Raw genomic sequence first — 71,488 nt, 5'->3', positions numbered from 1 at the left:
TTGCATTATGTGATTCAAACAGTCAACAGTTCACGAGGGCTCAAACCTCAGAGAGATTCAAAAAGAGGAAGAATTTGAAAATCGGGTTGTAGAGAACTGTGTTCCCTTGCCTTCTCTCTCCCTCCCTCTCCCTCTCCCTCTCTCTCTCATCTATTTTGAAAATGATTTTCTTCATTGGAAATGCAGTAATGACAGAACACCTAGAAGCCTGCAGGGCTGTTGTACCATATGTGCACTCCTTTGGCTTTGTGGCCTTTTGGGTTGCTTGTTGCTTTGTTTTGTTTTTAAAGTTTTTCCTCCTTAAAAGTAGGTTTCTAGTCCTCATGGTTCCTAGTCCTTTGAAGCATTGTACGTTTTATATGCCAAACGCTGAGAAAAGCTGAGGACATGAGGAGGCTGTGTGCACATGCTGTACCTTTAAAGCACATTATTTCCATCAAAGATTTCTGGGCACTCTTGTTTGTTAAGGGTTGCTAAAACACACTAAAAAGTGTGTTTTCCCCGGGGAATGTGGAAAGCTGCTCAGACCTGTGCTCTCTAGGCATGGGACAAGCAGAAGTGTAGGCAAGCCCTGAGGCCCAAATCAAACATGTGTTTTCAAGTCCCTCACCAATGGCCGGGTTGGCTGGGTCTGATGGGAGTTGGAAGTCCAACAACATCTTGAATGGCCGCAGGTTCTCCATCCCTGCTCTGTGCCCACCTTCAGAGCTGAGTGTGAAGGCAAGCAACTTCATCTCTGTGGGTACCATGGCATCTTGTGCAGGCTGCTGGTGGTTAGTAAGTTGCTCTGGTTCAAAGTTAAAAAACCAGAAGCCATTTTACTGGGTATAGTGGGTGAAGAGGTACCAAGGGAAGATAAAAGACTGTTTATGTATGTAACAACTGCGGCAAGAACTCTCTTAGCCCAAAAAATGGAAACAACAAGAAGTGCCAACGGAAGAAGAATTACAGATGAAGATGATGGACTTTGCAGAACTGGCGAAGCTGACAGGAGAACTATCCGAAACCAGCACGATCCAGTATTCCAAAAGGATTGGAGTAGATTTATACAATATCTGAAAGATTGTTGTAAGCAATTAACATCACTAGCAGGGTTGTCTGAAGACTTGTAATGAGAAACTTTCCACCTTTCTATATTTATTTAAATTTTGAGCCATTTTGTAATGAGTATCATTAGAATTGGAAAACGTGTAAAATGCAATGATATAAAGGTTAATTTCGAAAGCCAAATGGACAATAATAATTACATACATACACACACACAGAGAGAGAGAGAGAAAGAGAGAGAGAGAGAGAGAGAGAGAGAGAGAGAGAGAGAGAGAGAGAGAGAGAGAGTTATAGGGTGGCATTCAACTAACTTTTCCTCAGAGTAAACTTATTGGAATAAATGGATTAACTGAACTGGTCCTTGACCGTAATAATAATAATAATAATAATAATAATAATAATGGATTAACTTACTTTCTTGTAACCAGAATCCATTGATTTTTTCCTAGCTTCTGGATCAGGAGAAAACAAGTTTGCTCCATCTTCGATGCACATTATTTTTAAATGGTTAAATTTAGGTGAATACCACCGATAGCTAGTTCTGTATGTTGTTCTCTTCCTTTTCTGTCCCATTATCCTCTTGCAGAGTGGATTACAGCTGCTGCACCTGCATTTCAAGACATAGACACTCCTCTCATCAAAGGCTGAGAAGCCCTTTCCAAAAAGCTAAGAATAGCAGTACAGTATTTCTATTGCTGGTTGGTTTTTTTTTTTTTTTTAAAGAGTGTGTGTGGATTTTCCCCCCCCTCCTGTTATGGAAAGGAGAGGTGCTGCTGCCAAAAGAATGTAGTGTGATTAATCTTTTTGAAGAGGCAAAGGGATAAGCAACTGATCTTCAATCAAGTCTGGGCTCAGGATTTCATGATCTCCCTAGATTTCACTTGCTCTCCCCCAGATCACATAGTGAAACCTACTAACACCCCAAATTCTGTACATGTCTACTCAGAAATAAATCTCATTGTATTCAGTGGGGCTTCCTTCCAGCTAACTGGATGTAGAGTTGCTGCTTTAAATCTGGAATGCGTTTTTCTAAAGTCATAGCTGCCAAGTTTTCCCTTTTCTCGCGAGGAAGCCTATTCAGCATAAGAGAAAATCCCTGAAAAAAAGGGATAACTTGGCAGCTATGTAAAGTTGACATATAAAAGATTGCAATTTCCAAATAGAAAAAAACCCTTTTGTTTTATACATAGTATTAAACTATGGTACTGGTGGCCTGTTATTTTCTAGTTTATGGGCACTCCAAAATAAAATGAAATGGCACCATTTTTCTGACATTGGTATTCCATAACAAGGTTCCATAAGAGTCTGGAATTAATTTGTTTGTTAGCTTAATGTGGTTCCTTGTTGTCCCAGTACTTTGCTAGTAATGTTTTAGCAGAAGGAAGGAAGGAAGGAAGGAAGGAAGGAAGGAAGGAAGGAAGGAAGGAAGGAAGGAAGGAAGGGCAAAGCCTCACAAAGGTACTGAAAAAATATTTAAATTGTAGCAGAAATATATTAATGGCTACATGGAATTAAAACCAATTGGGTCCACTGGACTGCCTAGTAATAAAACAGTAAATAAGTTCAATACTACATAAGTCTACTCAGAAGTAAGTCCCATTGGGTTTAATGGGCTTACTACCAAGTAAGTGGGAGCCTAAAATATGCAGCTTGTTTTTGATTAAGGCCTTCTTCACTAAAATAACCAGAAGTGTATGGCCCCATAAATAAACCACGATACATGTTAATATTTATTTATATGAATGCCTGAATAAGCTATTGGGCTGTTAGCTGCTTATTATCAATTGCCATGTATTTTTCCCCAGTGCCGTTTTGAGGCTTTCTGTTGTTGCTTTTTCATGGCTCTCTTGCGTGTCAACACCCACCCACCCCTTCTTTCTCATTCTCAATAATATTTTGACATGTCTAAATGGATTCCCCATAAAGTCTCTGTATTTCTTCATCACATTGTGTTTCAAGGATCCAAAGATAGTTACTAGTAGGACTAATTAGAATTTCATAACCAATCGTAGCCTTAATCTTCTCCACCAATCTTTAGTAACCTGTTCCTACCAGTTGAAGTTGGGCAAAAGCGAAAGGGTAGACTCATTCCTGAAGGACAGCAACATGCTAATTCCTTCGCTATTATTGACTTGTGTGACCATAACAGGAATAAGATCAACTTCCCTACAAGAATGACCAGGTCAATGTTGCTGAAGAAGAAGAAGAAGAAGAAGAAGAAGAAGAAGAAGAAGAAGAAGAAGAAGAAGAAGAAGAAGAAGAAGAGTAGTAGTAGTAGTTTGGATTTGATATCCCCCTTTATCACTACCCCTAAGGGGTCTCAAAGCTGCTAACAATCTCCTTTCCCTTCCTCCCCCACAACAGACACTCTGTGACGTGAGTGAGGCTGAGAGACTTCAGAGAGAAGTGACTAGCCCAAGGTCACCCAGCAGCTGCATGTGGAGGACCGGGGATGCGAACCCGGTTCACCAGATCACGAGTCCACTGCTCTTAACCACTACACCATGCTGGCTCTCACACCACACTGGCTACATTGCCCATCATTCCTTACAGGGAACTAGGCAGAGGGCCTTCTCGGTAGTGGCACTGCCCTGTGGAACGCCCTCCCACCAGATGTCAAAGAGAAAAACAACTACCAGACTTTTAGAGGACATCTGAGGGCAGCCCTGTTTAGGGAAGCTTTTAATGTTTAATAAATTATTGTATTTTAATATTTCTGTTGGAAGCCGCCCAGAGTGGCTAGGGAAACCCAGCCAGATGGGCGGGGTATAAATAAATTATTATTATTATTATTATTATTATTATTGGCCATCCTGCCTGGGGCTGATGGGAGTTGGAGTCCTATTGCATTTGGCAGGCCACGGGTTCCCTATCCCTTATCTGTAGCTCAGACGAGCAAGCGGAATCCACTCTCAGCCTTACCTGGAAATCCCAGGGATTGGACCTCAACCTTTCCACATGCAAAGCTTGTGATCATCCACTTTGAAAGACTAACACATTTATTACGGCACAAGATTACGATCCACTCCATCAGTTGCATGAAGTGTTGTCCTGAGAGGTACTGTATATACACATGATTGGAATGAGGACTGTAAACAGCGAGGTCAGAAGAGGGGGAAAGTGCAGTAAAGTACATAGCACGGTAATTACTAATAGCGGCCATTCCCACACACAAGAAGTTGCTGTTAATCGAAAGACCATCAACACATGTAGTATGAAATGAAAGCTTTCTCCTGATTCTGCAAGGCTATAATCTGAAGAATGTTCGTTTGTCTGCAAGGCTCACCCAAGTCAGTGGGGCTTGCATTCAAGAAAACCTCTATAGGGTTGGGGTGCTAGCTATAAATGTGTCTTGCATTCATTCTATTGCTTTGTGTATAGTATTCACATTACAATGACCTCCAGACTCCACGATAGAAAATTAAAGTTGTCCCCCAGTTTTCATTGGTAGGCAGTTTCAAGAGATGGGCTCTGAGTTTGCCACAGTCCTGCTTTTGACACTTGTCAGTACTGCCAGATAAAGAGATGTGATGTCGATTTACTACTCCTAGTGCTCAAAAGCCATATTTCAACTCTACCTAGCCATGTGATAGGCTCCTTGGACAAATTTTCACACAAAGGTGAGGCCAACGCCATTTTGTCTTCAAAGTACATTGCATTCCAAATAAGCTGTAAATATAAGTTTTCTCTCTTAATATTGCACAACATCCAGTGGTTTTAAAAAATCAAGATTGGGAATGCATGAGTCACTATAACTGTTATTAATGCTTCACCTGCAGAAGACAACAGTTTTGTAAATGCTAATCTTTTTGGTCTGTCTTTACAAATGGTCCAACAAAACCAGTGTTTTCAGACACCTAAATCTTTAAACGTTTCTTTGATTGTCCTTGAATCTCTTCGCCACACTTGCTCTCCTCTGCTGCCACACCCTTTGAGAGCCACTGGGCTGATGTGAAGCAAATGGCCATAGATGTCAAGTCTCCCGTTTTCCCCGGGAAATCCCAATTTTTCCAGCTGTTCCTAGCTGAAAAAACCCGATTTTTTTTGTTTTTTTTCTGATTTATTCTGGCGCGGCGGCCATTTTGGAACTGGGCGGAGCATGCTCAGAAGCAACTTTTGATGCTGCTTTGCCCAGTTCCAAAATGGCTGCAGTGCGACTTCTGGCGTGGTGGCCATTTTGGAACTGGGCAACGCAGCATCAAAGGTCACTTCTGAGCATGCTCCGCCCAGTTCCAAAATGGCAGCAGCGCTACTTCCGGTCTGCTATTTCCGCCCGGTCCCTTATTTCTCTGACAGCAACTTGGCAGGTATGAAGTTTGGGGGGGGGGAGTGCCAAAATGAGTTCTGGATGAGCCCTCTAAAGAGAAGACGATCCCTGGGTCCAATATTCAAAGCACGCCCTAGGAAAGCGAACAGGAGTTGTTAGAAAAGATGAGCCTATCTTCCTAGCCCTTGCTGCTTCTGGTCTCCACCGTGCTTTAAACTCATCCTGTTCCAGGCTCACCCCTGACCCAGCACTCCCAACCTTTGTAGCATGTGAGGTTGCACAACCTTTTACTTTATCTGCCCAAGCGATGCTCTTTGCCCTACAGGGTACATGAAAGACGTCACCTGGCCATCGGCAGCTCCTGCCTGTTGCCTGTGGGACCAAATGACCAAAATGCTTTCCTCTACCTCTCGGAAAATTCCCAGTGCACCAGAGAGGTCAAAGTAGCAGCTGCGTTTCTCGTCTTTATGGAGGAAACTGCTGGAAGGACTAACCCACACTGACGGGGCATTTTCGACAAAGGCAAAATGGAATTTTTGCTTCAGACGCTTTGACTGAAAGGAGGCCACTTTGCCTTTTACAAGTACTCAAACATGAAATCAGGCCACACATACCTTCATATGTAAAGTCTGAGCTGAATAAATGCCCACTTCTCTGAGCTTTTTTTGCAGCCAGACCCCATATCTATCCCATGGTACCTGCGAGTCTTATTTCCAGGTAAGTAGGCTTACTACTATAGCTTTACAACATAATTACTAATCTCTAGGAAGCGAGCATTGCTGACTTTCATTCATTCATTGGCTAATTCGTTGCTTGGTCTGCTTATGGCTTAATCACTGCAATCCATAGGAAATGGATAGTGAATACAAGACGTGAGAAAGCCCTTCCTAAGTTGTAAAGTCCCCATTTGCATCTCTGTTTCTAGGGAAATTCATATAAAATGGCTTTCTCATGCAATATAAACACAAGAAATTGATTATCAAACAAAATCAAGCATTGTACAGTATACTAATATTTGTTATATACACACAGGATATTGTGTATATTAAGAGTCGTACCTTGGAAGTCGACCAGCTTAACTCCAAAATGTTTTGGCTCCCAAATGTCGCAAACCCAGAAGTGACTGCTCCGGTTTGCGAACCATTTTTGGAAGCTGAACATCTGACGGGGCTTCCACAGCTTCCAATTGGCTGCAGGAGCTTCCTGTAGCCAATCAGAAGCCGTGCTTTGGTTTTCGAACGTTTTGGAAGTCGAATGGATGTCCAGAACAGATTCCATTTGACTTCCAAGATACCATTGTACTTGGAATCTGTAGTGCATTCCAAATGCAATAATAGTAAGCTTGGCCAGTATTACCACCTTTATACTACAAATTGAGGGACAGTAGAGGGCACAAGGAGAAGGGAACGACAGAGGACGAGGTGGTTGGATAGTGTTCTCGAAGCCACCAACATGAGTCTGACCAAATTGCGGGAGGCAATGGAAGACAGGAGTGCCTGGCGTGCTCTGGTCCATGGGGTCATGAAGAGTCGGAAACGACTAAACAACAACAAGCTTGACTGAGACAACCTAACATGTTCACATTGGGATTTGAACTAAGCATTTCACAATGTAACTCTGATCGTATACAATGCCAGATACTTGCAAACAATCAAAATGAACAGTGCGCCCAGCGAAAACGTTCCTTTCGTTGATGAATATTATACGGCCTTTTAAATGTGTTTGTGGGAAGGGGTGTTATTGTTTTGTTTTTATTCTAATTATTTGTTCTTTTATCCTGTATCTTTTATCTTGTGAACTGCCCTGAGATCTTCGAATGAAGGACAGAATAATAAGTAAGTCAGTCAGTAAGTCCAACACACCATACACTCAGGCCTTGCATGGCTGTATCTTACCTTCTTCCCTAGTCACTCCCGCAAGAGCTGTCCCCATCATAGTGGGATGCAGCAATGGATTTGTCAGTGGAAAGCATGGATATCCTCTTCCCCTCCCCCTCCACCCAATCACACACCGACTGACTTTCCAAACATCTACCTACCGTAGGTGCAAAATGCTCTTGGAACGATCTCTCCGCCTTTGTGCAATAGCAGCTTGCTTGTTTTTTATAGCTGCCAACACAAACCCATTTAAGACAAGCCCATGCAGCCCAAACAATTACTTTATTCTTCTTTTCCCTTTGTTTAATTGCTCTGTGCTCGCTTACTCCCTGAAGCTATTGACATCATTTCAGTTTATTTCCTCGGTCCAGATTTTGACAGATTGCAATGAGTTTTTGAATGCCGAGATAGATGCATGGGTACATAGTCGGAAAGGGGGGGGGGGTTAGACAGAGACAACAACAATTAGCAACAACATAACATAATAATGAGAACAATAGCAAAAATTGGCTGCTAATTAGCTACTGGGTGCTGTTTTTGGAATATAAAGTGGTATAAACATCTCTTCACTCTGGCCTTTGACACATAAGGGGTATGTTTTTAGGAGGCCTCCTATTTTTGTGACTGTAAGTTGTTTCATACTATTTTCACTGTTGTATTTTAAATGGTTGCACCTCAGGGTGAAGGGAAGGCAAAATTGATAGTGTTAGTAGTACCCATGGCAGGGTTTTTAAGCATTTGAGAAATATAAGACATACCCTGAAAATAAGCCATACTTCCACGCCGCAGAAACCAACCCCCACAGGCACCTCCACTCACAGAGTCTCTCCATGCGGCCGGAATTGCAGGAGCGCGATCAGCTGTGAAGCGGCGCTCCAAGAGCTCCGCTTAACAGCTGATCGCGCCCCTGCCTTGCTGGCTGCATCCCCGCGCTCCGCCTTCTCGTCCACCGCCGTCCCTGCCGCTTCCGTGCTTGCCGCCACCGCTGGGCTCACTGCTTCTTCCTTGCCTGGCCCGGCCAAGGAGCTTGGAGCGCCCTGCAGCGGCAGGCGGAGCGCCTGAGCCAGCGGCCTCCGCCTAGCCCAGCCAAGGATGCCTGCCGCCCTGCCAGCCAGAACCGGTGGCTGCTGCAGCGCCGAGCACTCAAGAGAGCCCAGCAGCGCCCTGAGCCGTAAAAACCATACTGGTGATAAAAAAAATAAGACAGCCCACCGAAAGTAAGCCACCCTGTGTTTTTTTGAGGAAAAAAAGTTATAAGACAGTGTCTTAAAAAAGGGAAAACATGGTAGGACTAGTAGTAATAACACAGGTTAGGACCAGGATACCTGAAATATTGTTTCAGCTCATATGTTGAAATTGAAACACTTCATATACCCTAATTGATCACTTCACTCTGCAGGTGAGGTTCATGCATCGCAGCGGGGTGGGGTAGATGACCCTCAGGGGTCCCTTCCAACTCTCCAGTTCTATGATTCTATGTGGTGCCATCTCATTAGGTGATCAGGTGCAGCATACGGTTCAGGAACCGGGCCATAGTGCTGTGGCACCTACCCTTTGGAAGGAGCTCTCCTTACCGGAAAAATAAGAAATCAAGATAACAAACTTTTTTATAAAAGAATGGAAATGGTTTATTGAATATTTACAAATAAACCGTGAACGGATAAGAACATTGGCAGGATTATCGTAATAGCCTGCAGTTTGATAAGAGTATATATTTAAAGCAGTGTTAATTTGAAATATGCAGAAAATATAAAAAATAAATTTAAGGAACCGCAGAAAGAGAGGGAAGGAAGTCGAGTTTTGAAATGTTAAAATGATTGTAAAATTGTTGAAATGTATAAAATTGAAAATCATAAATAAAATAATAATAATTGAAAAAGGAATGAGCTCTCCTTGAATATAGGTGCCATCTCTAAGCAGATAATCTGTATCTGTACTGGAATTGGTTTTTAGGACGTTTTTGTTTTTTCACTTGCTGTTCTCTGCCCTGGACAGGAGGGGCAGGAGATATAAACAAACAAATAAAAGTTTCATTGTTCTTTGAATCCCCCCCTCCCCCCGGAAGCATGGAAATGAACACTAAACTTGCCCCGTGTGCCACTGTATTTCTGGAACTGGCTTTTATGCCGTTTGAAAGCTCAAACATAACGCAGACATTAACAGTTAGGGGAAAGTTGTGGAAACCGCTGCGTGCAACACAGGTCCAGTGCTCTCTGAGTGCTGTCAGACTCCAAAACCCATCAGCCTCAGCCAAAATGGACAATGGTAAGGGATGATGGGAGCTGTAGTACCAAACATCTGGGGAGCCACCACGTTAGGCAAGGCCGATCAAAATATTTACTGGAACTTCCAAGATATGAGTACAGAGTAGCTGCTGCTAAAGCCCAAGGAGAAGTGTTTGGGTGACACCTTCCCACAGCCAGTGTATCTTTGCGGCCATAGGAGCCAATTCCCAGAGGGCCGAAGTCCTTTTGTTTCCCCCCAATAAAATGTTTGAGGGGGCTGGGGTTGTTAGGCATTGTCGTTCAAATGGTTTGCATGTGCTGTGACTTGTGATTGATTATGCCAGGCTGGGCTCGCCAGCCCTCCACTCAAGATTTTATTCAAGTTGGCATCCTTGAAGTCCGCTAAAGAGGTCTTCTTTTTGGCTTATCGGGACAGCGCCTACCAATTTGGACAGTCCTTTCTGCGCTACTCTGGACCAGGCATAGGCAACCTTGGCTCTCCAGATGTTTTGGAACTACAACTCCCATGAGCCCTTACCACTGGCCCTGTTAGCTAGGGATCATGGGAGTTGTAGTTCCAAAACATCTGGAGAGCCAAGGTTATCTATGCCTGCTCTAGAGTGACAACATTTTGCATGGGGGATGTCTCCCTGTGGATTTGGGACGCTGTACGTGTGCAGCTCATTCTGCATGCCTGAAGTCTTAACACTCAAATTCCTTGCCCTTGCCTTGAGATTTCTCCCTAGGATTTTTAGTGACTTCAAAAGAGCTGGCAGCAAGCTCATGCTGCCATCTAGTGACCTAACAAAAGAAAAAGAAATGCCTTTTCCTCCAAAACGTGAACGCTTCCATAAGGGTAAAGGTAAAGGGACCCCTGACCATTAGGTCCAGTCGTGACCGACTCTGGGGTTGTGCGCTCATCTCGCATTATTGGCCAAGGGAGCCGGCGTATAGCTTCCAGGTCATGTGGCCAGCATGACAAAGCCGCTTCTGGCAAACCAGAGCAGCACATGGAAACGCCGTTTACCTTCCTGCTGTAGCGGTTCCTATTTATCTACTTGCATTTTGACGTGCTTTCGAACTGCTAGGTTGGCAGGAGCTGGGACCAAGCAACGGGAGCTCACCCCATCACAGGGATTCGAACCGCCGACCTTCTGATCAGCAAGCCCTAGGCTCAGTGGTTTAACCCACAGCGCCACCATACCTGGCATTAATTATCATATTTATTCTCATTTAATATTTATCAGATTTCTGTACCGCCCTTCATCCGAGGAACATGATATTTACAATATAAAGCACAGTCATGGTTTCCCTAAAAGAACTGCAATTCTGGGCTGCATCAATAGGAGTTAGCATCTAGATCAAGGGAAGTAATATTACCACTGTATTCTGCTCTGGTCAGACCTCACCTGGAGTACTGTGTCCAGTTCTGGGCACCACAGTTCAAGAAGGATACTGACAAGCTGGAACGTGTCCAGAAGAGGGCAACCAAAATGATCAAAGGCCTGGAAACGATGCCTTATGAAGAACGGCATAGGGAGCTGGGTATGTTTAGCCTGGAGAAGAGAAGGGTAAGGGGTGATATGATAGCCATGTTCAAATACATAAAAGGATGTCATATAGAGGAGGGAGAAAGATTGTTTTCTGCTGCTCCAGAGAAGCAGACACGGAGCAATGGATTCAAACTCCAAGAAAGAAGATTCCACCTAAACATTAGGAAGAACTTCCTGACAGTAAGAGCTGTTCGGCAGTGGAATTTGCTACCAAGGAGTATGGTGGAGTCTCCTTCTTTGGAGGTCTTTAAGCAGAGGCTTGACAGGCATATGTCAAGAATGCTTTGATGGTGTTTCCTGCTCGGCAGGGGGTTGGACTGGATGGCCCTTGTGGTCTCTTCCAACTCTACGATACTATGATTCTAACTGTAGTTTGTTAAGGGTGCTCAGAATTCTCACTCTGGGAATAATTCACTCTTTAACAAGCTACAGTTCCCACAGTTCTTTGGGGGAAGAGAAAAGGTTTGTTATGAAGAAAGGCTGCAGCTTTTGCAACTTTTTAGCTTGGAGAAAAGGCGAGTAAGAGAAGTTTATTGCATGGCATGGAGAAAGTTTTGCTCCTCTCATAACTCTAGAACTCATGAGCATCCAATGTTGGAAGATTCAGGACAGGCAACTAGAAGTATTTCTTCATGCAGTCATATCCTCCAACATTTTCCCAATGAAAATAGGGACGTCCCATTCCATAATGATAAGTTTACTATTTATACCCCACACATTGGGGTATAAATAGTAAAAGGTCTGTATAGTTAAAGCTATGGTTTTCCCAGTAGTGATGTATGGAAGTGAGAGCTGGACCATAAAGAAGGCTGATCGCCGAAGAATTGATGCTTTTGAATTATGGTGCTGGAGGAGACTCTTGAGAGTCCCATGGACTGCAAGAAGATCAAACCTATCCATTCTTAAGGAGATCAGCCCTGAGTGCTCACTAGAAGGACAGATCGTGAAGCTGAGGCTCCAATACTTTGGCCACCTCATGAGAAGAGAAGACTCCCTGGAAAAGACCCTGATGTTGGAAAAGATTCAGGGCACAAGGAGAAGGGGACAACAGAGGACGAGATGGTTGGACAGTGTTCTCGAAGCTACGAACATGAGTTTGACCAAACTGCAGGAGGCAGTGGAAGACAGGAGGCCCCGGCGTGCTCTGGTCCATGGGGTCACGAAGAGTCGGACACGACTAAACGACTAAACAACAACAACACCCCACACATCTTACTGGGTTGGCCCAGCCACTCTGGGCAGTGTCCAACATATATATAAAACATAATGAAATATTAAACTTTTTTTAAAGAAGAAAATGTTCCCTATACAGGATTGCCTTCAAAGAGTTTGGGGGGGGGTCCGATAAATCCATACCCTCCATCATTTCTCCAATGAAAATAGGGACATCCTACAGGAATGGGACATTCCAGGATCCAACCAGAAACTGGGATGGCTTCTCTAAGTCAGGAATGTCCCTCGAAAATAGGGACACTTGGAGGGTCTGCACAGTGCATAGTTAATCTGTGGAACTCACTCCCACAAGAAGCAGTGGTGTTCACTAACTTAGATAGCGCTTCTGCCTTCACAGCTGCAGGGAGTAATATTTCTGAATACCAGTTGCTGGAGGCACCAGAAGGGAGAGGGCCTGTGTGCTTAGATCCAGCTTGAATGTTTTCCATAGGCATCTGGTCAGTCACTGTGGGAACAGGAGGATGGACCAGATGGGCCATTGGTCTGATCCAGTAGGCTCTTATGTTCATCTCATTGATCCTGCCACTGAGATGCCTCCCATCCTCTGCACATTTTGAACGCCTGGCAAGGGCTTAGAAATCGGTTAAGTCTTCAGGGCTCCTATGACAGGAGATCTAGGAGCTACTGCGACCTGCTGAAGAGGGATAAAACTGTAGAAAAGATAGGCTCATAATAACAAGTAGTTGGAGGACTGTAACATCTTGGACCCCCTTCATGGATCAATGCCTTGTCGTGGTGAAGGGGCTTGAATAACTCAGAGAAGCTATGAGCTATGCCATGCAGGGCCACCCAAGATGGACAGGTCATAGTGGAGAGTTTTGACTAAACGTGATCCACCTGGAGAAGGAACTGGCAAGCCACTCCAGTATCCCTGCCAAGAAAACTCCATGGACAAAGACAACAGGCATATAAAAGTGAGTTTGACCAAACTGCAGGAGGCAGTGCAAGTATCAGTTATGAGGAGTGAAGCGAACTTTAATCATTTCTCTGGTTTACGATTTTTGTATTTTTATGATTTTGTATTTTTACTTTTTCCATCTACGTTGTTGTTGTTGTTGTTGTTAAAAAAGAACACCTTTAAAACTAAGAACATGCATTTTTGTCCAACAAGTTCAGGAAACATATTTTTGCTCAACAGAACTTAGCCCGGAAGTAGGAGTGATAACAGAGTGGTATATTGCTTACAGCATCAGACTAGGGAAATGTGAAGTCTACTAGGCCATTTTTGGCCAGTCATATTGACTCAGGCTCACCCACCTCATAAGGCTGCTGTGAGGATAGAGTAACAAAGCCCCTAGATATATACTGTATTCTATCCTAAGCTCTGAAAAGAAGGGTTTCGAGTATTAAATAACCACCTGACCATAGAAGCCTAGCATGCCATTTCCTTTATCAATTTTTGCCTTATGGATTATCAAAATGTCTTGATCAGAGCCAATTTGAAGCAACAGCCAGAAAAGAATTTGACAAGATCAATGGTAAACCCTGAGAAAATTTCTTCATTAGTAAAAGACTAATACTTCACCCATCTGACTGGGTTCCCAAACCACTCTGGGCTGCTTCCAAACAAAATATAAAGGGACAAAACAAAACACCAAACATTAAAAGCTTCCTGAAACAGGACTGCTTTCAGGTGCCTATGAAATGTTGCATAACTGTTTAACTCTTTGACATCTGATGGGAGGGTGTTCCATAGGCTGGGTGCCACTACCAAGAAGGTCCTCCGCCTGGTCTTGTATTGAGGGAACCACCAGAAGACCCTTGGAGCTAATCCTCAGTATTTGGGCTGAACGTTGGGGGTGGAGAGGCTCCTTCATGTACACAGGGCCAAATACATTTGGGGTTTTAAAGGTCAGCACCCTTTGGCATTTTATTAGCTACCAAACCAAGTTGCTTTTAAAGAGAGGTTAAAATACTGATCACCAACATGAGTTTGACCAAACTGCGGGAGGCAGTGGGAGACATGAGTGCCTGGCGTGCTCTGGTCCATGGGGCCACAAAGAGTCGGACACAACTAAGCGACTAAACAACAACAACAACAACAACAACAACAACAACAACAACAAAAATACAAGATCATTCTAACTCAAGAGATGGCTACCATTCACACGTGAAAGAGCATTCCTGTACTTCTGCCCTGACTTTGTCTATCCTGAATCAGTTTCATTGGACTACTTTGAGTGTGCCTCTGAATGTCAGCTGCTGAGAATCACAATTGGGAGAATACAGTTGCACTCAGATCCTTCCTTTGGTCTTTCCACGGACATCTCGTTGGCCACTGTGAGAAGAGTGGTGCTGGACATTGGCCTGATCCAGAAGGCTCTTCCTATAAATTCTGGTATTAAGAGCCCTGAGTGCTCCCTGGAAGGACAGATCGTGAAGCTGAGGCTCCAATACTTTGGCCACCTCATGAGAAGAGAAGAATCCTTGGAAAAGACCCTGATGTTGGGAAAGATTGAGGGCACTAGGAGAAGGGGACGACAGAGGACGAGATGGTTGGACAGTGTTCTCGAAGCTACGAACATGAGTTTGACCAAACTGCGGGAGGCAGTGCAAGACAGGAGTGCCTGGCGTGCTATGGTCCATGGGGCCACAAAGAGTCGGACACGACTAAACGACTAAACAACAACAACAACATCATTTTGGACAAAAAAAAGTGCTTGTGTGGTAAATGAACATTCACTAGCACTGATTTCCAGCTTTCAAATTTGGTTTGGTTTAATTTGTCCATGCATTCTCTTCATAAGGTCATTTACATTTAAGCGTAAAAATCAGTAAATGCTTAACAAGAGAGGGAAGAGTTGACATGCTTAACTTGTTGCAAACATAACCGAGGATCTTAGCCACAAGATGGAGCTGTTGCAGAGTTTACTAATTTATTTTTATACCAGTTTATACCAGCAATTCCTCTTAGGCGGAAAGGATTTGTCTTTTCTCTTGTACCTTTCATTTTAGGGGAAGGGGGGTGAGAATCAATTTTATTTCACCCATCAACACATTCCCGGTGCAGCTATAACTGCCAAATGTCTCCTTTCTTGCACATTAAACGGAAAAGAGCTTCTCAGCGGTAGCATCCGAGTTGTGAAAAACTCTGGAGAGACTTCTCTGTCTTCCTTTTCATGCTAGGTGAAGTGTGTGTGTATATACGGTATATATGCATGCCTCTAAAAGGCTGGCTGTGTGCTGTGAGGCTGCTATTGTACTGACTGACTTTATCAGTGTTTGTCTTTATGCTTCATTCGTGATGCTATTGTCTTTGCATGTTTAATTTTCAAAATGTAAGCCACTCAAATAATCCTGGTTATAAGGCAGCACAGAAGCACAGATTCCCCCCTCCAAAATAATAATAATCTGTATCCATATATAGTTGGACCAATGTTCCACCTCACCCAATATTCTCTACTCCGACTGACAGCTTTTCAAGTATTTGGAGAGACCTGCCTGGATCTAGCTCCACGACCTGAGACCCTAAAAGGCTGAAATGCGGTGAAATGAAACTGAGACCACCTAGAATCATAGAGTTGGAAGGGACCAAAAGGGCCATCCAGTCCAACCCCCTGTCAAGCAGGAAACACCATCAAAGCATTCTTGACATATGCCTGTCAAGCCTCTGCTTAAAAACCTCCAAAGAAGGAGACTCTACCACATTCCTTGGCAGCAAATTCCACTGTCGAACAGCTCTTACTGTCAATAAGTTCTTCCTAACGTTTAGGTGGAATCTTCTTTCTTGTAGTTTGAATCCATTGCTCCGTGTCCGCTTCTCTGGAGCAGCAGAAAACAACCTTTCTCCCTCCTCTATATGACATCCTTTTATATATTTGAACATGGCTATCATATCACCCCTTAACCTTCTCTTTTCCAGGCTAAACACCTGTCTGTGAAGCGGCCACTGTCCACTGTGTTACCCCTATGGACACAATATCTTTCTTGGGATCAGAATTTGGCTAACCCAGAAATTTATGTGGACCTCAATTGAAGCAATATACAGAATGGCCCCAGGAGTAATCCATCCAAGAATATTCTTTAATCGGGACATTTTGTACCTTTCCCGGTCATCCTGCTGCTGAAAGGGCCATCAATCAGTGGTAGATTGCATGCAGAAGGTTTTAAGTGTAAACTCTCGCATTCCCTGGTAGGGAAGGGGCAGACCCCTACTTGAAAACCTGGAAAGATGCTGCCAACCATTTTATCTAATTATTTAATTAAATCAACAGCTCAGTAATAAGAGCATACTTAGCAAGGCCACTGTGTGCTAGGAATTCAGGCAGAGCTGAAATGAATTTGTACTTCAACATTCTCCCATGCATTTTGTTCCTCTAGTTCTCTGGATGTATGTATATTTGGATAATGTTCTCCAAATGTTTTAGTTTTCAGTATCTGGCACCACCAAACAGGGCATCAATATTGTTCAGATTAAAAGGCAGACATGAAGTAATCTCCTTAGGTTGAGTAAAATCAGTTTCTGGGCAATTAGCATGTTGTTGTTGTTGTTGTTTAGTCGTTTAGTTGTGTCCGACTCTTCGTGACCCCATGGACCAGAGCATGCCAGGCACTCCTGTCTTCCACTGCCTCCCGCAGTTTGGTCAAACTCATGTTCGTAGCTTCGAGAACACTGTCCAACCATCTCGTCCTCTGTCGTCCCCTTCTCCTAGTGCCCTCCATCTTGCCCAACATCAAGGTCTTTTCCAAGGATTCTTCTCTTCTCATGAGGTGGCCAAAGTATTGGAGCCTCAGCTTCACGATCTGTCCTTCCAGTGAGCACTCAGGGCTGATTTCCTTCAGAATGGATAGGTTTGATCTTCTTGCAGTCCATGGGACTCTCAAGAGTCTCCTCCAGCACCAAAATTCAGAAGCACCAATTAGCATGTTGGGTACCACTAAATATATATATATATATAAAATTTGGAAGCATTTATCTGCAAGGCTGTAATAAGGAAACTTGAATTATGGAGATTCACACTGTTAGTTGCTATGGGATTTGATTAAAGAGTCTCTGTCCAGTAAATCCAGGAAAAACAGAGAATATTAGCCAACCATTTGCTCAATAGACTCATATTTCTTTAATTATTCAACTTCTGTTTTCAGAAATAGGTTAATGATTACAGACAGGTCAGTCTGATATGCACAGCTGCCTTCAGAGTGTCTGGACGTGAAGCAGGTTTCCATGTGCCCAGAGGAATGAAAAGGTCTCTTGTACTGGGTGCACACCATACCTTTAAAGCACATGACTTCCCCCAAAGAATCCTGGGAACTGTAGTTTCTTAAGGGTGCTGGGAATTGTAGTTCCGTGGGAGGTAAACACACAGCTCTCAGGATTCAGTTGGGTAAACAATGCGTTTTAAACGTATGGTGTGTACACAGCCTAGTGTTTTAAGACTACATAAGCAGAAATATTTCATGTCCAGAAGGGGTTAAAAAAGCAGGCTTTGGGGGGAAAGATCCACCCAGCTGTTTTCTGCATGTTCAAATATTTGGCAAATACTGCACAGTTGTTTTTAAATTTGTATTTGACACCCAGTGGTCTTTGGTTTCTGCATTTGTTATGCAGCCATAATTCATTCATTCATTCCTCTGGATATAGGGCGGTATATAAATTCAATTTATCATCATCATCATTCTTTCATTTAACTTTTTTTTTTAAAAAAAATAATACTGCAAAAATGGTATATAGGACTACAGAGTTCTCTCTGTAGGGCTGACTAAAGGTCCCTTTATAAACCCGACCACAGCCTGCACCCTAGCTCCCCTCAGGGAGCACAGCAAGTGAAGTGGGGGAGACCTACTTAGGGTCCCTTCAGGAAAAGAGGGTTATGTGCCCCCACTCCTCTTCTACATACCCAAGCCTGGCTTGCTGCAATGTGCAAATTACTCCAGATTGGCTTTTACCTTCTCTATTTAATAATGCATCCTGGCAGAGCTGCTTCTTCAGACGCACTGTTCCGTGGCCTGCACAAAAGAAAGCAACAAGGCTTCCCATGTTCCACAATAAGCAGCCAAAAGAAATTGCTTTGGGTGTGCTGCTGTTCCTTTCAGCCTTTTTATTGGGGTCCAGGCACATTTACTGTCTCATCATCAATCTAAAACCAAAGATTCTTGCGGCACTTAAAAAATATATAGGTACAATATTAGTTGGGGCATGTTTTGTGGACTTTGACAGATTTGGTAAATTTTGCTGCTAGAGACTAACAGGGCTAGCCCTCTAGAAATCACCACAGTCTATGCCAGGGGTGGGAAACCTGTGGATCTAGAGTTTTTTATTGGACAACAACTCCCATCACCCCCAGCCCTTGTGGCTGATGGTCAGGGATTATGGGAGTTGCAGTCCAACAACAGCTGGTTCTCACTCCTGGTATAGGTGATTATTTTTGTCCAGTTGTCACAAAAGCAGTGCTATTGACCATACATTCTGATATCACACTGAGGTTGTCTGAGCAACTCTTCTGTGCTAAAGTTGGCTATTGTGTGAAGAATCCAAAATCTACAGCAGGGTATATCAACCAAAATAGTACAAAATCTGGCTCATACTTTTAATTAAAGATTTTATACAGTTCCATGTAAGCTGCTTAAAGACTTTCGTCAATTAAGCGGTATATAATTCTTGGCAAATAAAAGGAAGATTAAGTTCCCACCAAAGAATAATGGATAAGCAAGGCGACGGACTATGCAGAATTGGCAAAGTTAACAGCCAAAATAAAAGGATCTAACAATGAGAGCTTTGTGGAAGAATGGAAGCCTTTTTTGAACTATTTAAAGAAATATTAGTTTGATGAACCTGCAAGCAGGGTTTGAAATATAAGCAACAGAAGGAATTAGAGCACACAGTATTGTGTTGGTATATGAAATAGAACAGGCACCCCCAAACTCGGCCCTCCAGATGTTTTGAACTACAATTCCCATCTTCCTCGACCACTGGTCCTGTTAGCTAGGGATCATGGGAGTTGTAGGCCAAAACATCTGGAGGGCCGCAGTTTGGGGATGCCTGAAATAGAAGGTATTGTGCAGCAAAGGGGGGACGGAATTAAAACACCCTAGAAAATGGGACGGGAAGTTGAGAAAAGATAAAATTATTATATATTGAAGTATATATGTCAATTACTTGCAAATTTCAATAAAAAAATTATTCCCCCAAAATTGTCAAATAAATAAAACAGTAAGATTTTGACTTCTCTGGCACCCACTGGTTATCCACTTCACATTCACACTTGTATGTTCCATCGCTTCCCTCTGGTTGATTGTGACATAATGAATGAGCAGTGACTCATTTGGGCCTAGTCTTGTAAGATACAAATATTGGCAAATAAATCAATAAATCTAGGCTCCAGGACAGATGCACCAATGCAATGTCATGCCTATAATACTATGCCAGCGTTGCTAACCATTCCATGACGTGGTCACGGCACAACATTATGAGTCGATGCTACTATGGTTACAATGGTTATCATCACTGGATGGGGCATAATAGTGATAGACAAAGGCATTCTTTAAGTCCCATGTACACTTATGCTTAGGAGCAAACTCAAGTAAGACACATTTCCAAGTAAATATGCATAGGACCAGGGTATAAGAAACATAGGAACAAATAGATAATAGGGGACATTGTCGAAATACTGTAGAATGACACCAACCCAGATCAGTTTCTTCTCTTTCCATAACTGGTCTACCAGATGCCTCCAGAAAGACCAGAAGAAGGGCATGAAGACCACAATATTCCTCAATTATTATTATTATTTCATCCCCAAAAGTATATTGTGGCTCAGTGGTAGAGCATCTGCTTTTTGTGCAGAAGGCTCTGGGTTCAATCCTCAGCATCAGGTAGAGTGAGGAAACCCATCTGAAGTCCTGGAGAGCTGCTGCCAGTTATTGCAGAGAATACTGAGCTAGATAGATCAATGGTCCAACTCCCTAAAAGGCAGCTCCGTGTTCCCATGTCTCTGAACTTGAAGGTTTTCTAACAGCTTTGCTCTTCTAGCACACTTATTTGGGAGTCAGTGAGTCCAGCTCCCAGGAACTCAAGAGACCCTGCTTCTTGAGACCATCGTCCGACCTTGCCTCATGGGTGGGCCGGCCCTGCCATTACTTCTGAATGAGGCAACCCGGGCTTCATTTATCTATACAATTTATTTTGTTTTGAAAGGCCACCTTTTAAGGGCCAAAGCTGCCTTTAATTATATGTCGCTTTCCCACGGCTGGTGCCAAAGCAACTCCTGCAACAGCCATCCACAATGATTTAAATGCAACCTCACATTTGAACAAGACGTTTCAGTTCTGCATTTCTCCGACCCGTTTGGAATCTCACCCAACCTGCAGCAAGCTGTGCGTGTGTTTGTGCACACGGACACCTGTAACTCAGTACTGCAGAACACTTCATGCATCTGGTGAAGTGAGCTGTAGCCTACGAAAGCTGACGCCCTAATAAGCTTCTATTTCCCTTTTATGATGCCACAAACGCTATGCTTTTTGCTGCAACAGCCAGGATCGACACAACACACCCTTATGAAAAATACCTGAACATTTAATTTAAACACCCTATATAGCCGCCTATCTGGATTTGATGCTACAGAAGCGCGCCACCCCCACCCCGTTTGCATTGCTCCGTCCTAAAGTCCAAGGCGCGCTTCGGAATCTACAGGGGGGGGGGCTTTTCCTTTAGCGCGCGGCGCCAAGGCTGCCACATGGGTTGCCCCGCCCCCTTCCCCTCCATAACGCCCCCTACGGGAGGGACAGAAAAGAGAGCGAGCGGCGAGGAAAAGGGGGCGTTCCCTCCAGCGCCTCCCTCAAGAGGAGTGGGCGGGGACCTGAACCCGCCGGCCCCCCGAGGAGGTCGCCCCTCCCTCCCGCTCGCTTAGCTCGGGCGCCATTGGCCGGCTGCGGCGCGCGGTCGCGTGCGAACCTCCTCTGATTGGTCGGGCCTTCCTCCTCGGAGGGGCGTGGCCCGGGCCCTCTGGGCCCGCCCCCTCCCTCCCTGCCCCCTCCCTCCTGCAGGGCGAGAAAGAGGCGGCGAGTCGCGCGCGGCGGCTGGCCTTTGGGCGGGTTGCCTCGCGATGCTGCTCCCGCCGCCGCCGCCCTCGTCGCTTCTGCCAGGAGGCGCCCCGGGCGCTGGAGCGCGAGCCATGGCGGGGCCGGAGCTCCAGGACGAAGCCGGCCTCCGTGAGCAGCAGAACGAAGACGGGGAGCGAGGCCGCGGCCGGGCCACGGCCGAGTGCGCCCGGAACCGGGCGAGCAGGGCGGTGTCCGAGGCGGAGGCCGCTGCGTCAACTACCCAAGGGGACCCCGAAGGCGCCGGTCCCCGCTGGGGAGCCCAGCACGCCGGAGCCCGCGAACTGGCCGAGCTCTATTCCCCCGGTGAGGCCGGCGTGAGGGGGGTGTTCTTTCTCTTGCCTCTGGGTTAAAACGTGGCGCGGGTGGGACTTCGGGTCTGACGCAGGTTAAGGGTTCTGTTCACACGTGACGCCCAATATCTGCCTTCGGACGCGCACCTGGAACGTTTGAAGCCTTCCCCGCACACGCACACACTTCGCCCCTGGTGGAAAGCGTGGCCTGGTTCACACCTGCAAGGAACATCTCCTTTACTCTACTACTCGGGATTGTTGCGCACTTGAGGAATGGCAGCCGGGTGTGTGAACTGACTCCCCTGAAAAGGGAGTTTTTGGGAATATTCTACTGCTAGAGAAGGCAAATCGGCACCATGCTCTAACCAACTTTTCTTTCTGCAAGTCGTGACTAGATTTTATTGCTTAGCTAATTGGGTAGGTTAGTTGGTTGAAAATAATTTGCCCAGTTATTTAATCATATATATATATATGAGACTCCGTGGTTTCCTTTATTAGCTAAACAAACGGATTTATCAAACGAATCCAGAAAATATTGTTCTAATTGGTCCTTTGACATATGCAGGTCCATCCTAGAAGTGGCAATACTTGTGGATGTGAAGTGGAAGAGAAGGTTTTGAGACCAGCTGGAATGTGGGCATGCATACAGTACTTGAAATTCAGATTTAGTCGGCAGAATATTGTTAATTAACTACTGTTTCTTTATATAGATATTTTTTTCAGTGTAGTGATTTTCTGGTAAAAGTAATGGGACTGTGAACTTGACCTGTAAAGTCAACAAACAAAAATTAAAAGGATCCTTGCCAGCTGTGATTAGCTGCAAATCTCTGTTGCGTGGCAAATGTGTGGTTGTTGCCATGTAATGTGTGAGATGATTTTCTGGAGGCATAGAGTCAGGTATGTTGCAAAAGCTCACACTGGCAAACCTGACCATTTTTTACACTCAAATAACTACTATAAAGTAGCCATGTCCTTAACAGTCTCCCCTGAGGGATTATTTCCCAGGAGATTTGCTAAAAGCCTGAGGCTGTGTATCTTAACAGAAGTGATGTTGGATGTATTTATTCATAGTGGCTTTGGGTGGTTAGGGCAGGTAATATATTTTGTGGCAAGTTTAGACTACAAGGCCAAAAAAACCCCCTATTATCTATCGTTTTACAGTGAGGAATGGCATGATCTTACATATTCACATGTGCTTTAGTATTCCCACTGCATATGAATTTAAAGAAAAATCTGGATATGATGATTCATTTTACGAAAAAGTGTGTTTGAGTAGTTGCCATTTCCTGTTTTGGGGATAGGATGCTATGCTCATATTAGAGTGCTGTCTTCAGATGGTCTTTTTCTCTCCATTCTGGCTGCCTCCTTACTTTTTTCCTAATGCTTTTCAAACTTTTTTTCTTCTCCAAAAGTAGTGTTACAAAGGCCCAGTGGTCATTTCAGTTTTTCCCTGAAATGAGTTACCGTACTATGTTGGGTGTATATACTGTATCATATGGAGGAGCTCTTTGAGCCCTTTTTGCAGCCCTGTAATGGGGAGAACCTGTGGCCCTCCAGATTTCGGACTACAATTCCCATTATCCTGCCAGTTAGACTTGCTGGTTGGAGCTGATAGAAGTGGAAGTCTGTCTGGAGGGTGCCCCTATCAGCTCTAGCATTAGTTTACTCTTCTAGGTGGTGTGAGGGTAAGCAAGCAGGTAATTCTTGTGTTTCCAGCTTTGGGTGTGGTGAACAGAAAAATGGGCATGCAATAAAGTTTCATTTTTTATAGTTTCTAAGTTCAGTTTCACTACCGGGCATCTAGCTGAAACCCTACTTAAAATAATTTACCCAGCCATGAGGACAGGCCCTGACTGGTTGGCCTTTCCCTTGAATCTCAGAGACTGATTATTTTGGGCAGACCATTCTGTTGGCCCAGCTAGTGTGATTTGATCAGATATTTGTTATCTCAGCCTCATGGGGAGCTGCTACATGGCTGATAGAACATTTTGTGCTGGGCTAGGCAGCCCTCAGCCCCATTTTGTAAGAGGAGAAAGATGTAGTGAAATACTGTAGATTTAGTGGTGGAAACCCACTGCAAGTGATTGGTTCAGGACTCTGTCAAGAATGATCTGCTTTCCCCAGTTGCCCTCTGGGTGGGGAGAGTGAGAGAAAGGTGTCTGAAACAGAAAAGGGAGAGATGATTGAATGGCCCTGCTCGCTGTTGGTAAGCACCCCTAACAGAGGGCATTAAGGTCAGAGGTGTTGCCAGAAATTCAGTGCATGCTAGTCATTTGAAATCCTTTTTGTGACCCATCATAAATATTTTATCCTTTTTTAGTAAGTGCCATATGGCTGGCAGTTGGAACAGGAATCTGGAGAAAAGTCAGAGACCTTCACAGGATTCCCTATTTCCCTTGCCCTTCATAGAACCATTTAAGAAATAATAAGCAGCAAAACTCGCTGGTAACTTAGATATACATGGCTTTCAGAAACTTGGGTCCTCCTTCAGTTCAGCACAAGACATTTTGTCTTGGCCAGCCAAACACTGAGAATCTAGTCCCGCCTTTATTCAGGAAATAGCACGTACTTCCTTCGGTAACTTTCCTGCCTCATGTGACTAAGGCTTATAAGTGTGCTTTTTAGGTCACTTTCTTGCTGTACTGAAAGACAAAACCCCACCCATCCCAGGCTCTAGTGAATGAAGCCTGCAGATGCAAGCCCTTAGTGGATGCAGTTGCATTGCAAACCTGATCTCCTTGATTCAATTCTGTTTTGTCAGCCACTGCTGATAGGAGCTGGCATCTCTTCAGTGTATAAGAAAGTGTTTAAGGTATTTTTTTAACTGCAGTCTTAATTGCATTTGGAAAGGCTTAGGATTCTGTGTTGGACTTCTTGAGACAAGCATGCAAATAAGCCTGTGAGTCACTAGTCCACCCCACTTAACCTGTCTGTGTTATTCATGGCACATCAGTGTGCCACAGAAGATCCAACTCCTGAAATTTACAAAAGCTTCACTGTCTTAGTCACCAGCAGGTGACTTGGGACTCTGCTTGAGTGAGCGGCTATTTACAAGTCTGTTTTAGAGCAAGCTCATGTTCATAGCAGAATCAACTGATTGACCCCACATTTAAGTCTCCTTCACAGGCTATTCTGAACATTTTTAAAGGTGTCTGGGGAGTCTGAAATCCAGTTGTCTGAGGACATGTCAGGCTATATTGATTTTGTTCCAGAAATCTAGCACACGCAAGAGCTGGCAGTGTCCCTGTTTTGCAGTTATTGTAGGAACAGCAAATATGTCTTGTTCAAGGTTACAGCACGAATAGGAACCCTTTGTGCTCCTAAAGGAGTTTGCTTCCTTAATCAGAACTTTTTAAGGTTTGGAAGAGGCTTAAAATAGGAATGTGGCAGCTAAAGGCTCTCCACTTTAATCAGGTCCTCTGAGGGGGTACTGCCTGACCCACTTTTTGTCAACCCAGAGGAAAGAGGTGTGTATTATGAAGCTTAGCAGTCCTTCCCTTTCACAGAACAGACGTCTAAGCAATCTGGTTACTGAACAGGCTTAAAGGGAAGCTGTTGGAAAAGCTTTCCTTATGTTTCTAGATCTGAAGCCCTGCACTTCCATTGTTTGTAACTAACATTGTGGCCTAAAAAATAAAATGTTGGACTTGGCTCAACAGATTCTCGCTTCAGATTTCTTCTTAGCCATGTATGACCCAGCACTCATCCCAATCTGAATATCTGAAACTGGAAGAGTAGCAGCCTATTAAAGTGTTTGGATATTAAATACTGCACTACTCATAATGTGTAAATGAAAATTGGCAACTTGTGTGAGTAATGCTGGAAATATTAGGTTTCTATTCAGAATCTAAGCCTGCAATTATGATTTAGTCCCATGTGCCTCTTACAGTGAGGTGGAGGGAACTTGAGTCAGTTCATTGTACCCTGGCAGTGGAATGTCTTGTTGATCCACATTTGATTTCCAGTGGCACTTCCTTTTTTCTTAAGGTGATTTCTGAAGAAGTTGAGAAAAGGCAGGTTCTTTGTTCTGTTTGTACAAGTGTGGCTTTAAAAGGGGACAGGGTTTCCTATTTTTTCTAGGAGTCTAATGATTGCTACCCAAGTTCTTGCCAAAATTGAATGCTTTACAAAAAGTTCACTGAATGTAAATCTGTGGATCACTGGTGCTCCCCAGAGGATGGTGCAGAAAGTAGCCTAAATTTAGAAAAGAAACCAGAGTTTTTAAAATTCTATGCAAGCCAAACTGGGTTAACTCTGTTGGTAGAGCATGGACTCTTAATCTCAGGGTTGTGGGTTCGAGCCCCACATTGGGCAAAAGATTCCTGCATTGCAGAGGGTTGGACTAGATGATCCTTGTGGTCCCGTTCCAGTTCTCCAGTTCTATGATTCTATGAAACAGGAAGCTTACATGCTCCAAGAGGGTGACTTAACTTGTTCCGGGAGCCATGATCACAATCATGGCTTTGCAGGGGCTGTAAACCACATCTCTCATAACAATTAAGGGGCTGTAAACCACATCTCTCATAACAATTAAGGGGCTGTAAACCACATCTCTCATAACAATCTCTCATAACAATTAAGCTAGATCTATATGTGCTGTCATGACACTGAGCATTCCACTCTCTGCTTCACTCCACTGACAGTTGCTTCGAAAGAAAAATTAACCGGGTAAAATGACATTGAATTTCACATGTTTTAAATGTCACTGGGATTATGTAGGTTGGCAGCAGACGTGATTCCACGTTTCCTTTGTGCAGCTTGCAGATTTACTGTGACTATATCATTCACTTTGCTCTGACTTACTTCTATGTGGCTATGCACCAGTGTAAATGACAGCCTGGAGAACTTCAGTACATGTATTAGACCATGGCGTTTGGATTTAATAGACATTTCTTCTTGACTACTCAGGGTCTCTTCCATACTTTTTTTAGCAACATAGATTTTCATGCTTGGTTTTTAATTTGCAGATGATTTCAAAATGCTCTTAATGCACCTGTGTGTTCAGAAACCTTGGGTCGTATAAGTTGTTTCTCTATCTGTGTTGAAAGGCATATGTCAGTTTCAGCAATTCTCCCTCCCTCTACAGTCCCCTTAAATTTGCTCTATATAGGTTTCAGGGACACTGTAGAGCAGGTTCGGGTGTGTGTGTGATGGATAGAGAGGTAGTATCATAGGAAATTTGCTTCTCTCCACATTCTGCTGAGAGATGTCTTCCATCAGAAAAGGGAGACCAGGATACCACCCATTATGGATGTGAACTGACAGTTCATTTGCAGTTACACCGTTACAGTAACAGGTAAAATAACTTCTAAATTTCACGTGGTGGGAAATTTTCTGCCGCCGTTGCAAGATAATTGCAGGTGTCTTTGGCACATTGCCAGCAGACTTTTCCCTTCGCTCAACCTAAATCATTCAAGTGAATAAAATGCATTGCAGCGTTTAGTGGCTGTGACCATTTTTGCTGCTTTCATCAGAAAAACCCTTAACTGTTTTTGGGCTAAAACACCTTAGCAGGCAGGTTTAAATATAAGTAAGAATGTGCACTATATGTGGATTGTGGATTTTCAATTCTCCTGTTTCCTGTGCTATTTGGCATTTGTCAGGTGGTCTATGCCAGCCAAACAGTTTACCTGTTTGCCCCTGAGGTTGAAACAGTGAGCAGCTTGTCAACACATCAAATCTGCCTGTTCCAGTATCTGAATGTTTATCATCGTCATCATCATTTATTAAATCTGTATTTTGTATATATTAAATTTGTTTCTGTAATACTCTTGCTTTAGAATATGTTCTGTATTAGATGAACGTGACTATTTGTGGGAAGAGTTTCAGTCCTCAAAGCAGGCACCTTATTACTTTCACTGTCTCTTGTGTGTGAAAATTGGTGGGCAATTTAAGCCCAGTACTTTTGAAGGGAATCTGCTAATCTTGGTGGATGCAATGTGTGTTCACCAGACTTACACACTGTATGACCAAGCACAACACAGCCAAGCAGCCATGAATTGTGGTTTGCCAGGTGCTTGACAAGCCTTTTCTCAGGCAGTTGGCAAAAAAAAATATGGGAGTTTTATCAAGCTGCTGGTGGACTGTAGTTAACTTTGTGGATCCAAAAGCCTGGCATAAATCATGAACACACTAAATGGATTAAATTCATTTGCACAGTTAAAAAGTCCTGAAGCTCCCCTTCAGGAGTCACAAAGCTGGCAGCTGTACAAATACAAATGATAATCATTGTTATTAAGGTTTGTTACCTGCCCTTCACTCTAAATTTCCAGGATGGGTTACATTGGCTCAAATAATAGAATTTAAAGCCACATAGAACCCAATCACAATTACAACAACAGTCATACATTAATTAGCAATTTCCAGGTAAATCACCAAAATATTTTTCAGCTGTCAAAGGCCAGGGTGTGTCTTCAGCTTGTGACAAAAGGCAAATAATTATGCTGGATGCACCTCTATAAGGGAGGGACTTGCAGTTTTCAGGCTCCTGCAGAGAAAGCTGTCTCCTGGACCACCAGTTCTTGAAATCTTTACAATGTGTTGGTGTAGATGGTGATTCACTTTAAAATCCGTTGTTGCAATCTACGTGGTGTTTTGCTATTTGTCACTGAAGGCTCCACAGCGTTATCAACACTTGCTGTCTATCTTAATCTAGGCACTACACAGTTAAGTTCATTTTTGGCCATATGGACAAATTGGGATTCCACGTGGATGCATGCATATGGGGTGACTTCTCGGTCCACTAATTTTGCAAAATCCTCAGCTTTGACTTGAAATGGCAGGGTTGTCTTCACAAGCAGCTTGAACATGGTTTCCCTTGGGAGATGCATGAAAGAGCCATGAAGTTTCCCGCATGTTAATTGTTCCTTGTGGATTTGGGCATTTAGCTCTTCTATTTAGGGTGCAGTTGCTCCTCTGCAGAATGTGGGTATTAATTAACTTGGATGCCATAGAGGCTGACTTAGAATAATACCCATGTTGTGATCATACCCATGTCTGAAAACATGCTGTCGGTTTTGTATTCTGTCATGTTCTACCTGTGGCAGCTATGGGTTTGTGCAAACTGCACAGACTGAGTTCATGCAGTTTCTCGTGTATCACCTAAAGCAGGCATAGGCAAAATCAGCCCTCCAGATGTTTTGGGACTACAACTCCCATCATCCCTAGCTAAGAGGACCAGTGGTCAGGGATGATGGGAGTTGTAGTCCCAAAACATCTGGAGGGCCGAGTTTGCCCATGCCTGACCTAAAGCTACATTTCCGGGTTTGCTTGATTCATTTGAGACACAGTCTTTGTGTGGGTGTGGGCATGCTATGCATACTTTGCTTAGGTACACTTAATCCTTCCCTGGTTCATGCGTTTGCTTGGGCTCACATTGTCTTTGCGTAGTGGAGAAGGGAGCTTATCCTCACCATTATGCAGAGAGAGGGCCTTGTGAACTGTGTGCTCTATGCAAATTTATGTTCATTCATGCAGTTATCTTTCCCACTCCCTTACAGGTGGACCTTGGTATGTCTGAGCACTGATACGGATCACCCGGTTAATGCTAGATGTCTGATCATAGAAAAATGCCATTTCCATACCAAAATTCAATGTGTAGATGACATACTGAACTGCAGTTAATTTTTCAACGGGAGTGGAAGCTTCTGATCTTATCCTTGTGGCTATACTAGTTGGAGAGCATTTTAGCCTGGAAGGAGGGCTAGGCTTGTTCTTGTAATGCCTAAGCCAGGGGTCAGCAAACTTTTTCAGCAGGGGGCCGGTCCACTGTCCCTCAGACCTTGTGGGGGGCCGGACTATATTTTGAAAATATGAACGAATTCCTATGCCCCACAAATAACACAGAGATGCATTTTAAATACAGTAAAAGGACACATTCCACTCATGTAAAAACACCAGGCAGGCCCCACAAGTAACCCAGAGATGCATTTTAAATAAAAGGACACATTCTACTCATGTAAAAACATGCTGATTCCCGGACCGTCCGCGGGCCGGATTTAGAAGGCAGTTGGGCCGCATCCAGCCCCCGGGCCTTAGTTTGGGGATCCCTGGCCTAAGCTGTAGTTAGTGTTTCCTCGGAGTGCAGCTTCTAGTTGCATTCAAATGACCTCTTACCCTACGGGATGTAATAGATTTGCACCTCAAACCTAGCACCGTATGTATAGTAAGCCAACAGAGACCTCAGAGAATCATTTCTTGTGTTTGGGGGTGGGGGATAATGCAAGATACACTTCTTCAATTTGGCACATTAAAGAGCATGAGTCTCTTAATCTCAGGGCCGTGGGTTCGGTAGAAGCCCTGTGCAGGGACTTCTGCTTGCACAATGGGGCTTTCCTCCCTCGCCCCTCCCTGTGCCCTCCAAGAATTGGTTCGGGGAGTGGGGAGGAGTCAGAAGAGCTACCGGTACTAGAACAATGGAGGTGGGGGGAGAGAGGGGGCATCATTCCATCTGGCAAGCTGAAATTATTGAGTAGATGTAACATTTGTAATAGCACAATGTAGAATTTCACTCATTAATTTCTAAGCAATACAGTCCTATACGCAAGGGTAATGCCACCACAAGTAAGACTTTCAGGCAGAGCCGTAGCTATGGGGTAGGGGGGGCTTGCTGGGTTTTTTTTTGCCCGGGTGAAGCCTCCAGAGGGGCACCATTGAGGCTCCCCCCTCTATTTCCCACTGTTATCCGTCTTGTCACTTAGATATTCATTCCAAATTTCTTCATATTCATTCTTATTTTGTGTCAACAAGCAATTCTTTCGTATGTAGCTAACCTGTCCATATTATCAATCCATATGCTCAGTGGAATCTTTTTGTGACTCTTCCAATTCATCAAAACAAGTTTTTTTTGCTTCTAATATAGCGCGATACAACCACTTTTTTGGCCCCAAGTTTCCGGAATGGAATTTAGAATTAAATTCAGTTGCCCTAAATAACAATTTCTTTTTATTACTTTTGCTATAAATATCCTAAACTCGCTCCAGAATGGTCTGATCATTGGGCAGTTAATCAACATATGTATTAGGTTCACATTTTTACTCCCACATCTCCAGCAATTATCTGCGCTTGTTATTTTCTTCTGATATAATCTTGCTGGAGTCCAGTGGACTCTAAATACTATTTTCTGTTGAATAAGTCTAAGTCTTAAATCCATAGAGGCTTTTTCTATTGACTTTATACTTGTCTCCCATATATCATTTGTTATCTGTACTCCTAGCTCTCTACTCCATTTTTGTCTTTCATATTCTAAATCGTATTTCTTCCTGTTAAGTAAAGTTTTATGTAGTGCTAGTGTAGGATTTTTTGTTTTTGTTGCAGGGATTAAATCTTGTAACAGCATGGGTGTTTCCGATGCTGCTATAGCGTCAGGACCAAACTGCCTTTCCAACATGTTTCAATTGGATATATTGCCAATGTGTTTCACTGGTTAGTCCGTACTTTACTTGCAAAGTCTTTTATTCCACAAATTTGTAGTTCTCATCAATTAATTGATTCAATGTGGAATTTAAAAATAAGCTGTGTGTGTGTTCACTGTTCAATCTACCTGTTAAATAAAAAAAATGCTCTTTTTTGTTAAACAGGGAAGAGACTGCAGGAATGGATTAGTGTCATCCTGTGTTTTTCTCTGATGTCTTTCAACTTCTACCATCTTCTCTTCTGCTTGAGACTGGAACATGCCTTCTCAATTATTTTTGGGATTTGTAAGTACGAACTGATTATATAATACAGTAGGCGAATTGCAGAAGTGCACAGTGGCACTGCCTCTCCAGTTGGCTGCGGCGAAGAAAGATATCTCTCCCCTCTGCGCCTTTCCCATGGGGCATTCTCAAGTCTGCTTGCCTCCTTGCACTCTGCCCGCCCTGTAGACAGAGGCTGTGTGGGGGAGGCTGTGTGCGATCTGTTTTTGCTGTGCTGCATCTTTGCTCAGCTCCATTTGTGTGCAACATTACACAGGAGGAGCGCAAGGCGCGATGTTTTGGTGATGTTAAGGGCGCAGAGTGGGGATATTACTTCAATCGCCGCGCTCTTCCTATGTAACGTTGTGCCGCCCGCGCACAAATGGAGCCGTGCGAAGACACCACACAGCAAAAACGGATTGCCTACAGCCTCCCTCCCAGCTGTAGGGCAGGCAGAGTGGGAGGAGGCAAGCAGAATACTGTATGGAGGCTCTGCGGGAAAGGCGAAAAGTGTTAAAAGTAATTGGGGAAAAAAACTTCACCACTCTTCCCCCCCAAAAAAGCTTAACTCTGCCCCCCCCCAAAGCTCACTGATTGCCGGTGAGGGAACAGCTGATAGGTGGCCTGTTAGACGCGTGGGGCTGTTAGCTTCTGGGCAATCCTCCCCCCCCCAAATGTCAACAAGTCAGGGCAATTTCCCCCTATTTTCTTAATTTGAGGTCCCCAAAAATTGGGGGCGTCCAATACACGGAAAAATACGGTAAATTTCTGCCTTGACTTGTGCTGTCCAGTAAATTGGTACCATAACAGCACCTGGCTCAAGAAACCCTGAGGTTTGGCTAGCCCTTCCTGGGACCAAGCATTTATTGTGGTAGGCCCTGCCCTGTGGAATGCGTTGCCTGTAAGCATTTCAGCAGGAGCCACTATCACTTGCTTTTAGATGTCTTCTAAGAGCTAATACTCAGACAGGCCTTTCAAACCTGAGATTCTTTGCCAAGCAACTTTACTAATGTGTTTGACATGTTTACAGCTGTTTTTATTGTAATACTGTGCTGTTAGGTTGTATACTGCCTTGTGATATTTTACATGAAAGTGTGGTTTATAAATACTTGAACGAATACAAAGATATCATTCTGACGCCTGATACATAAGGAAGAACTTTATTTGGCTGGCTCCTCGGCACTTAATTGTAAATTGTCAATAGAACGCACCGGGTGGGGGCTGTGAGGAGCGAAGAGGGACGGGCAGGAGCCATGGCTCCGGCGGCGGAGGCATCCCTCAGCTCCTGATTGCAGCGGCAGCCAAGGGATCCCGCTGCCGGAGCCATGGCATTCGCTCCATAGGACGCACAGAGATTTCCCCTTACTCTTGAGGAGGGAAAAAGTGCGTCCTATGGAGCAAAAAATACGGTGTGGTGTTGTCATTCATAAAATGTATTTGTTGACTTTCAGAGAAATTACTGCGAATTAATGCTGCGTATGATGTTGTGCCTTATGAGAGTGCCTGTGTGAAACCCATTCATCTCAATACAGGTCCCCCAGGAGCAGCTTTTTGTGGCTTGTTCTCTCTGGCTTTGGGATCTGGTTCTGGTTTGGGATTCTGTTAATGTCCTGTCTAAATGTAAATAGCAGCTGTGGGGGAAACTGGAGCAGCCTCAAATCTGGAGAAGCTTCACAAAAACTGCCTCTCTGGAGCTGCTACTTGCATCTCAAGGGACGCTTTCACAGAACAGCTTCAGAGAGTTAAATTTTGCAGGGACTATGACAGAGAGAAACTTCTGCTCCACCCACCCACCATCTATAGGCTGCTTAAATTTCCTTGCAGCTGCTATGCATTGTTTCTTTTAAAAAATGTGTTTATTGCCTTCACATATAAATTGTTCCTTTTTGCATTTTATTACCATTTAGCCATTTAACCCAATCATTTGCAGTTTTCCCTTCTGGTCATTGTACATATCTGCTGAAGAAATTTTTTTGAAATTCTAATTAATTGGATTTCTTATAGTATATTCCTGCGTATAAGACTACTTTTTAACCCAGGAAAATCTTCTCAAAGGTCAGGGGTCGTCTTATATGCTGGGTCATATTTCTTATACAGCGAGTATATCCCAAACTCTATATTTTAACTGGAAAAGTTGGGGGTCGTCTTATACGCCCAATCGTCTTATACGCCGGAATATACGGGTACCTGTCCAGGATGGGTTACAGTAATAAAATAGACAATTATAAAACAAATAAAACAAGGAACTGCTATGACTTTATGCAGCTCATGAAGTGGCCACTGGTCGATGAAAACTCAACTGATAATAAATTCGTTCTGCTGAAAGATATTAAGCAAGGATAGTGTTCAATGAAGTTATGCTTTGAGTAGATCCATAAAAATTACCGTGTTTGCACAAATCTAATGCACCATTGAATCTAATGCACACATCAATTCCAGGAGTGTCCAAACGTTTTTCAAAGAGGGCCAGATTTGATGAAGTGAACTCTTTTTTTCTTTTCTCTTTTATTGAAGTTGTTGAACTTTTTATTGGATTTTACCCCAGGAAATAAACTGCCACAGGGGCCAGATTAAACTGACCGGCGGACTGGATTAGGCCCCCGAAACGGACTTTGGACATGCATGCCTTAAAACCATTTGCTGGCGCCATCAAATCTAATGCAGACCCTAATTTTTGTGACACGATTTGGCCCCAATAGGTGTGCATTACATTTGAGTAAATGCAGTAATAAACATGACTAAGATAGGTCCACTAATTTCAGAGAGTCTTCTCTGAGTAAAACTTCCTTCAATATCATTCTTGGTTTCAGCAATGCCACTCTTGGCTGTTCTTGAGTGGAAGGGTTTTTATAGCTTGTTTGGGGATGAAATGTATCAATGCATTCATTCAATGGGCATGGAACTGCCACCTCTCTCTTCAGGGGAATTATTCTTTTTTTTTAAAAAAAAAAATCTTGGCTCAGTCTTGCTTGTAGAAATATAAATGGAAGATTCACCTGCTGCTTTTAGTTCTCGTTCACGTTAATTGATAGTCAGGGGTCCCTTTACCTTTACCTTTTCTTCTCACATCTATGGTGATAACGTCCTTAATCTGTTGTCAGTTCAGCTACTAATTGATAAGGTTGACAACTTAACTGATAATATTATTTAGATAGTAGTAAATTATTAAAATAGTGGAGTTGTGATTCAGTGTAAGCAGAGCTTCCTGGTAGCCACTGGCACTCTTTTTTTTAAAAAAAAATGTTATCTGTGGTCTAGATCCAAAGAAGTAGCCAGTTGCTTGCACTTGAGGAATTCCTCCAATGTCATGTGACAAGCTGAATTTCTACTTGACAGAGCTACTAAACACTATAGTTGTGTGCTCTGTAGGCTTGCATTCACTTACTCAGAGGGCACTCCATAAACTGTTGAGCGAATTAAAACTGTTTGGCATTACGAGGTTAGTAATTGTTCAGGACATTAGGCACCCGTTGATAACTTAAACAGCAATAAAGGGGTTGCTGCTGCTGTTATACTGTGCTGTTGATGGAAGCCCAAGGATATTGGATTATTGCATGAATCAAACATAGGCGTCCTGACTTGTAGATTCTAGTCCTGAGGACTTGTTCATTCCCTTTCTAGCAGCTGATATCTAACCTGCACATCTCAAAACCTCTTCCATTGAGTAGCTGTGATATTGCCACAGAGCTTTGTTGTCTTGCATTAACGGGCTGTAGAGAACTAGATGTGGAATTATAGCCTGGAGCAGAGAGGCTCCTTGACAAGATTGTGTGCAAGAGTAACTGAATGTTTATTTCAATTCTTATTTTGGTATCAAATGGGGAGCATTTTTAATGCCTGTTGCTTTAAGCTCTGCGGCTTTGACTGGAAAAGAGGAACTTAGTGCAAATGTGTGCACACTAGCTGACACTTAAGTCTTCAGCTCTAAGGTACTGTATGTGCCTTGAGCAAGGCAGCTACTGTACTCCCCCACCCCCACCCCGTTAGCAAAGTTCAAGAACTGGGCCCTCAATCTGTGGGTTGTTTTGCAGTAACCATTCACTTGCCTGGCAATTTTCTAACAAGGCTGAATATGTTCATGCACTTTAAACTGACATTTGTCCTAATGTCAGAAATGAATTTTTACAGGAGGATGAAAAGCAAGCTGTTCGCTTTTTAGTGAAACATGATTTAGATTTTGAAACAGATGCTTCACAGTGGTGTTGCTCCTATCACAGTTTTGCAGGGGTAGAGCTGTCTTGCTCCTCAGATAAGCTCACGCACTAGGAATCCTAACAAGTGTACAGGTAGGAGAATGCAAGTATTAGAGTCTCCCCATTTCCCTACACTTTGTATCTGGATGAGATGTGGGCGCTGAGAGGTTGCACACTTGCTCCTCCTTTCTCTTTAAAAAAAGCAGATAGTTTCTTGTCTGTATTTTGCAGCACTCATCGGCTAGAGAAACACTGCAGATTCTAGAGCTGATTTCACCAATGTGGCAAGCTCCAGATATTTTGGACTAGAACTCCCATCAGCCCCAATTAGCAGAAACGAGTGATTGCGGTATTTTTCATTCCATAAGACCCACTTTTTTCCTCCTAAAAAGTAAGAGGGAATGTCTGTGCGTCTTATGGAGCAAATGTGTGGTCCCTGGAGCTGAATTGCCCAGGGGCTAAAGGCAGATCGTGCTTTTTTTATGAAAGAAAGAAAGAAAGAAAGAAAGAAAGAAAGAAAGAAAGAAAGAAAGAAAGAAAGAAAGAGCTAAGGGTTAACAAGAGGGAAAGAGAAAGGAACCCACTCAGCAGCTGATTGCAAGAGATCAGGGAGGGAGATAAGAGAGCTAGCTCCCTTCCCGGCCCCCTGCCTAGGCCTCACTTGTTGTCTGCAGAGGGAGGCATGTGACTGGCTGATTTGATTATCTGTCTGGAAACTGTAGAAATGGGTCCTTTCCTTTCCTAGAGAAGCTGCAGAACTGTGAGTTGGACCCCATAAAAACAGATTTTTTTCCCTTTGCAAGGAAACTCAGCAACTTTGAGCTGATCCTAAAAAATGGAGCTTTCCCCCTTTGCAAAAAAGATGCACAACTCTGAGCTGGGACCCCCCCCCCCCCAAAAAAACGGGGCTTTTCCCATTTGGAAAAAAAGCTGCACAACTTTGAGCTCATCCTTTAAAAAATGGAGCTTTCCTCCTTTGCAAAATAAGCTTTCTCAAATATTTAATATTGGGGGGGGGGCAAAGGCACCTAGGCCTCTAGGAGTTGGCTGCTATGCCTAGGACAATTCAAGAAAGCAATTTTTTTTCTTGTTTTCCACCTCTAAAAACTAGGTGCGTTCTATGGTCAGGTGCGTCCTATGGAGCGAAAAATACGGCAGCTGCAGTTATGTATTTATTCTGTAACATTTATATACCACCTGATTGTAAAGAAAACCTCTTAAGCAGTTTTCAAAAAGAAACTGGGAATTGTAGTTGAAAACACCCAGTGGGTGTCAGGTTTAAAACAAAGCCAGTAATTTAAAAGCACATACACTTGGCTAAAATCACGTGTCAGAATTGCAGTCCCAAAACATCTGCAGGGCACCAGGTTGGCTAACGCTGCACTAAACCATACAATAAAACGGTAGTACTGTATTAGCAATATTAAGAAGCAAAAGCTAAAAACATAACACCACCGTATGTCATTATGGAATTTAAAGTGTCTGGGGGAAATGGTAATGTAGGTGCCAGATGTTGGGCTTTCTGTAATTAGGCATCACCACCACCGAAATAGCTGCCTTTATTGTTGCGTAGTGTGCTTCTGATGGGAAGGGACTTGGAGATCTGCTGAAGCTCTTCTCCAAAGACAGGCAGGCTGTTACTCAAGTGGTTCTGTCAATTTGAAAATGTTTACTAGGAAACTTCAGTGCTGAGCAATTGATGTCAAGTGTTGCGAGTTTCGACTACTTGGAAACACCTGACCCTTGAGCATTTCCCCTCCTCTCAAGCAAGACTTCTTTTGAATTGTTTAATCAAGCATTTTAGAAGAGGACGTATTCCACTCAATATAGCTACCTGGTTTTACCTTTGGTTGAAGCGAAATGGCTGGTTTCATTCTGTTTTTTTTCTTTTCTTTTGTGCATTTGATGAAGCAGCGTCCTACCCCAAAAGAGTTTTTGTCAAAATATCATCACTGATTCTTAATGAATGTGCCTCAAGACTATTTCGTTGCTTAACACAACTGCCTCTGCAATATAACTCTGGGCCGATACTCTAGGAATATGTCTCCTGTATTTGGCTCCTTTAACAGAGAAACCAAAAGGAGCAGTTGCTTGAGAAGGCTGTGGCACTCTGCTACTATTATGGTTGCTTTGGTAGAAAAACGAATTCTCATGAGTCCTGTTATCACTATTTTTAAAGAATAGGACCTATTACTCGGTACTTAATAATAATAATTTATTTGTACCCTGCCCATCTGGCAGAGTCTCCCCAGCCACTCTGGGTGGCTCCCAATCAAATATTAAAACAATATAGCATTAAATATTAAAAACTTCCCTAAACAGGGCTGCCTTCAAATGTCTTTCCATTCCCATACCTTTTTCAGCCCTAGTCCTTTCTGACATTTCCTTGATATTTCAAACAAAAAGCACCAGGTGCTCACATATACTGTATCCTTTTTGGATTTGATACTTGAGTATTACTTGCATTCCTACACTTGGAAGTGTTTCTTGCATTGCAACTTGGCCTGCCTTTTTAACATTGTCCCCTGTGCTCCTTGAACAAGGTGATGAGGGTTTATTTGTTTATTTTTGTCAGCAGATACAGTGGAATAAAAGAACCAGGTGTGGTATCCAATAAATTAGTTCTGTTAATGCAAGAATTACCATATGCACAACATAGCTTTTTCGCCCTTCTCTGTGTACCATCCCCAAATCTGCTCCAGAGGGTTGGGAGGAGGGGCAAGTTCTCTTGCTCAGCAAGAAATCCTTGTTCCAACAGAACTACTTCATTGAATTATTATTATTTATACCTCGCCCATCTGGCTGGGTTTCCCCAGCCTCTCTGGGCGGCTTACAGTCTATCTATAAACATAATAAAAACATCAATCCTTAAAAACTTCCCTAAACAATTTTGTTTAAGTGTAAACAAGGAAATACTCCCTTTCTGGAACATATAATTGTAGAGTTGGAAAGGGACCCTGACGATCATCTATTCCACCCCCTATGATGCAGGAATATGCAGCTGTCCCATATGAGGATTGTTTACATTGTTGCTGTTGGCCGTTTCCTGTAGGCTTCCATGCGTTGAGTTCTATCAAACAAGATGGGCCTATTTTTGTTTAATTTATTTGCATTATTCATATCCTACTCTTCTTGTTGCTATAATCTCAGACTAATAATCAACATTAAACTTCCAATTCTACAGTTCTAGGATTCTATTAAAACAATATTTCTTTTGCATACAACAATATACAAAGACAATTTGCTAACACCAGCAGCCAAGTTACAGGTAGGTAGCCATGTTGGTCTCCCATAGTCGAAACAAAATTAAAAAAAAAAACCCTTCCAGTAGCACCTTAGAGACCAACTAAGTTTGTTATTGGTATGAGTTTTCATGTGCATGCACACTTCTTCAGATACAGCCAAGCGAGGGACATTGCTTGAGTCAAATGCTGAGATAAATAGCCATGTTTTTGCCTGGTGTTGAAAGTGAGGGGTTTCTTTTTTCCTGCCCATGGCCCACGGCATGGAAATTTAGGGCAGGTTTCCTCAACCTGCCACCGAGATGTTTCAAATTGCAACATGCATCAGCATCAGGCAGCAAAGCTATGCTGGCAGGGGCTGGTGCGAGTTGTAGCCCAGAACATCCGGAGAGCCCTAGGTTGCGGGAGGCTAGTTTTAGGGTGTTTAGGAAGTCATAAGGCTTTTGAGAGGAGGGCCTCTGATGGCAACAGTTCGAATGCAGACAGTCCTCCCAGCTGTACATCACACCCTGGCCAGAAACTGGTACTAGGAAGGAGAAGTTAGCAATTGCATCATCCTGGAAATGGACAGCAACTAAAATTAAAGCTGTGCTGAAACTAGTTTTGGAGAGGAGTGGACAGTGATAATCAGGGAAGGGAGGGGGAGAGTATTTGTTGTGTTAGGACTGGTAGGATTGCAACAGCAGTTGGGAGGAAGTGAAGTCATGTGTGCACAGGCATAAGGGGAGAATGACACAGCGGCTCTGGGGAATGGAAAGCACTTGTTGGGTACACAGGTGGGCATGCTGTACTTCAGAAGAGGTCCTGGATTTTCCATGAGACTGTGCCAGTCCTTTTAATTTTGCTCATGAGGTGACACTGGGAAGTTCAACTCTGAATACTCCATTGTTTGCAGGCAACAGTGAATCTATTACTGAGCTTGAAGGCAGGGCATGGACGCGTTGACAAAGAATATTCTGTCTCATTCTAAAAAGCCTTTTTCATTCACAAAAGGGGCAGAATGAACTCTGTGGAGGTCTCAGTAGGAACTTTCAGTTCCAAATTTGGATTGTGACTTGAAGCAGGAGTCCACAAATGCCCACAACATAGGAAGTTGCCTTGGGCAGGGTGAGGCCAGTGGTCCATCCAGCCCAGTGTTGCTTACACTGATTGGGAATGACTCTCAGGGTTTCAAGGCAGGAAACCTTCCCAGTCCTGCCTGGAGATTCCAGGAATTGAACCTTCTGCATGCAAAGCAGATGCTCTTCCACTGAGCTGTGGCCCATTCCATAGGTCAGCTTGACATCCCAGCAAGCTTATATTTCTCCTTGCTCCCAATTTATTGAGCCCTCTAGCAACCAGAGAGGGCTGGAGGGGAGGCAGCCTTGCCTCCCTTGTGCAGACACTTGGGTAGGAGAAGAATCGGCAGAACGAATTCCTGCTGTTTCTTATTTGGACTAAAGCATACCTGAGAACCTGTTTACTGTTTCTTGGGAGCAGTGTTAGAAATAAAACAAGCACCAGGCACGTTTTGCAACTGGCGCGGGTCCAGTTGAGACGACATAAGAGATCTCTGGATGCCAGGTTGGCAACTGGGGGAAGCAAAATGTCACTTAGAGAAGAATCTGAAATATTTTCCTTGAAGCTTGGATTGGTTTTCTTTTGGATTTTTTGATTTGATGTTTCAGTGTGTTGTGAACAGCTTTGATATTTGTTCTTTAAAATATAAAGTGGTATGGAAATAAAACAAAGAATAATAATAACCCCAAAAAAGGTGCCTAGACATTCCATTGTGGATTTAAGGTGCCATTTGGCAATTGGTTTATACAGTATATCTGAGTTTCTAACACTGCTTGGGAGTCTTCCTCACCAGTGGTAAAGGATCACTTTCGTTAACAAGTCAAATGAAATGGCAATTTCTAAGTAAACGTATGGCAGAAAAGATGGCAGATTGGGAATGTTTGATGCATGAAGTAATAAAGGTAGAAACTGATATGTAGCCTGGTGTTTTTGTTACCTGATCTCTTCCTAGACAGAATCTGCTAGAAAACTTATGAAGCTAACACTAAAGTAGGGCCAACACTTTGTCAAATTTAAAGCATGCATTTCTGGAGAGCAGCATTGGATTCAAGAGTCTGCTCTTTCCCAGAATCTTTGCACCATATCATGCCAGACCATGGCTGTGAGGCGCTCTTCCTCCACAGCAAATCTAATGGAAACATGCGTCTCCTGGGAAGTTATGGCTTCTTGTCACACTGGTGACAGCTTGTGTGTCGGCTTCTGTAAGCCTCATTTCATCCCCAGCCATGCCTCCCTCACAAGTAAATATTTCAAGCCCTCTCGCTTCTGCAATCACACACCACTCCTGGCATTACAAAAATCACAGTGCAGGAACCAGGCACTAACAGTATTGTCAGCACACCAACCCAGTTAACTAAGACGTTCACCCAGCTCTCACCCGGCAGGGTAACTCAAAGATTTATAGGGGCTGGGGAATGCTGGCAACCAGCCAGCTCCATCACATGCTCCCACTTGGGGGGACTAATTGTTACAACCTTCCTGAGGGGCCTCACCCGGCAATACTTGCTCACAGGATCACTGCTTCGTAACACTATGGACATAAAAAAACACAGCTCATGGCAATCAGGGTGGTGCCCTTGTCCCAGCTCCTGACAACCTCAAAGGAACCGCTTCCCCTAGTGGCTGCTCTTATAACATGCCAGGCCATCCTACATAGCTCATGAAACTCCCCCCCCCCAAAAAAAGATACAGGTGTTAAGAGCAGCAAGGAGCAGAAAATAGCTGCCCAGCTATTCTGCTAGCAGCTATGACTCCTAAGGCTAAATGGTCAGGGCTCACAGAAACACAAGGGTAGGAGAAGTCATACAAAAAAATTATGAAAGCTTTGTGATTAAATGTTTGATCAGTCACTTGGCCAGCATCCCAGTCTGACTTTAAAGGGCTCACTTCACTTTCTCTTTACAGTGTTTCCAACTTTTAACTCTTTCATATTCCTGTTATAGGTGATTCATGCATATATTTCCTGCCGGATCACTTATGAAACCCCGAATGTAATTTCTGTGTTGCTGAATTTATGTTCTGATATTCTACTCATTGAATACTTCACATTAAACTCAGCATATAAGGGCTAGCTACACACCCTGCTGAGAACACTAGGAAACTTGTTGAGGCTCTTTGCCTGAGTAGTTTCAGAATACCGTACATAAATTCTGTTAAGAGCTGCTGCTAAATTGCATTAGACCTCCTCATACCTGACCTGTGAATCATGAATCTCTGCGTGCTTATTGCTGTACTGCAGAATAAGTGTCCAATTCAGGTGAGAGTGGCTCTCATCCTCCCCTATCCAGTAGCTGGCAGGTATTTCTGCTTTGTAAGTGGTTAACAAGTCACACTAGTGTCCTGTTTCTTTTCCTGAAGAGAGATGAGAGATTATTGGACAAAGCGGACATAATTTGGAGCCACATTCATATTTACTCTTGCATCTTATGAGTATCAGAGACCTTTCAAGTTTCTGTGATTAGAAATTAGGGATAAATTATAATTAAACATGTACAGTACTCCCAAATGTATTTCTCTGCTTTCCTTTGGATCACATCAGTCTTGTCATTTGGGCAACCCAGGACCTCCATATACACTGCCCAGGCTTATGCCCTGGGTAAGTCACTTTTGTGCTGCTAACACAGCAGATTGACTCCTCCCCCCCACCCAATTCACTCCATTGTCTCTTGAGACAGACAGATGCCAATAACTCCTATTAATATTAATGTGACTGATTTGGGTTGGACCATGGCCTTTATGCCAATACATAATACAACTACATGCAAAATGATACAGAGAAGGTAGCAATAACTGGTAATGTGAAGTATTTATATACTTCTGCTAGCGTTCTGCATATCTTATAGTGCCTTAGTGTTGCCAAGGTGTATTAGAGATAGAATGCATTCTTGACAGCCTCCCCTGAAACGTTTCGTGTAGCTTATCAGGAATCGCAAACCACAAGCCACAAATTCAATCACTGCAGTACAAGTGATTGCTTACCACAAATTCCCCCCTAATGGCCAGTGCTTCCAGGCAGCAGGCCGCAAGAAAAGATTCTTCAGGTGAAGTTCACTAGGCCAAGGTTGGAGACCTGTGCTGCTCCAGATGTTATGTGACCTCAGCTCTCATAATCGCATGGCCATTGGCTATGTGGATTGGGATTTGTTGGTGTAGAGTCCCAACATCATCTGAAGGTAGAACATGAGACTCTTAATCTCAGGGTTGTGGGTTCGAGACCCATGTTGGGCAAAGGATTCCTGCATTGCAGGGGGTTGGGCTAGATGACCCTTGTGGTTCCTTCCAACTCTACAATTCTATGAGTCTTTGAAGAGTCACAGCTCCTCGCCCTTGCTCTAGGTCAGGCACGTCCAACTCCCAAGAGACTGCGATCTACTCCCAGTATAAAAAAAACTGGCAGTGATTTACCTATTGTCATTGGAGGGAGAAGGAGCGTGCGGAAGGCCAGAGTTGTTGACCTTTTCTTACTGGGGAAAAGCCAGAGTTGTTGAGCCAAAGTTGTTGATGCTATTTGCTGTTTATCTGCTTTAAATTGCCTTTGCCAACCTGATGCCCTCTAGCTGTTTTGGACTGCTTGGCAAAGGCTGTCTTAAAAGCCCTGGGCTGTGATATCCATTTTCAAGATTTCTATAGCTGCAAGGTCTTTGATGTATAGCATCATTTATCAGGGTTGACTTCAAGGTTTTTTTCTTACTTCCATTTCTATCCTCCATATCCACACTGATGTGTACAAGGCAGCTTTCTAAAGCCACCAGTCATAAAATGAAAGCTTAATAAATGGTCCAGCAATGAAGGTAGCAGTGAAAAGCATCGGAGGCCAAATTAATAAAATGCCTGGGGTAATATAATCCTCGGTGCCTGTACGTCTTGTGCAAGCTGGCCTGCTTCAGCGCTGCTCTTCCTTGTTTACCATGCCCTTTTAACTCTCATGAAAGTTCTCTGTTATGCATTTGGTGGGAATACAGTGGCACCTCTGGTTAAGAACTTAATTCGTTCCGTTCTTAACCTGAAACTGTTCTTAACCTGAAGCACCACTTTAGCTAGTGGGGCCTCCTGCTGCCACCGTGCTGCCAGAGCACGATTCTGTTCTCATCCTGAAGCAAAGTTCTTAACCTGAGGTTAAGAATTCAGAGTTGAACTTCCCAGTGTCACCTCATGAGCGAAATTAACAGGACTGGCACAGTCTCATGGAAAATCCAGGACCTCTTCTGAAGTACAGCATGCCCACCTGTGTACCCAACAAGTGCTTTCCGTTCCCCAGAGCCGCTGTGTCATTCTCCCCTTATGCCTGTGCACACATGACTTCACTCCCTTCCAACTGCTGTTGCAATCCTACCAGTCCTAACACAACAAACACTCTCCCCCTCCCTTCCCTGATTATCACTGTCCACTCCTCTCCAAAACTAGTTTCAGCACAGCTTTAATTTTAGTTGCTGTCCATTTCCAGGATGATGCAATTGCTAACTTCTCCTTCCTAGTACCGGTTTCTGGCCAGGCTGCGATGTACAGCTGGGAGGACTGTCTGCATTCGAACTGTTGCCATCAGAGGCCCTCCTCTCAAAAGCCTTACGACTTCTCAAACACCCTAAAACACCCTCCCGCAACCTAGGGCTCTCCGGATGTTCTGGGCTACAACTCGCACCAGCCCCCGCCAGCATAGCTTTGCTGCATGATGCTGATGCATGTTGCAATTTGAAACATCTTGGTGCCAGGTTGGGGAAACCTGCCCTAAAAGGCAACTCCTCACTTTCAACACCAGGCAAAAACATGGCTATTTATCTCAACATTTGACTCAAGCAATGTCCCTTGCTTTGGCTATACAGTGGTACCTCTGGTTAAGAACTTAATTCGTTCCGGAGGTCCGTACTTAACCTAAAACTGTTCTTAACCTGAGACACCACTTTAGCTAATGGGGCTCCTGCTGCCGCCGCGACGCCGGAACACGATTTCTGTTCTCATCCTGAAGCAAAGTTCTTAACCCGAAGTACTATTTCTGGGTTAGCGGAGTCTGTAACCTGAAGCATTTGTAACCTGAAGTGTTTGTAACCCAAGGTACCACTGTAGAGTGTTTAGGCATGTCATGCTTGCATTTCTGCCTGCGAGGATTTCACAAGAGTATTATATGCGCTCAGTCGAAATCATGCACACTCATATTGTGATGGAGGTGAAGAGGCCGATAGCCTTTATGAATGTAAATGGTTGCTTTAGAGATGTAGTACACTCTTTGTATTGAGCAAAGTGAACCCCTCCCTGGCTGTGCGTTAATGTAGAAAATAATTCCTTTCTGCAAATAGATGAGAAAAATGCAGCATGCTGCTAAAAGTGAATGACCTGTCTTCCGGATTGTTACACTTATCTGCTGTCTGGAATCCTGCTAATTCTGAACCAAATCCTGTTAACTGGGATCTAAGAGAGCTGATCTAAGTGGTCTGATTGGAAGATGAAGTTTGGCTCGCCAGCCATGATTTGTGTGAGCCACGTGCTCAGATTTGCTCATGGCTCAGGGCAAATGTTATGAGTTCCCTTGTTAAGAGGGTAAGATATATTGGACCCAGTGCCTCCCTCAACACTACCTTCTTGGCCTATTGAATTGGGCCCAGGCTACACCTAATGTTAATTGCATTAAAAGAATATGTTCAAGAGTGTAAATAGCTGCTGAGCAACACCCTAAGCAGAATAGTGGCTGTTGCATTGGGAGGGTAGACTTAAGTCTTACTGGTGAAAATCCGTCCACTCTCCTGGCTCTTATAGCTGGTTCCGATAGGAGCTTCCCACCCAAGGACAGATAGTAGCTTTGGGAAAGGGGATTTTCACCGGGAGCATGTCAGGGGCCAAAGGGCTAATCCACACACAGTCCTGGCCAAGGGAAGCGTTCATGGCAAATATATGTATACGGTACATGTCATGTGTCGTTGTTGTTGTTTAGTCATTTAGTCGTGTCCAACTCTTTGTGACCCCATGGACCAGAGCACGCCAGGCACTCCTGTCTTCCACTGCCTCCCACAGTTTGGTCAAACTCATGTTTGTAGCTTCGAGAACACTGTCCAACCATCTCATCCTCTGTCGTCCCCTTCTCCTTGTGCCCTCAGTCTTTCCCAACATGAGGGTCTTTTCCAGGGAGTCTTCTCTTCTCAAGAGGTGGCCAAAGTATTGGAGCCTCAGCTTCACGATCTGTCCTTCCAGTGAGCACTCAGGGCTGATTTCCTTCAGAATGGATAGGTTTGATCTTCTTGCAGTCCATGGGACTCTCAAGAGTCTCCTCCAGCACCATAATTCAAAAGCATCAATTCTTCAGCGATCAGCCTTCTTTATGGTCCAGCTCTCACTTCCATACATCACTACTGGGAAAACCATAGCTTTAACTATACGGACCTTTGTTGACAAGGTGATGTCTCTGCTTTTTAAGATACTGTCCAGGTTTGTCATTGCTTTTCTTCCAAGAAGCAGACATCTTTTAATTTCGTGACTGCTGTCACCATCTCCAGTGATCATGGAACCCAAGAAGAAAGTGAGCCTCCTTTTGGTTTCTAGGCTGCTTGTTTGCAACATGCTATTGAACAGAATAGCTTGCAAGCTCTTTATGACTATTTCCAGAATGCCATGATTAAACAAGCCACTCCTTGCTAGTCAAATCAAAGTTCTTTATTCATATTCTGATTGCAATGCAGCTCTCCTTGCTGCTCCTCTGCTTTGTTGCAGTCTCACTCCTAGCAAGTACCCAAATCACTCCTGCATTATCATTATTTGTGAATGAAAACTGTGCAGCCTGGTTTACTAGTACTTTATATAGGTCTCAAGCAAATGTTACTACTGTAGAAGCTAAACTTCGGAACCTTGTGGGATTTCTTTTGCTTTGTGTCAGGTTGCTAACGTTGGGATCAAGAGGTAGACTTAATATAATTTTTTTCTCTTGCCCCTGCCCTACCCTGTTAGATGAGTCACTGGTGTATAAATGTCGTTAACACTTCAGCAGTGTGTGATGTAAAGTTGCAGTGCAGTGAGCTAGTTTAGCACAGTTAAAACAGTTGTGAATTGGGAAGCTCCTACTTCAGACCTTGCCTCTGCTATAAAGTTTCTGTCAGATCCTACACTCCCTTGGCTTTTGTTCTGCTTCTGCAATGTAGTGGTAGTACAGACCCAGCTTACAGGATACCATAAGGATTACTGAGAAAGTATGCATAAAACTTTTTGAACTTTTAGAAGTGCTTTATTATGAGCAAATGCCTCCTGTGTCGACCTAGAGGGAGGGCTTGGGTGGAATGCCACTTTGTCTTAGGACCTGTGCTGCTCAACATCTTTAGAAATGGCTCCAATGAAGGAGGAGAGGGGATGCTTAACAGATTTGCAGATCACGGGAAGCTGTTGGAAGGGGTGGCTAAACACCATAAAAGACAGAGTCAGGATTGAGTTGGATGGGTTAGAATGCTGGGCCACAACCAACAACATGAAATTCCACCAGAAATAAATGTGAAGTCTTGCATTTCGCTACCAAATTTCAATGGTGGAAATGTGGTATGGAGACAGACCCAACTTGGCAGCAATACATGTGAAAAGGATCTAGGTGGATTAGCTGATCTCAAGCAGGACATGAGCTAGCAGTGCAGCTGCTAAGGTTAGTGCAATTGCAGACTGCATTAATAGGAGCATAGTGTCCAAATCACAGGAAGTAGTAGTCCCACTCTATTCTGTGTCGGTCAGGCTCCATTTGGAATGTGCTGTTGGTTCTGGGTGTTGCAATTTAAGGAGGATACTGTCCAACTATGGTATGTCCAGAGAGAGTGGCTGGGATGGTGAAGAGTCTGGAAACCAAGTCATATGAGCAACAGCTGAAAGCGTTAACCTTGTTTAGCTTGGAGAGGAGAAGATTGGAGGGAGGGAGCATGATGGCAAACTTCAGTTTACATGCAGAAGATGGAGCTTTCTTGCTTCGGAGGGCGGGAACTAGGCTGGAAATAGGAGGGAAGCTTAGCATCAAGAGAAGCTTCCCAATGGTAAGAGCTGTTTGACAGTAGAAGAAGCTGCTTGGGGAGGTGGTCTGCTCTCTTTCATTGGACTGAAGCAGAGACTTGGTGGTCATCTGCCAGGGATGCTGCCATTGCATCTGCGCTACAGATCCTGCACTGAACAGGGAGTTAGACTAATGACCTCAGATTCTGTGGGTGCTTGTGGGCAGTGGCATGCCATAGCTTACCTTTGGTACTTGCAAAAGCATAGGTGTTTTTGTGTACAAGTTGCATATGATAGAGGTAGTAGTGAATAGATGCAGCAGTAGCAGGTCAATAGTTTTTCTTGTGTTTTGGGAGTTGGTCACAAAAGCGATTTATTGTCTCGAGAGAGGGAAGTCACTATGTCAGCCTTTATGTATCCGTCAAAATAGCATTTACACATACTTAAAATTGATCTGAATGTCTCACGAACCTCTTTTCTTCTCTCTCCCCTCCTCCCTTTCTCTTTTAAAGTTGCAGGAATCATTACTGCTGATTTTGCCTCTGGTCTAGTGCACTGGGGAGCAGATACCTGGGGATCTGTCGATCTGCCAATAGTTGGAAAGGTTTGTCTTTTTATTATTGGGAAATGTTGTAGGATGAACTGGAAAGCAGCTAAACTTCAACAATCTTCAGGCAGTAATAGAACAAAATACTATTGCTTAAGTAGACAGAATTTGTGTGCGGAGCCACTGAATAGCTTGAGAATCCTGAGTTTCACCTTTTCAGAATTATCCCCTACAGTCATTGTATCTAAACTATTATTTGGCTGTTGGGAATATGCTTTGGGCTTGCACACTCCCTCCAACTCTCTTTCACTTCTTCGTTTGCACTAACCATGGTTGGCCAGATTCAGATTTTATGGCAAACTTTAGTTAACTGCGAACCAGGGAAGAAGGGAATCCAGTCACGCAAAGGAAGGAGGAACTCCGTGAACCCAAAACAGATTCCTAAAGTCTGGCTTTGGAATCTGTATCTGGCCAAAGTTGCTGGACCTCATGCTTTCAAATGTCTTAAAGTGTAATGGCAAAGAGTTCAAATTGTCATATGCCAACGTAGATCAAAACAACTTACTGTATATACTCGAGTATAAGCCTACTTTTTCAGCACAAAAAATGTGCTGAAAAAGCCGCCCTTGGCTTATACTTGAGTGAGGCGGGCGGCGGCAGAGAAAGGGACAGGACTGGGGGTTAACTAACCCCCGTCCTATGCCTGCTCTGTGCGAGGCGGCGGGGAGGGAGAAGCAGTGAGGAAGGGATCCTTCCTCCCTGCTTGTCCCCCCACCCTGCCGCCGACAGCTGGGAAAGGCATAGGACAGTATTTATTTTTGAAATTTACCAGTAGCTGCTGCATTTCCCACCCTCGGCTTATACTTGAGTCAATAAGTTTCCCCAGTTTTTTGAGGTAAAATTAGGTGCCTCAGCTTATATTCGGGTTGGCTTATACTCCAGTATATACAGTACTTGGATGTGCATTCTTTTGGAATAAGATGACAGGAGCACATGCAGAATGTCTTCTGACCACTTTGGGACTTTTTAGTGTTACTCAAAACAAGCAAATGTTGCTACTGAGATCTGCAGTACACAGCTTGTGCTTTCTCCCCCACCCCTAAGCTACCAATCTGCTTTTGGTACTAGCAGTTCACCCTCGCTTCACTCTTTGCTGTCTCAATGCTGACTAATGCAAGTGTCTTCTCTGTTGATCAGACTAATGAAAGACTGCATTTGCTTTCTCCTTCCCTGCTCCCCACTTTATCCCATCTTAATAAGCTTGGTGTACTTAACAGCAAAAAGGATGTGTAACCCAAGGTTAAACTGGTTCTAGGTTGAGTGAGCCAGGATATATTGGATAGCAATCCCTGTGACATGCCCTGTTGCTAACTTTGAGATTACAGTGTGTGTGTGTGTGGTGCTAAACCAGCTCCCACTTCACTAACAACCTAGTCACTTGCTTGCATGGTGATCACACTGTACCTATAAATACAGACACTAACATTTGAATTCAGGCCAGTAACAGTGCTTAAGAGTTATTTGTAACCTGTGAGTCCCTGCATTCAAATCTCACCTCTGCCATGAGTTCACAGCGCGTTGGGAGTTAAAACAGCCAGCAGAAATTGCACCTTAACACTGTACGCATCCCTGCTGGAGGAGCGCACTCTACCCTGGGTTTAATCTGGGACTCAGAGTTTGGGAAAGTAAGAAAGCTCTATTACAGCAAATGCATGCTTCAGGTGGAGAGGCCTTGAGCCATTCTTGCTGTTGTATCGCAACAGGTGAAACACAAAAGAGGTCTTGTCTACCAAGATGAGGGTGAAGAAGCAAGAAGGAAATGAGATCAGCAACCTATGAATATGAGTAGCACTTGAGGGAAGGTCAGCACAAGCTAGGTCAGAAAGGACAGTCTAGGAAACTTGGAGTTTCCTCTCTATTCTTTCCTATGCAGACACACCAGCCTCTAGTTCAAGCTGTGTTGCATCCCAGCACTTCCAGCATAGCCTCAGTCAAGCCCACCATATTTCAGTATGGGGAGAGAATAACCTCTGTTCTCCTAACCCAAGTCACTGTGGCCTAGAACTTGCAAAATAAGCTAGTTGCCTGCTTGTGGCAAGATAATTCTCTCTAGGTGACAGGCCAGACTGCTATGTTTCTTTTTGAGACCTAAATTAACTACATAGGTAATGTGTAGGCAGGGGTATCTAGTAAAAATTTGTGCAGGCTATGGACTTCAACGACTGACAGATATAACCCACCCCCTTGTATTTACTTTTTAAGGCTTTTATCAGACCTTTCAGAGAACATCACATTGACCCAACAGCAATTACAAGACACGACTTCATAGAGACCAATGGAGATAACTGCATGTTGACGGTAGTTCCATTGGCAAACATGGCCTACAAACTGGTTTCTTTATCACCAGGTAAGTGACTATAAATCCATGAGTAAACTGGACTTGCAGCTTCCACGGTGTACAGAGAATAGGCCTTTGGCCTCCGAAGAGACAGGCAGAATGAAGCTATTTGTATGGGAACAGCTGAGAAGGCTGGATGTATTTATGAGACAGACTGCCTTTCAGCCCCTGCAAGTGGTTTACAGTAGTTTTAATCTTTGTGGGTGGAGCAGTATAGCGTCAGAGCAAGAAATAATAGTTGCAGGTTAGTAAAGGAGTAGAGTGGCATGAGAACTAACTTGCCACCATTTCAAAGATTTTTCTAGACTACGGCATTTAAACCATAAGTTGCAAGGTTTATATCAACCTAGTCTTAACCTGGTATTTGAATATAGGAACCACTTCATCTAGTGTGTACTGTGGCAGAAGCAAAGGTAATCTGTAAGGTATACCCATGTAAAGAGATGCACCTGGTGAGAGAACCAAGCCAAATACTAAAAGTGGTGGCCCAAAGCATCCCTCTAGTTCAGGCATCCCCAAACTGCGGCCCTCCAGATGTTTTAGCCTACAACTCCCATGATCCCTAGCTAATAGGACCAGTAGTCAGGGATGATGGGAATTGTAGTCCAAAACATCTGGAGGGCCGAAGTCTGGGGATGCCTGCTCTAGTTGCTAGCAAGTCTTACACTAGTGAAGGGAGAATGGGAAAGATGACTACCTTGAGATATTGTGATCATTTTTGATTCGGAAGCGAAACAAAGCCTATTTGGAGCTACCCTGAGGATGTAGCTTGTAATTAAACATCCAACTTAACATGGATGGAGAAAGGGTGCTTCCAGAATGGGGCTTGATATTATTAATGGGTTGATCAGCTAGCACAAATGGGTTGTGGGCAATAGTGTTTTGCTTTTGTTTTTAGTTTATTGGGGTTTCCCTGGGAAGCTTAACCCCAGATTAAATGGGGGTTGGAATATGGGCTGATACTTTCACACCAGAGATCTTGTGCAGACACCGAAAAAAATTGCATGCATTGGGAGCACCCATCCCACATGAACCACCCATCTGGAAGCACCCCAAGACAAATGTTTCTGGCACAGTTAGTAGAACTTAAGTGCCTGTCAGTTTGAACTTGAAGGTCAGTTCACGCTTGGCGTGGCAAATGTACCCTGATGTTCACAGTGCTGAATGCCTCAAAGTGGGATGGGAAAACAATATAGTCTTGAGCGGTAAACAACACATGTCCTTATCAATAATTGGCTTGTTGAATCAGACAGAGTTCCCTCTGATGAAGCATTCTGGTGTTGTACAATGAACTGCTTAAATGTAACCCATCATTTAGAAACAGTTCTGGTATTTTTGGGGGGGTGGGGAGGAGACCTATGTATCTAGGCACCTTCTATTGCCAGTTTATTTCAGTAAGAGCCATGTTGATCCTACTCCCTCTTTTCTCTCCCCATTTCTAGAAGCATTACACCAATCGTGCCCTTGGGAGTGTTACGTCTTTGCCCTGGCTATATTTGGAACCTTGACAAACCAGATTCACAAGTGGTCTCACACCTACTTTGGTCTTCCTCGCTGGGTTATCTTCCTGCAAGACTGGCACATTATCCTGCCACGCAAGCACCACCGGATCCATCACGTGTCTCCTCATGAAACTTATTTCTGTATTACTACAGGTAAATAGAAGTGAAGCTTCTATTTCAGTGATGAGCAGCCTTCAGGCTTATGGGATCTATTTTTTTCTGCTTCTTTTTTTTTTAAACTGAAACTGAAACCCACCAGCTGGAGCCAGGTGCAACATGTGGAAAAATGTTAAGAGTCAAGGAACAGGGTGAATGTGCTCAGCCCCCAGGTATGGGTGACCATTACTGGAATCAAGCGCATAGGCTCGTCAACACAGTTACTCACTCCTGCTCCCCCCCCCCATGGTGCACTGTGCCTTCCACCAGCTAAGGCTGTGATTCCTTTTGGACAGGTATAGCTTGCAATGCAGTTACCCAAACTCTGGCAGTCACCTGTAATGCATTGCCTGTGCAGCTGCCATCTGAAACTTCTGTTAGGGCAGCAATAGAGCTGCCGACTGGGACCAGTCAGTGGGGATATATCATACACGTGCATTAGCAATTTGCTATTCCAACACGGGCCTGCTTGTACATTTAGATCTCTTTCGAGTCGCCTCTTCTGGGTGTCGACACCATTTTGGAATGAGGCAGGCAGCGACTGCGGAGAGAACTGTCATTGCTGCGAGCGCCCCTTCTTCAGGGATGTTCACCTGCCATGGTGAGGAGGCGCTTTTGCCCACTGGAAGTGCATATGCTCTCTGCATTCAAAAACTCCCGCAGCCCAGCCCAGCCCAGTAGTGTAAACAGTGCTAAGCTAGATGGACCCAGTGGTTTGACTCAGTATATACATCAGCTTCCTGTTGCACCAAATGGGGACCCTTCTTTTCCTAGGCTCTTCATTTCTTACTGCTTTAACGCTGCAATTCTATCCCAATTTTGTTTTGTATGATCTGGTAAGCAACCCTGGAATATATTATATTGAAGTGAATTTATAAAAATGTTTGTCAGCAGCTTCGTTGAGTACACACAACTGTGGGGCTAATGTTTTCATCCAACGGTAGCTCTCTAGCGCCTTGCCTGGGTCTGGAGGGTCAACTTTTAAATGTGTGCAGGGAGCTGGTGCTGGAATGAGGGAGGATGCACAAAGCAGAGCGCTACCCATAAAAGTTTGGAATCCCTACATTTATTAAATCACATCAGTGTTGCAAACCTAATTACTGTTTACAGCAATACTTTTATACATAAGGCATTCATAATCTGGGTGGAACCCACATCCCCTCATTCCTTTGCAAATTTTGACATGGAATAAATGGTATTGGGTATCATTGCTTTCGACACTTGATCTTCCTATGTTTGACAACAATACATGATTCCAGGGTTTATATCTGATAGCTAGAATTCAGTGATATTCAACACCTGGTGTTCAATGTCGTTATATTTGATCGTTGATGGCTTGTGGCATTTGGTATTTTGACAGCTAACACTCATTTCAGCCCAGTCTAAATTACTCTTAATTTTGTCATACTTAAATTTGTTTTGTGGCCAGATTCCGATTTGAGATGTTGAGCGACTCCAGAGCTCTTTTCCATCAACTAACTGCAAAGTTTATCTCGCCACATTTCCTGTCCTTCACTTTCCCTGCAAGGGGAGAGCAGCAGAGAGTATCAGTAACACCTCTTTCCCCTTGACGCAGCTACCGCAGTAGGTTCCCAATTTTAAAGGGGATCAGTTGCTGCTTTTGCATCACCTCATCAAAATTGGACTTGGCATTCCAGTTTTCATTGGCATGTAGCAACTAATTACAAATGCATGCTAGTTGAACAGGGGCTGTATGTAAAAGTTGAATCAGCTGGTTGGCGTATGGAAAACCTGTACTAAATCAAACTTGGTTAACAGTTTGCATGGTTTGAAAGTAGCCCTTAAAAATGTGGTTAATGAGACTTGTGTTGTGTCGAACACTTTTAGTTTCAAAAATAAAGCTCCCATATAGGCGGAAAGCTTTAGAGTGTAATTGCTTATACACTTACCTGAAGCCAATCCTATTGCAGTTAGTGGGATTGTACATCAGGTGACCTGCTTCTACCTGAACCGCCATAAGATGGAGGTACACACTGCTCCTGTTGAATGACCCAAATAATCATTTCCCTTGCATTTTACTTTTTTACTAGACTACCGTAAAACAAATTAATTCAATTATCTACAACTGTACTTCTTCATTTACACCTGTATTCTCCCTTTCTATCGTTTTCCAGGCTGGCTAAACTACCCGCTGGAAAAAATCAGATTTTGGAGGTTCCTCGAGATTATCATTCAAGGACTGACTGGAGAAAAACCGAGAGCGGATGACATGAAATGGGCCCAGAAAATAAAATAAACTCTTGCCAGGCTTCTGCAGTCCTTATACTTGTTGCCAATATTTTTAAAAGAAAAAAGCCATCAGCCAAATTAAAGACTTGTAAAGAAATAATGGACTAAAGCACAATGCTTTTTAAAAAGTGCTAACAGACTGCAGTTAAAGGACTCACTCTTCAAAATAATACTTGAAAATGCAAATGGCTAATTCCCATTTGTACGGAGCACCTTCTGTTAGCCACATCTGCTGATGTTGACCATTTTTGTCCTTGAGTCTCAAAAGCCATTAGTTGAAGACAATGCACCATTTTCTAGTAAGATATGTCATTGGCACAGTAAAATGTGTTGTATCAACATGAATTGCCACTTTGAAAACAGGGTTAAGACCAATATGGAATAATGAAGATAGGCAGACGAGCACTGCGTTTTTAAGGAGCAGGTTCAAACTGCATGGGGGAAAAATCAGCCAAGAGGGGAAGGGAAGTTTATGAAATTGTCAACACTTCAATACATTTAATGTTTGGTACACCTTCCAGTTGCTTCATCATGCTATCATGTCCAGTCTTAGTCTATGTGGTGTGCAACAGAACATTTGGGAGTCTTGTTCTGCTAGTGGATAAGGATCCTTATTGTCGTCTGTCTCCTGAAATAAACAAGTGTTTTTACTCCCTTGATATTTGAGCAGACTGTTGCTGTATAAGCCTGCAACTGACTTGGTAGCAACTTGGGAAGAAGAGCAGAACGTGTTCTGCACAAGTGTCCAAACATAAAGGCGCTTGTGTTAGGTCGTTTTGTGTTCAGCATTTGGGGTTCCTTTCAGTATGACTCCTCTTCCAGTAATCATTGTTCAAGTAGCTCAAGGAAATTGGGCACATGATTTATATGTTAGAAAGGGATAGGTTAATGGTGTGTATTTTTTTAAAGGTGCTTGCTCATTCATGTAAATATTATAAAGCCTTAATCTTTTTGGTGTAACATGGATTAATATTTTAATGTGGTCTGAATGTATATAATATATTTATAACAAAGCAGTTCAATTATACTAATTGCATTTGTTCAGTCTCCTTGTGATTTTTATTTTTATTGCGGTTTGAGGGTGTAACCGCATCTCTAGCAGGCAAATACAAATCACAGAGCAATTTAATATATCATGTTGACCCTGACAAAACCCATGAAACTGTGAGTGGATTTCTTGATTTGTACAGAATACTGTTGAAACGTCAGTGTTCTAGAAAATAAATCCATCAAGGTAGATCTATGGAACTCAATTAGAAATGTAGATATTTGTGCTGCAGTGGGTTGATTTTAATTCAAGTTTCCCATTGAATACTTATTTCTTAATATAAATCTGATGGGCAAACACTGTTAACTTACCGATAAAATAGAGGTATTGCTTATCGTTTCATTCTTATAACCAAGCCTTTCATTCACTTTGTGGCGCTGTGTACATTTTGTGTGCTTTATTTTATTTTTATTTTACATATTTGGTCTTCAGGACTTCCCAGTTCTCATCAACCTCAGCCAACATGACAGATTGTCATGGCCATTGGGAGTTGTAGGCCAGTATCATCTGGAGGGCCTGGGACAGTTTACCACTTCTGAGCCATCTTGCTGTTATTAACAGGTTCCACGATATCTTTAGCTCTCTTTTTAGAAATGGTGTGACCTTCTAAATATTTGTCTATTTGGGCTCCTTTATGAACCACACTTTGAAGTTAGAAAATCCCAAAGCAGTTCACAAAGCAAACTCCCTCAAAACAAAATAAAAAAATTCCTGCAGTAGCACCTTATTTTGGTATGAGCTTTCGTGTGCATGCACACTTCAGATACACTGCAAACGGAAGTGTCAGACCCTTATATATATATACAGAGGGTGGTGGGGGTATATTTATAAGGGTCTGACACTTCCGTTTCCAGTGTATCTGAAGAAGTGTGCATGCACACGAAAGCTCATACCAAAATAAAAACTTAGTTGGTCTTTAAGGTGCTACTGTAGGATTTTTTTTATTTTGCTTCGACTCAGACCAACACGGCTACCTACCTGTAACTCCCTCAAAACAGTGAGTTCATAGAATCATAGAGTTGGAAGGGACCACGAGGGTCATCTAGTCCAACCCCCTGCATTGCCCAGTCTAGGGCTTGAACCCCAAACCCTGAAATTAAGAATCTCAGACTCTATCAACTGAGTTAAATTAAAACAATACCATAGATTTTTACATTTACAAAAGCTGTCATAATAATCAACACACCTTCCAGGCAAATAAAATAAAAACGAAAGGGAAGGCATTATCCAATGCCATCAGCTGATAATGCCAGATGGGTCTCTAAGATGACTGGTGGCTGTCAACACTTGTCCTGCATGTTCTGGACAGCTCAAGTATCTTCTTTTGCATGCAGAAGCAAGTAGGGCTAGGAGACCTCAACCTGAAACTGAGGAGAACCACTGTCAGTCACTGTGGAGTCTGTAGACAGTACTGAGTTAAATGGACCAATGGTCTGATTCAGTATAAAGCTGCTCTTTATGTTCAGTTCCTGGATGGGTGTGTGACCATTATAGAATTGTAGAATTGGAAGGTTTCCCGAGGCTCATCTGGTCCAATGCAAGAATCTCAACTAAAGCGTCCATGACAGATGGCCATCCAACCTCTGCTTTAAAACCTCCAAGGAAGGAGAGCCCACCACCATCCACGGGAGACCATTCCACTGTCGAACAGCTCTTGCTGTCAGACAGATCTTTGTGATGGTTAAGTTGGAATCTCCTTTCTGGTAACTTGAAGCCGTTGAATGTTTGCGTCCTACCCTCCAGAGCAAGAGAAAACAAACTTGCTCCATCTTCTAGGTCAGGCTTCCTCAACCTCGGCCCTCCAGATGTTTTGAGACTACAATTCCCATCATCCCTGACCACTGGTCCTGCTAGCTAGGGATCATGGGAGTTGTAGGCCAAAAACATCTGGAGGGCCGAGGTTGAGGAAGCCTGGTCTAGGTGATAGCTCTTTAGATATTTGAAGATGGCAATCGTATCTCCTCTCAATCTGCTTATTCAGGCTAAACATACCTGCCAGGGGAACTGTGCCCTGAAGTCCATTAAAAGATAATAAACTGAGCTACCTGATTATAAGTCCCTGTGCATTTGCTTTTTTTTTGGAGGAAGCATTTTTAAAAATTAAATTCATAAATCACTTTTCACCCCAAGGTAAGTCCCAAGGTGGTTAACAACAAAAACAGGACAACAATAGAAAAGGAATACAGATAAGATCAGGAAGCATCAGAAATATAGTTGTATCTGAATGCAGATACAACTAGAGCTTCAAAAAGCCTGAGAGAGCAGAAATGTTTTAATTAAGCAACAGAAACACATTGAAAATGTTGCCATCCAGGGTGAGGGAATTCCAGAGTAGGACAAATAACTAAGTCTGGAGGGCCAAAAGGTGATAAGGTGTTTTTCTTTTTCTTTTTTAAAACATGCAAACGAATATGGTGCCACAAAGTTGAAGGCCACGTTATAAGAATTTCACATCCCCACACACAGTGGTACCTGCCAGCGGGACAAGGAGGGCCGCCTCTGCCAATATCAGAACCTTGGCTGGCCGATACAAGGAAAGGCACCTTTTAGGTCCCAAGTTGATGAGGCTTTTCATATGTCAAAACACCTTAAATCGAGCCTTGTAGCATATAAGCAGCCAGTGATCCTACAAAGTAAGTGCAATGTGGCACAGTATCAAAAGTCTCAGACATGGACCCTGACAACAACATTCTGCACCAGCTGCAGTTTCTGGGCTGTCTTCCAAGGGTGGCCCCATGTAGACTGCATTTCAGTACTCAAGACAGGAGGTTCCTGTTGCATGCAAAAGTGGACAAGCTATCACAATTCACAGACAGACATAACTTGGGAACCAGTTATGGCCCTGAAAATAGGTTCTCCTTGCCGCTGAAGCCATGTGGACTTCTAGTGACAAGGATGGATCTGGGAGCAATCCCCCCCCCCACCGACACCACCCCCAAAAGACCCTATTCTTCTAACTCTGTAAAAGGAATAAAATACCTTACCACCATAATGAGAACATTCATTATAAATGTGGAGGTGGGCCCTCTTTATTTTGTCAAAAGGAGAGTGGGAATGGTATTTGTACTATCCCTTTTAGAAATCGTATAATGAAAATCAGTTTGATTTATATCAAACTTGCTGTCCGGTTTTCATCCTCTAACTCTCTTTGGAGGGGATAAATGGCTTCTAAAGTGGATTGCTTTTCTTGTTGGTCGTTAAACACAATCTCGTTCTTAACATCGGAGATCTGCGACTGCTGGCGGTACAGCTGCAACTTGGGCATCAGTCATGCTATACAGTAGATACATTTTGCCATTGTCTCTTTCAGTTCCTTAGGTGAACAGGGACTCCTGCTGGCCACAGTTGGATGTTGCAATGACTACTTTAAAGGTTAAGTATCGCAACTACTGTAGGTTCAAAAGGGTTCGGACAGGGTAGGGCTTTCTCTCTTTGAATTCTCTTTCTCCTGCACACAGACACTATAAACATAGCTGCCAAGTTATCCCTTTTTTAAAGGGATTTTCCCTTATGCTGAATAGGCTTCCTCGCGAGAAAAGGGAAAACTTGGCAGCTATGACTATAAATGGTCTCTTAAAGGCTCCTTAGTTTCATTATTTTTATTTTCGCTTATGGGTTTTTATATATTTATAAATATATAAAATATATAAAGAAGTACAGTATATATAAATTGCATATTTATATACAATTTATATATACATCATACAATATCCATCATTTATCCCTTATCCTCAGATTTCCCAGTCCATCTCTTCATGGCATTCTACGTAGTCTCTTGTCGGTTGCATATTCTATTATTCCAATCTTTTTCATCTCAAATATTCCTTTATTTAGTGCTATCTGCTGTTCATATGTCCATTCCTACTTGAAGGTTATATTGACAGTTGTACCCTCTAAGATACTCTCCAAAACACCTCCACTCATTTCTTATCTGTGACTCATCCTTATTTCTTAATTTCACAGTCATAGTTACTAATTCTGTGTATTCTATCGTTTTATTCTGCCAAATTTCTTTCCTGGGTACTTCCTTTTTTCTTTCCATTTATTCGCATATACAACTCTAGCTGTGGCAGTTATGCTAAAAAGAGATTGAGTGCCTTTTTTGGCTCCTTAGTTCCAAAAGTGGTTTGCAGTGCAAATAATGTTTGAGAAATAGAAGCCCAATGGTATCCAACTAAGTCATGCTCAGAATGGAACCTCCCCCCACTAAAAAAAGGGGGGCGGAACAGAGCAGGTTCTTTAAAAAATTGGTATTAAATTACTTAATCAGGGCAAGACATCTTAGCAGCAGCTCGCAAGGATAAAACTGCTGCAATGTGCTCCTTTGCTGATATTTGCTGACTCACATGGCTAAAATTAAGTAATGGCTCTGATCCAAGTATAATTTTGTCAGGTAATACCCAGAGTCTCTTTTGGTGCATGTAAGTAGCTATGCATCTTTTTGGATCATGCCCATGATGTGTAAAAAAAAACTTTTAATCATTTGATCTATGGGAGAAAGTTTTAGCATAAAGTCATGCATGTAGTGGGGGGAAATAACTTCTGTGTGAAGTGTTTCTAAACTAACGCTGCCTTCAACACTTCCCACATTTTGGGTATTTTAAAGCATTCACCTTCACCTTGGTCTGTCAATATTTTCATATACACCAACCGTTTTAGATACAGATCTTCCAGATAAAGATCTTCATGCATGTTTTCAAGGTGGAAATCATCAAGATGCTCTTACCTTGCAGGTGCTCGGCCCTATTACCGTATATGCATATTGAGGTGTGTGTTTAGGGACAGGGTGTCACTGTGTGTAGGCCATGGAATCCTATTGCCTCTGGAAAAGAGTTTAGAAAAACAAAGCAACAAGAACTGGACTCTGATCCCAGTGCATTGGAAAGTTTGCTTGTCCAAGCCCCGCTGGAATCAGCAGAGCAGTGCAACTGCACACTCGTTTAAAGATATTTGGCAGGGGAGCTTCTCTTGGGATTGTGCCCTCCATCATCTTAGTTTACTGCCAGCGAAGAGCTGGAGAGAAAGGCCAGGGACCTTCTGTCCTTAACTACATACCTTTCCATGGACCACATGCTATGCATGGGCAGAACACGTGACTCTGTATAGCAGGCTACATTCCAGTCATGGAGAAGTCAGAGGTTTCTACACATTCGTGTCTCCAGGCAAGAAGTATTATCACAGTCCAAGAACACATTCCAACTAGGCGAAAACGGTTGAAGGGGGCATGCAGCAGTGGCAGGGACAGGTGGGGCTTGGAGCAAGTCTTGAGGTCTAGATACAGAGGCCTGAATAATGTACACATCAAGTTTTAAAAATGAACTGGAAAGGTGTGTTTCAAATTCAAGGAAAACTGCTCCTTTGACAAATACAGAAACCTGAACAGTACACACTTTGTGACATGTACTCTGAAGCAGTCAGCATTTTTCTCACTGTCTCGCCATCACATCAAGCTTGAGAGGCAATGGGGTTTAAGCGGTTAGAGTAAATGTTGAATATAGACCAGGAAGACCCAAGTCTTTTTCCTGAATAGCACAGTTGCTTGTTTGTTGAGCACTTAAATAACCAACAAACAAGATACATTTGCATAGGTACAATCCATAACACTGGAGTAAATGGAAACCCCTCTACAAAGTTTTAATTTGATTATATTACCTGGCTTGCACCTTCGGTTTATTCTTAGGCAGCGGCTTGAGTGCAACCCAGTGCATATTGAACCTGAGAGTAAGTCTAATAACTGAATACAGTGAATCCTACTTCTGAGTAAATATGCGTAGAATTCCACTATTAAACTCTCATTTTATCCAGGACTTGAGAAAGTTTGAGGGTGACTGTTTGGGGCCCTGACTGACTCCAGTTACAAAAGTTGAGGCTGCTAAACAGACTCTTGGGCTGGGGTGTTATTTAGGTGCATGTATGTTGTTGTTTTGCATCAATTTTAGATCTTATGATTTCATTGGAAATTATTTAGCTAGAATATGGGTACTTTTTGCTGTTTTATTGTCTACGACAACTTTTGTTATGTTTGTAATTATGTAAGCCTCCTTGAGCATGGCTTGAACTATGGAAAGGTGGCATACAAATAAAATGTTGTATGTGTGTGGATAGAGAAAAGCTTTTCTCCCTCTCTCAGACTAGAAATGAAGGTCAATGAAGATTCTGGAGAGAAACACAGCGCATAGCGAAAACTATGAATTTTGCTCACACATTTGTTTTTTAAAGGGCAGCATGAGTGGTTGTGTGTTACAGCAGGAGACCCTGAGGATCTGGACCTGACATATCTCAGGAAGTCTCTCTTCCCCATAGGAATCTATCTGCCTACCTTTAACCCAGGGGTGGAGAGGATGTGGCCTTGTAGATATTGCTGGGCTGCAACACATCAGCCGTAGACAGCAGGGTTTCCCAATTCAAGTCTCTTCACGCAAGGATGAGGAATCTGGCCCTCCAAGTTCTGTTGGACTCCAGGTCCCATCGGCTTCAGCCTAAATGGTCAGTGCTGGCTTTCGGTGTCATGTAAAGGTAGCAAATGTTTAACTTATACCCTTCGATGGCCTTGGGCTCCTAAACTTGTTGGGTGGTGGGGATGCCATCTGCCTTGAAGAAGTAAATGGTCTTGGACTGACCTTGTCCTGTAAATTAATGCTATTATTTTGCAAGAGAGCTAATAGGTCATCTGCAAACCTGCGCCGAGGTTTTTTGCAGTTGTTTTGCAGCGAGAACCCAGTGCTTTGCAGCGCCCCACACAAACCGAGTTACTGTATTGATCCATAAAACATGGAACATGAACTATCCTCTGATGGCCTTAAAAGAGGATTATGCATGGAAAAGAAAGGCTATCGATGGCTACTAGCCATCGGAGGCAGCAATACTTTTGAACACCAACGGGAGGGGAAAATGCCCTTGTGCTCCAGTCCTAAACCCCGCCCCCCGGCACCTGGTTGGCCCCTGTGAGAACAGGATGCTGACCTAGTCGGGCCACAGGGGCTCTTTTGTTATGCTCCAAGGTTCCGCCCTCCCGAGCGCTTCCTTTCCCCCTGCGAAATACGTGCACCGCAAAGACGTTTCAAAGCAAAACGAAAACCCGCGCGCTGCGGGCTGGCCAGCTACCCTCGGAAGGCGTGTGCGTCTGCGTGCGCTTTTGTTCTTTTGGTTTGCCGGGCCCCGCGCCCTCCCGCCCCCGGAGCCACTTATCGCCGCCGCAGCTCACTTCCCGCGTTGAGGTGACGTGGGCGGCAGGGAGGCCGGGCTCGCAGCGACAAGCGGCGCAAGATGGCGGCCACCACGGGCTCGGGTGAGCGGGGGACCCGGCAGCCGAGGCCGGCCTGGCCTGCGGGAGGAGGGCACGGGACCTCCTCCCCCGACAGCGAGGGGTCGGGGGGTCCTCGGGGGCGGGAGGAAGGAGGGACCCGCTTCATCCTCCCCCCTCAACCACGGCGGGAGCCACCCGGAGCCGGGGCTCGCGGCTGGGTGTGTCTGGGGCCCGAGGGGCGGTGGCCGTGGAGGCCGGTGTGCTGTGGGGCCGGAGCGGGGCTGAGGCACGGGGAGGCCAGGGGCCTGGGCCGGGGTGGCGCTGGAAGGCTGGCGTGGGCGGGAGGGGGCCGGTGGGCTCTGCAGGAAACGTGTCAGGGAGGCTGATGGACGGGACCGCATGCGGGCAGCCAAGTAGAGCCTCCATGTTCAGAAGCACTGCACCTCCGAAGACTGTGCAGCGCTGCGGCGGCCCTCGCGCCCCCCCCCTCCTAATTTCTAACTGCCCTTGTCCGATTCCCTGGCAGGCTGCGACTAAGAAAGCAGGATCTGACGGGTTGCTCTTCTTGTTCTTTTTAATTACAATTATATGCCGCCTTTGCCTTCCAAGGAGCTCAAGGTGGTGTACGTGCTTTTCCTCCTCTTCCTTGTTTCATCCTCTCAACAACCCTGCGAGGTAGGTTAGGCTATGACAGTTTTTCCTCAAACCTGGGCCCCGCCCCGGATGTTGTCAGACTACGAATCCCATCACTCCTAGATAGCAGAACCATTGTTCAGGGATGATGGGAGTTGGGTCCCCAGCTGTTGTTGGGCTACAAGTTTGAGAAACACTGGAAACGATGGTGACTAGCCCAAGGTCACCCAGTGAGCTTCGTGGCAGAGTCAGGATTGGAACCCTGGTCTCCCATAGTCAAGCACTCTTAAAAGCATCAAGCCACACTGGCTCTTGCGGTTTTATTTGGGGTGGTCACTCAGGAATCCGGACCTGGAATGATAAGCAGCGGTTTAATATTCTTGCTGCATTATATCCTGCCTTCCTTCTACTGTACGTTGGAACTTAAGGCAACATGCATGGGACTCCCAGGTGGGCTCCATTCCAGATGCTGATCAGCCCCAGCACTGATTAGGTTCAGCAAGGGGGCTGCATCCTGTGCCATCAGACTGTGCCCTGTGTTCAAGGTTGTTGGGGTTTTTTGGAGCACAGTATATTTTTCAGTCACTACTGCTGCCTTAAAAAAAGAATTACGTTAACTGTATGTTGGTTTGCCAGGATGGAGGCCTCCAGGTATTTTGGACAATGACTCCCATCAGTCCCAGCTAAAATTGCCAGTGTTCACAGGTGATGGGATTTGTAGTCCTGGAGTGCACCACGTAGGCCACCCCTGCTGTACGGTACATTGATCTTCATTTATTGTAAAATGCATGGAAGTCCTTCTAGGAAGAAAAATGGGATATAAATATGTTAATCCATTTGTTTAGTACAGGATGGAGTGTGACTTCTAGGATGCTACTTAGAGAAGAGGCAGGCTAGACAGGAAGACAGATAGATGTCTTGCAAGGATGCTGCTCTCTAATTATTACTGTCTCGTTCATCCTCCAGAATGCTTCTCTTGCTACACAATAGCCCCAAGAGGTTGACTAGTGTAGCATAGTAACAGCTAGTAGCCCCAGTTAGCATAACAAATGGTTGAGACTTATGGGAGTTGTGCTTCAAAATATCTGGAAGGCAGCAGAGTTCAGGAACTAAGCTATGAACCAGGAAGTCTCTGATTCAGATCATGCCTCTGCTATAAGCTCACTAGTAAGGAATTGTTAGGTAAGCTGGAGGTTTTTCCAATCCTGAGCCCAGTCCCCACGCCTATCATGGCAATACTGGACTACCTAACCAGGCCATCATAAGGACTGCTGCCATTGTAAAGTGAAGCATTTTGGATACTAAAGCGTTATATGTATAATAAGTATTTACAGTCATACCTCATGTTGCGTCCGCTTCAGGCTGTGTCTTTTCAGCTTGCGAACGTGGCAAACCTGGAAGTGTTTACTTCCGGGTTTCACCGCACGCGCAGAAGCGTTCTGCGCGCTATGCACAGAAGCAGTCTTATCACGCTTTGCGCGTGTGCAGAAGCGCCACTCTGGTTGCAGACTTTTTGGGGTGCAAATGGCACCCAGGAATGAATCGTGTCCGCAACCAGAGGTACGACCACTGTACTAGGTTAGTCTACAAATGACGATCAGAAAGCATCATAGCTGAACAGGGTTTTGAACCTTACTCTCCATGTTCAAGTTCAGCATTATAACTGCTACTGTCCATAAAATTGTGATTAGTTTTCAGGAGGTAGTAGAGTCAGTGATAGTAACCTTTGGCGTTGGTAACAAGAGGATAAGGCATAAGTCAGTATACAATTTTTCTAGATTTCTGACCTGTAAAGAAATGGATGGGCTTCTAGGAAAATCAGTGCAGTATATAGTGAGGAAGCTAGTTACCGTAGATCTGGGAAAAATGAGTTCAAGCTCCACCTTTGCTGTGGACAAACTGCATGGCTTTTAGGAAGCCATGAAGTTCCGTGGCCACATCTCATCCTGTAAAATGGGAGCAATTGTGATGCACCTGGCATGATTGCTGCAGTGTGGACAAAGTGATTAGAGGGAAGTTACTCTCTCTTAATACCAGAATTTATGAGAAGAGCCTTCTGGATCAGACCAATGTCCAGCACCACTGTTTTCACAGTGGCCAACGAGATGTCCGTGGAAAGACCAAAGGAAGGATCTGAGTGCAACTGTATTCTCCCAGTTGTGATTCTCAGCAGCTGACATTCAGAGGCACACTCAAAGTAGTCCAATGAAACTGATTCAGGATAGACAAAGTCAGGGCAGAAGTACAGGAATGCTTTTTCATGTGTGAATGGTAGCCATCTCTTGAGTTAGAATGATCTTGTATTTTTGTTGTTGTTGTTGTTTAGTCGTTTAGTTGTGTCCGACTCTTTGTGGCCCCATGGACCAGAGCACGCCAGGCACTCCTGTCTTCCACTGCCTCCCGCAGTTTGGTGATCGGTATTTTAACCTCTCTTTAAAAGCAACTTGGTTTGGTAGCTAATAAAATGCCAAAGGGTGCTGACCTTTAAAGCCCCAAACGTATTTGGCCCTGTGTACATGAAGGAGCCTCTCCACCCCCAACGTTCAGCCCAAATACTGAGGATTAGCTCCAAGGGTCTTCTGGTGGTTCCCTCAATACAAGACCAGGCAGAGGACCTTCTTGGTAGTGGCACCCAGCCTATGGAACACCCTCCCATCAGATGTCAAAGAGTTAAACACTTATGCAACATTTCATAGGCACCTGAAAGCAGTCCTGTTTCAGGAAGCTTTTAATGTTTGGTGTTTTGTTTTGTCCCTTTATATTTTGTTTGGAAGCAGCCCAGGGTGGTTTGGGTAACCCAGTCAGATGGGTGAAGTATTCTTATTTTACTGATGTTTTTTTTTTCTCAGGGTTTACCATTGATCTTGTCAAATTCTTTTCTGGCTGTTGCTTCAAATTGGCTCTGATCAAGACATTTTGATAATCCATAAGGCAAAAATTGATAAAGGAAATGGCATGCTAGGCTTCTATGGTCAGGTGGTTATTTAATACTCGAAACCCTTCTTTTCAGAGCTTAGGATAGAATACAGTATATATCTAGGGGCTTTGTTACTCTATCCTCACAGCAGCCTTATGAGGTGGGTGAGCCTGAGTCAATATGACTGGCCAAAAATGGCCTAGTAGACTTCACATTTCCCTAGTCTGATGCTGTAAGCAATATACCACTCTGTTATCACTCCTACTTCCGGGCTAAGTTCTGTTGAGCAAAAATATGTTTCCTGAACTTGTTGGACAAAAATGCATGTTCTTAGTTTTAAAGGTGTTCTTTTTTAACAAACAACAACAACAACAACGTAGATGTAAAAAGTAAAAATACAAAATCATAAAAATACAAAAATCGTAAACCAGAGAAATGATTCAAGTTCGCTTCACTCCTCATAACTGATACTTTCTGCCTTGCCTGTGCAGAATAGAGCTATAACATTGGTTTTCTTTTCAAGTTCTGCCTTGAAACTTTAGCATAGAGACCTACTTAAATACATTACCACACAGGAAATAATTATTGAATGAGGAATTGAAAAGCTACCTCTGCTGCTTTTAGAACCAGCCTTCATTTTAGAAGTTTGAGGCGGAAGTATGGTTAACAGTATTTTGCAAAATGTCAGTTAATTACTTAAACCTGCTTGAGGCTCACATTTTTACAGAAATGTTTTTCATTCCTCCTATAAATGCGTTCTGTTTCAGCTACCAGATTCGAAGTGCTGGCACCCCAGTTCTCAGCACTTGCACTAGCTTGGTGTACTGTCACTGCAGTAACAGCCTAATGCCATGTTTTGTGCCATTGCACTACAACATTGGGTGGTACATTCTCTGTTTGCTCTTGCAGGAAGTTCTAGCACTGGGCTGTTTGTATAAAATGTGATGCTGACATGGGGACCTCTTGTCCTTTCATCCTGTCAAGCCTGCAGTCTCTTAATCCTTTGCAGCTGCTGACTTTGCAGTTTAGACTTGGTTGGAAGAAGAACAAGGCAAATGACTTTTATTTTCCTGGATGGCTTTGAGAGCATTCACAGAGAGATGCCACTCTCCTATTTCTCAAAGAAACAGACTTACAGTTTGGGTGAGTGGCTTCCACATAACATTAGGTAGGCACCTTCATTGTACAGTTTTAGGCGACTGCCAAAAGCTTTTATTTATTTATTTCAGCAAGCCTTTCTGGCCACATAATTCAGTCATGTATATTTGTTTTTAAATTCTGTCAGTTCTGTCTGTGTTTTACTGAGATTTAATTTAACTGTGTTATGTACACTGCTTAGAGGTTTATTGAGTAAGTGGTTTATAAAATGCCTTAAATAGCAGGATAGCTGGGTAGTAATTTAGAATGTACCAGGCCCATGCACATTCAGATAATAGTGCTCTTGTGCCTGCCTGTCAGTCTCTACCGCAATATTGACCTTGCGCAGTTAAAAGTAATGAGAGGTGGCTTCCAATTTTGATCATGGAAGAGCACACGTGTATTGGCAGTTATTGCTTAAATTTGAAAAATAAATAATGGGGTTTGGTCATATCTTGAAGGTAGAAGGTGTGGCCTACAGATGTTGAACTCCAACTCCCACCAGCCCTTGCCAGCATGTCTGAAAAAATTCTTCTGATGTATGTTGAATTTAGATAGATAGATAGATAGATAGATAGATAGATAGATAGATAGATAGATAGAGATGTGTGTGTGTGTGAGAGAGAGAGAGATAAGATTTTGAGACAATATTTTTTGAAGTAAGCAACTAATAATAATAACAGCAACATATTGAGGGCACCATCTTTGCTACCCCGGGCCTGCAGGGTGGGTTTGGGCAGTTCCTAATACGTTTTGGGGCAGAGTGTCATGGTACAGAACTTCTAACAGTAATTCAGGTTAGGGTGAGATCATGCTTTTGTCCTTTGTCATGCTTAATTTCTTCTTGTTGTGCTTTCCCCTCATTACTTTTGTATTGCATGAAGATTCAGCACAGGAGTAACAACTGTGACTGTTTTTGCGGCTGGCAAACATGCGCTCCTCTAGTAGCAGTGAGCAATAAGTGGTATATGAACAAATGAGGCTGTTAGGCAAATGGTCCGCCACACCACTGGCTGCTCTGACTGGCATAAACTCCCCAGGGTTCTAAACAGAGTGGGGAGGGGGGCTTTTCTAGTCTTACTACTTGAAATCAACCAGAAATGCCTGTATCTTGGGCACCTGTGATGATGAGTTGGCAGCCTTCCTTCTACCTGTGAAGCTGTAGTGGTGTCTACCGATTGTCTACCAATAATCCTTGCCAACAGCCCAGTGCCAAAGTTTGGAGGAAGGCTAGGGATTGTTTGACAGCTGTGTAGCCAGGGTGCCCAAAGAACCTTGGCTGTGCAGGGCCAAAATAACAATACACACCACCTGTAAACTCCAGAGCAGGAAGGGTGGGCAGGGAGAGCATTGTCCAGTGGTGTCTTCAGGATCTGGTAGCCAGCAGTCTACTCTTTCCACCTAGAGATACCAGGAGGGCTTGATGGGAGCAGAGGGTGCTGTGGTTGCTGAGTACAATATTTGGCTTTCCTAACAAGGTGAGCAAAAAAACGATAGATCCCTGGTTAAAGGTGGGTTCCTAAGCTTGGAAAGGCTAAATGCCTAAAAGCTCTAGAGGATTGTGTGGAAAATTTTGGTCTACTTGTTTGAAAAATAATGAACACTAATATCCAGAAACCCATGCTGTGGTCCAGAAAGGGAGGTTTTTCTTACATTTTAATAGAAAGGTTAGTAATTTATAGCCTATCTGAACAGTGGGCGAAAGGAAAGTCGATGCTATATTCTACTGTATGTTTATGTGAGTTTGAGCAAAGGCTGTAGAGGAAATTTGCTTTATCATACAAAAGGGGATGTTCCTTTGGGTGAAAAAGTTAGTCCCATATCAAATTTAGCATTATGTGTTCAAAGAAAATCTAAAATGCATTGTCCAAAATGTCAAATAGTTTTATGTTTTAGGTTCATTCAGAATAGGCTGTGAAAAGTAGAAACAACAAGATTCATTGGTACTAGCTTCCATTGATGTAGAATTCAGTATACGAAAAATCTTGAAAGGGTTATTTAAAACTTAGGACAGTTCCAAACCAATTCTCTTCTTTGTGAGTAGGATGAAACCCTAATAAGGGCAAAGTGTCTTTGGGTCACCATTCTGCCAGATGTTTAACATTCCCTTCTCTCCCTGCTTCCGATTCAGATGGAGCTGGCTCTTGATCAGTAGCAAGGGGTAGCATTGGGTGCACCCCAGGATCTATCAACTATCAAAATTATGAAAACTTAAGATTTGTGGCTATATGGAATTATAGATAAAAGTAGGTTAATTTAAAATAGATTAGCTGTAACATATGTTCCAAACTGTTGTTTTTACAAAGCTGTGTAATATCCATAGAACCCTGTTCTATTTGTTTGTTTGTTTGTTTTTTAAAAAAATGAGTTCTGATCTCTTTAGAAATAATGAATTTTATTATGAAATCACAAGGATCAGCACTGTAATCTTGTGAATGTTATTTTGTTTGTGGTAATGCTGCCTGGCCGTTTCTATTAACGGCATGGAATGGTATTCATAGATTACAGTGAGTAATATCTACCCATGAACTCTGAATAACCTCTGACATAAGATTGTAAGAACTGACTTTCTAGTTTTTAGACCAAAGGCCCAGCTGGGTAACGAATTGTGGCCAGTGAGCTGCCCTGGGAAGTTTTTGAGCAGTGCTTGATGGAAATAGCTGCCCCTTATTGATCCCTAGCAGAAGTGCAAGGCCTTGGAATATAAAGCTATTATGGCAAATGTCTTCTGATAAGTGTACCTTACATGAATTTGTCTGATCCGTTTTATGGCTTCTGTTAAGACAAAATATCTTAAAAATTTTTTTATTCTTGCATGTGCTGTGTATTCCCCAGTGCGGAAGGAAAGTTGCAGCTCAGTGACAGTTGCATTATGTACTAAGATCAGGAGAATGAGACATGGATTGCAGAAGCTCTGTGCCTTTTACAATACCTAGGTGTTTCCTAAGGTGCATAAAAGAGTATAGATGTTTTAAGTGACAGACAAGGAGAGATTGGTAGCAAAAGCAGGTGATAATTCTTGGGAGATGTAAAAATGAACGGTAGAAAATGCTGTGAATCAAAGGATCTGCTAAATGCTAATTTCGACAAAGGGGTGGGAAACCATTTGAGTTTTAAACCCCTGTTTAAAGCATAATGAGATCCCAATAGGACGGAGCAGTTTGCATTTCATTGCCACATTAAATTCTGCCTGGTTAATATGACAGATTAATATTTTAATTAAGCTTTGAACAGGAAGCAATAGAATGTGAAACACTCAAGTGCCTTTCTGGGTTAATGTTGAATATAACCCTGTATCTCAGACTGGCATGACGCCACAGAGATGCAAGGTGCAAGCTTGAGAGCTTGTTTTCTCTTCCTGCTAAACTATTCCAGTAAAACAATTGTGTAAACCAGATAAATCTCCCATCAGTCAAAATAGGGTGGGTAAACTAGCTGAGCCCCTAGGCCATTTAGGCCTTCTGGTGCAGAGGCAGACCATTTGCTCTGCCATGTACATGTCTGTGTCCTTCCCATTACATGTTTGGTCATGTTCTTGGCAGAAAAAGTATGTGTTGCTTGTTGCCATGCTTTGGGTGAATTGGCAGCGTTCTTGTACTTAGGGTCTCCCAAATATGGTTGGGAGGAATCTCCAAGAATTTCCCACTGAGCCCCAGAGTGCTCTGGAAAACAGCAAGAGGGTTTGCTGCTTTCTGAGACTCGGCACAACAGGGAAGAATGCTGACCTCCGCCCTATCTTGAAGGTGGGGAAAGAAATGGGAACCCAGCCCAGCCAGACTGCAGGGGCTCGAAGAAATTTGGAATGCCTCCAAAACATAGCATGACATCTTGGGAGGCGGGCAGGGTTGATGTCACGAACAAATATTTGCTGGTTACCTTGCCAGGTACCTCCTTTCTTGTGCAATCTGGCTCCTCAAATAAACTAGTTGCAGTGCCGAGCTGCAGGGGAGAGAGTACACCTTAAAATTTTGAGGTTATTACTGATGTTTCCATAGAAATGTGTTCGTTTGA

General features: G+C 43.6%; 3 protein-coding genes across 12 annotated transcripts in view; 2 read left to right on the top strand and 1 right to left on the bottom strand.

The window, feature by feature from the left end:
- CEBPB (CCAAT enhancer binding protein beta) overlaps positions 1-1,258 on the bottom strand; it is a 5,573-nt gene extending 4,315 nt beyond the window's left edge. Inside the window, exon 1 of the mRNA XM_088674625.1 lies at positions 1-1,258. This exon is cut by the window's left edge and continues 4,315 nt beyond it. The gene's annotated coding sequence lies outside the window, so the exon portion shown is untranslated.
- A 19,929-nt stretch (positions 1,259-21,187) lies between these two features.
- PEDS1 (plasmanylethanolamine desaturase 1) lies at positions 21,188-55,543 on the top strand. Of its 4 annotated transcripts, XM_035121665.3 has the most exons (7): positions 21,188-21,544; positions 31,110-31,229; positions 48,156-48,247; positions 50,453-50,597; positions 52,031-52,243; positions 52,728-52,847; positions 54,382-55,543. In XM_035121665.3, exons 1-7 carry the CDS (start codon positions 21,244-21,246, stop codon positions 54,501-54,503), a joined length of 1,113 nt encoding a protein of 370 aa, XP_034977556.2. In that variant the 5' UTR covers positions 21,188-21,243; the 3' UTR covers positions 54,504-55,543. The 4 variants fall into 4 exon arrangements, with proteins under 4 accessions (XP_034977556.2, XP_088530754.1, XP_034977557.2 ...); XM_088674628.1 differs by lacking the exon at positions 31,110-31,229; XM_035121666.3 differs by lacking the exon at positions 52,728-52,847.
- A 7,232-nt stretch (positions 55,544-62,775) lies between these two features.
- The window catches only part of UBE2V1 (ubiquitin conjugating enzyme E2 V1), a 17,886-nt gene continuing 9,173 nt past the window's right edge, over positions 62,776-71,488 (top strand). The window contains exons 1-3 of one of the 7 annotated variants that reach the window (XM_088674632.1): positions 62,776-62,832; positions 68,883-68,955; positions 69,609-69,723. Coding sequence is in view for 3 of the 7 variants with exons in the window: in XM_088674630.1 (XP_088530756.1) it covers positions 67,396-67,483 (88 nt within the window). In the remaining 4 variants the exon portion in view is untranslated. Of the gene's footprint in view, positions 62,833-63,315; positions 63,466-67,249; positions 67,484-68,882; positions 68,956-69,608; positions 69,724-71,488 lie in introns of those variants that run through there. The other 6 variants (XM_060277298.2, XM_088674633.1, XM_088674630.1 and 3 more) reach the window with 6 other exon arrangements.

The sequence above is a fragment of the Zootoca vivipara genome, chromosome 7 (assembly GCF_965207765.1).
Source record: "Zootoca vivipara chromosome 7, rZooViv2.hap1.1, whole genome shotgun sequence".
NCBI classification, from domain to species: domain Eukaryota; kingdom Metazoa; phylum Chordata; class Lepidosauria; order Squamata; family Lacertidae; genus Zootoca; species Zootoca vivipara.
This window is presented reverse-complemented; position numbering and strand designations above follow the sequence as displayed.

What these genes read in the sequence shown, in the direction of transcription:
- PEDS1 (XM_035121665.3), top strand. Translation starts at nt 21,244, where the DNA reads ATGCTGCTCCCGCCGCCGCCGCCCTCGTCGCTTCTGCCAGGAGGCGCC. An exon ending in GGCCGAGCTCTATTCCCCCG is followed by an intron (nt 21,545 to 31,109) that starts GTGAGGCCGGCG and finishes TTTGTTAAACAG; the next exon opens with GGAAGAGACTGCAGGAATGG. An exon ending in TTATTTCTGTATTACTACAG is followed by an intron (nt 52,244 to 52,727) that starts GTAAATAGAAGT and finishes TTGTACATTTAG; the next exon opens with ATCTCTTTCGAGTCGCCTCT.